Below are 72,089 nucleotides of genomic sequence, written 5' to 3'. Positions count from 1 at the left end.
GGCACGGGAGGAAACTTTCAAAGGCTGTCCAGGCCGTGGAAGGCTAACAGTAGTTCCATAAGCCTTCCACTTCCGGATGATGCTCCCAACAGTGGAGACAGGTAGGCCCAACTCCTTGGAAAGGGTTTTGTACCCCTTGCCAGCCTTGTGACCCTCCACGATCTTGTCTCTGATGGCCTTGGAATTCTCCTTTGTCTTTCCCATGTTGACCATGTTTGAGTGCTGTTCACAAGTTTGGGGAGAGTCTTAAATAGTCAGAAAAGGCTGGAAAAAGAGATAATTAATCCAAACATGTGAAGCTCATTGTTCTTTGTGCCTGAACTACTTCTTAATACTTTAGGGGAACCAAACAGAATTATGGGGGGGTTGAGGGGTTGAATAATAAATGACCCTCTGATAAAACTTTTCACAATTTAAAAAAAAAATAAACAAAGAAATAATATTCTTTTTTGCTGCAGTGCATTTCACACTTCCAGGCTGATCTACAGTCCAAATGTCACAATGCCAAGTTGAAAATCTGCAGGGGGTTGAATACTACTTGTTGGCACTGTATTTATATAAATAAAAAAAACAATAAAAGTACACATATTTGGTATTGCCGCGTCCATAACGACCTGCTCTATAAAACTATCTCACTAGTTAACCCCTTCAGTGAACACCGCAAAAAAAAAAAAAAAAAAAATGAGGCAAAAAAACAACGCTTTATTATCATACCGGCGAACAAAAAGTGGAATAACACGCGATCAAAAAGACGGATGTAAATATACATGGTACCGCTGAAAATGTCATCTTGTCCCGCAAAAAAAAAGCTGCCATACAGCATTATCAGCAGAAAATAAAAAAGTTATAGCTCTCAGAATAAAGCGATGCAAAAACAATTATTTTTTATATAAAATAGTTTTTATTGGGTAAAAGCACTAAAACATAAAAAAAGATATAAATGAGGTATCACTGTAATCGTACTGACTTGTAGAATAAAGCTGCTTTATCAATTTTACCACACGTGGAATGGTATAAACGCCCCCACCCTAAAAGAAATTCAGGAATTGCTGGGTTTTGTTCATTCTGCCTCCCAAAAATCGGAATAAAAAGCGATCAAAAAATGTCATGTGCCCGAAAATGGTACCAATAAAAACGACAAGTTGTCCTGCAAAATACAAGATCTCACATGACTCTGTGGGCCAAAATATGGATAAATTATAGCTCTCAAAATGTGGTGATGCAAAAACTATTTTTTGCAATAAAAAGCGTTTTTAGTGTGTGATGGCTGCCAATCATAAAAATCAGCCAAAAAATGCTACAAAAGTAATTCAAACCCCCCTTCATCACCCCCTTAGTTAGGGAAAAATAATAAAATTATAAAAAATGTATTTCTTTCCATTTTTCCATTAGGGCTAGGATTAGGGCTAGGGTTAGGGCTAGGGCTAGAGTTAGGGCTAGAGTTAGGGCTAGGGTTAGGGCTAGTTTTAGGGTTGGGGTTAGGGTTAGGGTTGGGGCTAAAATTAGGGTTGGGGCTAAAGTTGGGGTTAGGGTTGGGGCTAAAGTTAGGGTTTGGATTACATTTACGGTTGGGATTAGGGTTAGGGGTGTGGTTAGGGTTATAGATGGGATTAAGGTTAGGGGTATGTTTGGGTTAGGGTTTCAGTTAGAATTGGGGGGTTTCCACTGTTTAGGCACATTAGGGGCTCTCCAAACATGACATGGCGTCCAAACTCAATTCCAGCCAATTCTGCGTTGAAAAACTAAAACAGTGCTCCTTCCCTTCCGAGCTCTCCCGTGCGCCCAAATAGGGGTTTACCCCCACATATGGAGTATCCGCGTACTCAGGACAAATTGGACAACAAAGTTTGGGGTCCAATTTCTTCTGTTACCCTTGAAAAAATACAAAACCGGGGGCTAAAAAATAATTGTTGTGGAAAAAAAAGAAAGATTTTTTATTTTCACGGCTCTGCATTATAGACTGTAGTGAAACACTTGGGAGTTCAAAGTTCTCACAACACATCTAGATAAGTTCCTTGGGGGTTCTAGTTTCCAATATGGTGTCACTTGTGGGGGGGTTTCTACTGTTTAGGTTCATCAGGGGCTCTGCAAATGCAACATGACGCCTGCAGACCAATCCATCTAAGTCTGCATTCCAAACGGCGCTCCATCCCTTCCGAGCTCTGCCGTGCACCCAAACAGTGTTTTCCCCCCACATATGGAGTATCAGCGTACTCAGGGCAAATTGGACTACGACTTTTGGGGTCCAATTTGTCATGTTACCTTTGGGAAAATAAAAATTTGGGGGCTAAGATATCATTTTTGTGGGAAAAAAATATTTTTTTATTTTCACGGCTCTGCGTTATAAAATTTAGCGAAACACTTGCGGTTCAAAGTTCTCACAACACATCTAGATAAGTTCCTTGGGGGGTCTAGTTTCCAATATGGGGTCACTTGTGGGGGGTTTCTACTGTTTAGGTACATCAGGGGCTCTGCAAATGCAACGTGATGGTACATCAGGGGCTCTGCAAATGCAACGTGATGCCTGCAGACCAATCCATCTAAGTCTGCATTCCAAACAGCGCTCCTTCCCTTCTGAGCTCTGCCGTGTGCCCAAACAGTGGTTCCGCCCACATATGGGGTATCAGCATACTCAGGAAAAATTGGACAACAACTTTAGCAGTCCAATTTCTCCTGTTACCCTTGGGGGAAAAAATTGCAGGCTAAAAGAAAATTTTGTGGAATGAAAAAATTATGTTTTTAATTTTCACGGCTCTACATTCTAAACTTTAGTGAAACACTTGGGGGTTAAAAGTGCCCACCACACATCTAGACAAGTTCCTCAGGGCGTCTTCTTTCCAAAATGGGGTCACTTGTTGGGGGTTTCCACTGTTTAGGCACATCAGGGACTCTCCAAACCGACATGGATTCCGATCTCAATTCCATCCAATTTTGCATTGAAAAGTCAAATTGCGCTCCTTCCCTTCTGAGCTCTTCCATGCGCTCAAACAGTGGTTTACCCCCATATATGGGGTACCAGCATACTCAGGACAAATTGTCCAACAACTTTTGGGGCACAATTTGTCCTCTTACCCTTGGGAAAATAAAAAATTTTTGGGGAAAAGATCATTTTTGTGAAAAAAAAAGGATTTTTTATTTACGGCTCTACATTATAAACTTCTGTGAAGTATTTGGGGGTTCAAAGTGCTCACCATACATCTATATTAGTTCCTTAGGGGGTCTACTTTCCAAAGCGGTGTCACTTGTGGGGGTTTCCACTGTTTAGGCACATCAGGGGCTCTCCAAACACAACATGGTGTCCGATCTCAATTCCAGCAAATTTTGCATTGAAAAGTCAGATGGCGCTCCTTCCCTTCCGAGCTCTGCCATGTGCCCAAACAATGGTTTACCCCAACATATTGGGTATTGCCGTACTCAGGACAAATTGTACAACTACTTTTGTGGTCCAATTTCTCCTGTTACCCTTTGTAAAATAAAACAAATTGGATCTGAAGTAAAAATTTTGTGAAAAAAAGTTAAATGTTCAATTTTTTTTAAACATTCCAAAAATTCCTGTGAAGCACCTGAAGGGTTAATAAACTTTTTGAATGTGGTTTTGAGTACCTTGAGGGGTGCAGTTTTTAGAGTGGTGTCACTTTGGGGCATTTTCTGTCATATAGACCCCTCAAAGTCACTTCAAGTGTGAGGTGGTCCCTAAAAAGAATGTTTTTGCAAACTTTGTTGTAAAAATGAGAAATCGATGGTCAATTTTTAACCCTTATAACTTCCTAACAAAAAAAAATTATGTTTCCAAAATTGTGCTAATGTAAAGCAGACATGTGTGTAATGTTATTTATTAACTATTTTGTATGATATGACTCTCTGATTTAAGGGAATAAAAACTAAAAGTTTAAAAATAGCAAAATTTTCAAAATTTTCACCAAATTTCCATTTTTTTCACAAATAAATGCAAGTCAAATCGAAGAAATTTTACCACTGTCATAAAGCACAATATGTCATGAGAAAACATTCTCAGAATCACCAGGATCCGTTGAAGCGTTTCTGAGTTATGACCTTATAAAATGACAGTGGTCAGAATTGAAAAAAATGGCCTGGTCAGGAAGTTGAAAACAGGCTTCGGGGTGAAGGGGTTAATGACTCAGTCCTCCAGTGTTGGTAATGGTGCTGATGCTGGACCATCATTCTAACAGTCCTTCTAAGGGCTAATCATGTGCTTTGCTAAACAAGATCCTTAGAACAGACTGCATACTAATATTAGGTCAGACCTTATACCAAGTGGTGAGGAGGGCCACAGTAACACAGGACACTCTCATAATGTTTGCCCCCCCGCACAGACAACTGAATAAAGCGGGGGTCTCATGTCCCCATAGACCACATATGTTTATCTGTGGTGGTTTATATTGCCAAAGAAGGGGTTAAATTTGAGGAGCTATTTTTATTAAAGCGGCTTAAACCAGTTTTTTCTGGTTTTGCGCGCTCAGAATTTTATGAAAAATAATTGGCCAGCTGCCTGTTTGGCGGTCTTTATTTGTTTATATAAACCTGGGTTCCTGTCAGCGACTGTCACTGCGCTGTCGCTTGAAGAAAGAAGAGGACTGACCTGGTGATGGAGAAGCTCCTTCAGGAACTTGTAGTCAGAGCCGGCGGGGAAGACGGAATGGACTGGCTGAGGAGCTGCCTAGCTATAAAACCTCCGGCAGCAGCCTCCGATGTCATTCCTCTTCCCCCCGACTCAGAAGTCCCGGCTCCGTCTGCAGATCAAGTCCCTGTGCTGCAGAACGCCGAAGTCTCCGGGCCCAGATCCAGGAGACAGAAGAGGGTCTTCTCGCCGCCAGCCTCACCTCCTGCGTCCCGGCGCGGCTCTTCCGAAGTGAGCGCGAAGTCCTGCCGCCGCCCGGCATCAAAGTCTCGCAGCCCATCGCGAGACTTCGGCGGCCATCTTTCAAAGAGGACTCCAGCGTCATCAGGAGCCGCCGGCAGGACCAGCAGGGGCGCTGGCCGTAAAAGCGCCGCGGTGCCCTCTACATCTGGCTGCCGGGTGGCTTCACTGTCGGCTGCCCTAGGAGCGAGCCCTGCCTTGATCCCCGAGGAGCAGTCGTCGGATGAAGAGGCAATTCTGCAATCAAGCGTCCCTGAGCAGCTGCGCTCGCCCTGTCATGAGGGCTGGAGTGCAAGCGCTGCTGAAGAAAGAAGACAGGACAACAGATCATCGAGGGGTGAGACTCCATTTGTTCCCATGTCTGTCCCTCACATTGAATTAAAAAATTTAATTAAATCTGTATTATCTGAGGCTTTAGGTGAGGTTGCAGCGCGACCTCAAGCATCAGCTTCCAATCCATTATTTCCCATTGAAGCTCTTGCTCAAAACGCTCCCCCGTTAAATCCGTTTAAAGAGGCCTTAACTTGTGAGCTTTCTCCCCTTGCCTTCCATTTAAGCTCCTCAGTTAAGGAGCTTATCTGGAACAACCAATATATTGATATATTCTCACTACTCCCCCGCAGAGACCACCCACCTAGAGCTGATAAGAGAGATGATAAGCCTGATTCAGAGGAAGCAAAACGTAATGCTAGATCATTTCATAATTGGATCCAGGCATTTGCCATTTACGCTGCTGTTTTAGGAGAGAAATCTCCTAACCTGTGCAGCAGCTTGTTTCAACATTTAGACATTATTTTGGAGGCTTATAAAAATTTTGGCGGCTCTGCCTCGTTAAATTATGATGAGGCGTTTAGGCACAAATTGTCTGTCCATCCTGATGTCAAATGGGGCTTCAAAGATATTGGCATTTGGATTAACCTTATGCTTCCGGTTAGGAATGCTGTGATTAAGCAGCCCGGTAATTTGGTTTCCAAAAAAGGTGTTTGTTTCGCTTACAATGAGTCCTTTTGTAAGTGGAACAATACCTGTCGCTTCAGACATGAATGTTCATTCTGTGGTAACCCCCATCCGATGGCAAAATGCTTTAAGAAGCAAGCTGTTCAACAATCATCCTCTAAGGATGCAGTTTCAAAAGGCTCAATCACCGGTGAAGTTGGAAAAAATGGCCAGCTGGTTAAGCAGGTACCCAGACAGGCAGAGCAGTGAACTTCTATATAATGGTTTTTCCTTAGGTTTTCACGTTCCAGTATTTAAAGGGAATGGCTGCGTTATGGTTAATAATTTACCTTCCCTTTTAGATTTTCCAGAAGTGGCAAGGGATAAAATTTTTCACGAGCTTGAATTAGGCAGGATTGCAGGGCCCATTTTTGTCGCCTCCATTTACAAATTTCCGTATATCCCCCCTGGGCATAGTCCCTAAGAAAGAACCTGGCTCATTTAGAATGATTCATCATTTATCCTATCCTCAAGGCCGATCATTGAATGATGAGGCTGACAAGAGCCTATGTTCCGTCACTTATTCCTCTTTTGACGGTGCTCTGGACATGTTGAGAAAATTCGGCCCTAATGCATTATTGGCTAAATCGGATATAAAATCCGCCTTCAGACTTCTGCCAGTGCATCCTGGAGGGTTTAACTCTCTTGGTTTTCAATTCGAGGGGTTTTTCTTTTTTGATAAATGCCTGCCAATGGGTTTTTCACTATCTTGCTTTTATTTTGAGAATTTTTCCCGTTTTCTACAGTGGGTTTTGGAGGATAGTCAAGTTGAAGCAGGCGTTTTGCATTACATTGATGATTTTTTATTTATAGGTCCCCCTCAATCACCTTCGTGCCTGAAAACGCTTGATACATTTTTTCAAATGTGTTCTCACTTTGGTATTCCCATTGCCCATGAAAAAACAGTAGGCCCATCATGTCATATTGAATTTCTGGGCATTACAATCGATTCTGGCAGAATGGAAACTATTCTTCCCCAGGATAAAATCGATCGGTTGCGGACTTCTCTCAGTAACCTTGTGTCCAAGAACAAGGTTACACTTAAGGAACTCCAGTCACTACTTGGACTTTTAAACTTTGCCTTGAAAGTGGTACCTATTGGCAGGGTTTTTTCTAGGAGTCTGTACGAGGCAACTAGAGGCTTGTCATCTCCTAATTCTCACGTCCGGCTTAGCTCTGGTTTGAAGGAGGATGCCAGAATTTGGCTGTCATTTTTATCGGATTTTAACGGACGTTCAGTGATCCAGTCCCCTTTCGTTTCAGCGGATTCTTTCCCTTTCGCTTTTTCTACGGATAGCACGTTAGGCATAGCTATTCTGTTTCAATCGCATTGGGTGTCTTTACCGTGGCCTGATGCATGGGTATCAGTGAGAATCAATGAGAACCTTTTATTTAGGGAACTTTTTTCCCTTTACCTAGGTATCCTTTTGTGGGGATTCCACTTGAAGGATTCTAGGATACTGCTATCATCATTGACCCAGGCGGTGGTTTTCTCCTTTAATACCCTGTCCTCTAAGCAGCGGCACTCAGCAATCATTTTGAGGCAATTAGTTTTAGAGTGCCTGAAATCCAATATCTGGTTGAAAGCGAATTTGAGTCTTAGTAAACATAGTTATTTGACTGATTTCATCTTGCGTGGTCAGTGGCTCCATTTTTATCAACAGGTGCCACTCGCAGACAGAGAACCGTCCTCCTGCCCTCGTTCGGTCTGGGAGCTGATTGCAATATGATTCCTCACTTTATCCAGAATTCACTGTCTAAAAGATCATGGGCTGATTACGCAGCCGCTTGGAGGAAGTGGATCGAATTTTCCGGGCGTTACGGTTTAGAGGCAACCTGTCCTACTCCTTTTTTGGCATTAAAGTTTGCGAAATCGCTGGTTGTGACAGGTCTTTCTTACTCCGCGGTTGCCAAGTGCTTTGCGGGAGTCTCTTTCTTTTTAAAATTGAACGGCTGCACGGCTTTAACGGAATTTTTCTTGGTTAAGCAGTTTTTGAAAGGCCTGAAGAGGAAAACTTTTTGTCCAGATTCCAGGCGACCTATTTCTATTAATTTGCTAAAACAAATACGTTCAGCCTTATTACACGTGTGTTTAAATTCGGACGAGGCCTTATTGTTTTCTTCCGTATTTTCCGTTACCTTTTTCGGGGCATTGAGGGTTGGCGAGGTGGTTTCTGCCAGAAAATCGGAGCCCTCTGGGCTTATGTTGTCAGACATTCCAATTTTTGAGTCATTTGTTTTGATTTTCATACGAAAATCGAAAACGGACCAACTGGGTAGAGGTTCTGAGATTAGATTGAATTTGTTTTCTGATCCTTCAATATGCCCTGTTCATAACCTTTCAAAATGGTTTAGCGTTAGGCCTGCTGTGCAGGGCCCTCTATTCTTGCATAAAGACGAATCCCCTGTCACTATCTTTCAGTTTAATTTCATACTAAAGAAATGTTTGAATTTTATTGGAAAAGGTCAGCTTAAGATCACATCACATTCATTCAGAATTGGCGCAGCCACTGAAGCCGCCAGGGCTGGTTTATCGGATGATAACATTAAGAAAAGAGGTAGATGGGATTCTAAACGTTTCAAGCTTTACGTCCGCCACGAACTGTATGATGACTAATTCTCATTCTCTCGTAGGTCCAACAGTGGTATGGATCGTTGGTCACTCATTTGTTTTCTGGGCACAGAAGAGGGCCAAGTTACGTACCTTTTCGGAGAATTTGTCTTTTCATCCATCTGACACCCAGGTTTTTTGGCATAGCGTACGTGGTATGCGTTGGATGTCTCTGATGTGTGAATTACAAAATTGTATGTTGAAGTTTCCTTTTCCCGACTTAATAATTTTACACGTCGGGGGTAATGATCTGGGGAAATCCAACACTTTGAACTTGTTGGCTGCTATGCGGTCTGATCTCAATTTTATTCAGCAGAACTTTCCATCTTCATGTGTTGTCTTTTCCGAGATCATTCCTAGGCTATTATGGCATCAAGATAGGCTTTTTTTTTTGGACAAAATTTGGAAAAGAGTAAATCTTTCTATGGAGAAATGTTTGCCCCTTATTAAAGGCTTTTCTTTCAGGCACATTGACCTGGAAGGATTTTTACCTGGTATGTTTAGGCAAGACTTGGTGCATCTTTCCGAAATCGGTTTGGACATTTTTAATCTAAACTTGGGTAATATAATTGAAACTTGGCTGTGTGGTTTGGGCAGGGGCCTCGTCTCTCTGAGCCTTGGCCTTGTGGGTAAAAATCACCCTACTATTGGGTAGATTTGGCTACTGGTTGATTTAACATGGACTTTTAACTTATTGAGATTATTTATTGGAATTTATTCAAGCTGTTTATAACCAAAATAAAACCACACGGCCAATTTATTCCACCAAATTAAAGTGTATTGTCGTTTATTTATGGGTGGGTCTTATGGGGACATGTTTGCCCCCCCGCACAGACAACTGAATAAAGCGGGGGTCTCATGTCCCCATAGACCACATATGTTTATCTGTGGTGGTTTATATTGCCAAAGAAGGGGTTAAATTTGAGGAGCTATTTTTATTAAAGCGGCTTAAACCAGTTTTTTCTGGTTTTGCGCGCTCAGAATTTTATGAAAAATGATTGGCCAGCTGCCTGTTTGGCGGTCTTTATTTGTTTATATAAACCCGGGTTCCTGTCAGCGACTGTCACTGCGCTGTCGCTTGAAGAAAGAAGAGCCCACCTACCCTCCCTTTTTAATTGCATTGTTTCCTTGTCGTTTGGTTTTATTTGTGGGGTAAAAATCACCCTACTATTGGGTGGATTTGGCTACTGGTTGATTTTAACATGGACTTTTAACTTATTGAGATTATTTATTGGTATTTATTCAAGCTGTTTATAACCAAAATAAAACCACACGGCCAATTTATTCCACCAAATTAAAGTGTCTTGTCATTTATTTATGGGTGGGTCTTATGGGGACATGACTAGAAACACAAAAACATAGAGCAAAAAAAAGTCCCGGATAGAAAGTAACACTTTTTCTTATGAAAAGTATTTAAACACTGAAAACTTACAAAATAATAAACATAATGACAAAGCACACAGTTTGGAACTTAGGTGTAAAGCAAAAAGACTCAAAGTATTTAAGTGGATGGGAAGACCAGTAAAATAGCAACAGTTTATATAAAGTTCCAGTGCTCATATGGTTAACAAATTAACCAAGACTAACGAATATACAGCTTTAGCAAAAATTAAGAGACCACTGCAAAATGTTTAGTTTGTCTGATTTTTCTCTTTATAGGTATATTTTTGAGTAAAATGTAAAATGCTCTTTTATTCTATAAACTACTGACAACATGTCTTTGAATTTCCAAGCATTAAATTTTGCATATCTCATTAAGAGAGCATGATCAGTGAGGGAAATGCTATACAGGTCCTTCTCAAAAAATTAGCATATAGTGTTAAATTTCATTATTTACCATAATGTAATGATTACAATTAAACTTTCATATACTATAGATTCATTATCCACCAACTGAAATTTGTCAGGTCTTTTATTGTTTTAATACTGATGATTTTGGCATACAACTCCTGATAACCCAAAAAACCTGTCTCAATAAATTAGCATATCAAGAAAAGGTTCTCTAAATGACCTATTACCCTAATCTTCTGAATCAACTAATTAACTCTAAACACATGCAAAAGATACCTGAGGCTTTTAAAAACTCCCTGCCTGGTTCATTACTCAAAACCCCCATCATGGGTAAGACTAGCGACCTGACAGATGTCAAGAAGGCCATCATTGACACCCTCAAGCAAGAGGGTAAGACCCAGAAAGAAATTTCTCAACAAATAGGCTGTTCCCAGAGTGCTGTATCAAGGCACCTCAATGGTAACTCTGTTGGAAGGAAACAATGTGGCAGAAAACGCTGTACAACGAGAAGAGGTGACCGGACCCTGAGGAAGATTGTGGAGAAGGACCGATTCCAGACCTTGGGGAACCTGAGGAAGCAGTGGACTGAGTCTGGTGTGGAAACATCCAGAGCCACCGTGCACAGGCGTGTGCAGGAAATGGGCTACAGGTGCCGCATTCCCCAGGTAAAGCCACTTTTGAACCATAAACAGCGGCAGAAGCGCCTGACCTGGGCTACAGAGAAGCAGCACTGGACTGTTGCTAAGTGGTCCCAAGTACTTTTTTCTGATGAAAGCAAATTTTGCATGTCATTCGGAAATCAAGGTGCCAGAGTCTGGAGGAAGACTGGGGAGAAGGAAATGCCAAAATGCCTGAAGTCCAGTGTCAAGTACCCACAGTCAGTGATGGTGTGGGGTGCCATGTCAGCTGCTGGTGTTGGTCCACTGAGTTTCATCAAGGGCAGGGTCAATGCAGCTAGCTATCAGGAGATTTTGGAGCACTTCATGCTTCCATCGGCTGAAATGCTTTATGGAGATGAAGATTTCATTTTTCAGCACGACCTGGCACCTGCTCACAGTGCCAAAACCACTGGTAAATGGTTTACTGACCATGGTATTACTGTGCTCAATTGGCCTGCCAACTCTCCTGACCTGAACCCCATAGAGAATCTGTGGGATATTGTGAAGAGAAAGTTGAGAGACGCAAGACCCAACACTCTGGATGAGCTTAAAGCCGCTATTGAAGCATCCTGGGCCTCCATAACATCTCAGCAGTGTCACAGGCTGATTGCCTCCATGCCACGCCACATTGAAGCAGTCATTTCTGCCAAAGGATTCCCGACCAAGTATTGAGTGCATAACTGAACATTAATATTTGATGGTTTTTTTGTTTGGTATTAAAAAACACTTTTATTTGATTGGTCGGGTGAAATATGCTAATTTATTGAGACAGGTTTTTTGGGTTATCAGGAGTTGTATGCCAAAATCATCAGTATTAAAACAATAAAAGACCTGACAAATTTCAGTTGGTGGATAATGAATCTATAGTATATGAAAGTTTAATTGTAATCATTACATTATGGTAAATAATGAAATTTAACACTATATGCTAATTTTTTGAGAAGGACCTGTATAACACAGGTCTTACCCATGGTCTCCACTTAGAGTCAAATACTGTCAGCACTAATGCGTGTTTCACGTGGGCTTCAGCTGACCATGTGCCATTCCTATTATTTTATAGGACTCCCAAACCGCTGTTTGCTATATTGGCACATGCGTCATAACACTCACTCTGGTGGTTACATCACTTCCGGGCTCTTCCTGGATGCGGTCGGGAGTGAGAAATCCCCATGACATCAATGCCATCAGCTATGCTTCACAAGGCAGAGTACTTGTCCATACCTGTGTGTGCACAGCTTAATGACTCAAAGTCCTCTAGTGTAGATACTGGTGCTGATGCTGTACAATCATACCAGCAGTCCTTCTAAGGGCTAATCCTGTGCTTTCCTGTTTGTATCAGATGCATTTTTTTATTTAGCCTAGGGAGGGACAATTGCAGGAGCAGGGAGAGTGGCTATATACAGTCTCTAGGTAGGGCTTTGCAGTCCATTCCAAAATATATAGCTTTGGCAGTTATTATTATTATCATTATTATTTATTTATATAGCACCATTAATTCCATTGTGCTATACATGAGAAGGGGTTACATCAAAATACAAATATCACTTACAGTAAACAAAACTAACAATGGCAGACTGATACAGAGGGAAGAGAACCCTGCCCTTGTGGGACATCAATACTGGAAACTACTACAACCAGCTAACTGATCCAATGTGGTCTTTTCAAATTGAAATGGATTTCTAATTGTCTATGATTAATGATAAGGCAATTTACTGCTTGCATATAGCACTTTATTAGTATCTGAAGGTGGCTTATACTGTATGCCCTTGCACTAAATGCATTCCATCTTTAGCACATATGCTCTTTAATTTTTGAAGCTGTGATTTAACCCTTGAGGTACTTAATTGATAAGCAGAGACTCCATATATATCTATATAAACTTTGGGCTCTCTGGCATTGGGTTAAATTATCAGAGATATCTTTCATAGACACAGCTTAGTAGTGTCATAGACAATTTTTGTATTGTGTGCATGTTGGTTTATTTGTTACAGCTCTAGAATAGGGGCATGCAGGGACTTTAAGGGACTGCTGACGTTGAGCGGGGGTGCCATATCGAATTCTAGGGTGCAATCATCGCTGGTAGGTAGGCCATCAGTTCAATAGGGACCAATTAGGGCCAATGTAGGATTGCTACTCCACATTTTGCTAAACTCCCTGTTTTCTAATAATAATATTTACACAATATTCCCCTATATCAAGGGTCTGGGAGGTGCTACTTTATGTTTATTTTCTAAATAAATTGTGAATTGATTTTTAACAATATTATTAATTAAAAGTTACATTTTAGAGGGTTTTTGTTTCTTTTTGGCTACAGGAATTGCCCACTTAACAACTGACATGTAGACAAGCGATTGTGGCTAGGGATGCTACATCACCCTGATGGTACACTAGGTGAACATTGTGGAGCCTGGGGCCAAGACCCTCTCTGGAATAGCACATATGCTACTGCAGCGCCCCAGAGTCCTGGTCGTTGCAGTAATGTCGCTCTGCCACTAAGGGGAGTGATGTTACGTCTGATTGCACTAAAGAAGTTCACCTGACCAGGTATCACAGTCACACATTACACTTCACACTCCGGCCACCAGGGGGAGCAAAGGGTTCTATGTATTAGGCCACTCCTCACACTCTGGTAAAACTGGGGGTTGGATAGGAAGTTAGGCAGAAGCTGACTGGGTTTTGCCCAGGCAACATCCTGTGAGAGAGGGAGTTCCTGGGAAGATTCAGGGGGGTCTCTGTCAGGGGTGGGATCCTGACAATGGCCTAGCGAAAAGGACAGAGCGTTACGGAGCCGCGCCTGCAACCATTGCGGCGGCATCTTAAGAAAGGACACGAAGCGAGGTTTATTGTGGAGAAGTGAGAAACGAGATCACAGCACAAAGGAGAATAGAGCCAGTAGGAGTCGTGCCCTAAGATCGTGGCAACATCCTACTGAGGCGCGTAGCTGGTGGCCGGAACGCCGAGGAAGTATTGGGCTCCAAGCATTACTTCAAACCAACGGCAGGACAGTTAACTTTAGGTTGGCTGTCTCACCTAATTCACCTAAGCAGACAACGGAGGCAATTGTGGGAGAGGGGCGTCTCTAGGGTCCCTATAAAATAACTCCAGGCCTACCCCATCATACAGGTGTGTCCTAGCCATATCATCTGGGGGACGGAGAGAGAAAGAACATCAGAAACAGACACAACAGTTGTGAGGATTATCCCATGGTGCTCAGCAGGGAAGTACTACAACACACAGGCGCTAGTAGGTAGGCACTGATTTCCACCTGCAAAGGGAACTCTGGATGTGCCTTCGGACCGGCCGGTCTCAGCCAGCCCTGTTAGCAGTGCTCTGGATTGTGGATTCCGAAGCCTTCAGTAAAGAGGTAAAGAGACTGCAACCCTGTGTCCTCTTTATTCATCACGCCTTGCACCATGCACCATCATCACCTTTCATTGGATGCCCCTTAGCAGGGTCACGGACCGGGTCTAGCCACCATGACAACCCCAGGACCGAGACAGAGAGGCCCGGTACCAAGTACCCCACGGCCCTGTGTCTGGGGGGCGCTCCAGCTTGGCATCACGAACAGGATCTACTTAAGTCTGAAGAATCAGGTCATGTGTGCCTTGGAACTGTGTCTGAATTGTGCTTGAACTGTGACTTATTGCAAAGACTGTGTATTGCTATTGCCGTCAAAAATTCCCGCCTAAACCGCCGCCATTACAACGCTAAGAGGAGCGCAGGAGAAGAAGAAGGGCGTGGAGTGGGCGTACACAAGCTGGAGAGCGCGAAAGACAATGGCCGACCAGTCTAAATATTACTGTATCCTGAGGACGTGTCCGTCAGCAGCTGAGACCCGCCTCCTGATCTTCTATGGCGGGCGGAGACTGAAGAAACGAAACTATGATTCAGATGAAGTGGGACTGGAGACCAGAGAATGCCTATGAAAGAGAATGGCCCCGCACCGGCCCCCGTCACCGGAAGATTACTCCGGCATGCCTCCTTTGGAGAATCTGGATCCAGGGGAGCTGCCGGTGGAACATCCACTGCCTGATCTGTCACCAGTCCGTACTCCTTCCTCAGGAGGGTGGAGTGGCGCCGGAGGAGTTACCTCGAGCGCAGGTACTCGGTGCCGTGACTCCCAGGGAGGTCGCCTCACCTCCGCACCTGACCCAGTGGCCGCTGGCACCCCGGTGTCCCCGCCATCGGACCCCAAATTACCGGGAGGGGCATGTTCTCGGGCCCTTCCCCTGGGAAGAATACCGGAACCACCTGATCGCGGAGTTCCAGAAGGAAGTGGAGCGGGAGGCACGAGCGAGCTGCTGGATGGCTCCCTGCCAAAATGGGGTGTTGTGATTATCTACCAGCCCCAGGAGGGGAAAGGCTTCGTCCAGGAAATCGGAGCGACCCTGAGAGTCCGTATCACCCGGGACGAGGTGGAGCCCTGCCTGTGCGGAGACGGTGCAAAGTCCCTCCTGAAGCCTGGAGACGTGGTGACTTATCGCCGAAACCTAAAGGGAAGGAGTTGGTGGGCCCGAGATATGCAGCGCTGTACAGCCGTCCTGGCGGTATCCAGAACCGAGGGGGAGGAGCTTGCCGCTGAAGCGGCTGCAGCAGCCTCAGCCGCTGCTAGCGTTATCCACCGGCCCACGCAGACACTCATCGCAGCGCACGACTAGTGTTGAGCATTCCGATACCGCAAGTATCGGGTATCGGCCGATATTTGCTGTATCGGAATTCCGATACCGAGATCCGATACTTTTGTGGTATCGGGTATCGGTATCGAAACAACATTAATGTGTAAAAGAAAGAATTAAAATAAAAAATATTGCTATACTCACCTCTCCGACGCAGCCTGGACCTCACCGAGGGAACCGGCAGCGTTCTTTGCTTAAAATGCGCGCTTTTCCTTCCTTCCGTGACGTCACGGCTTCTGATTGGTAGCGTGCCGCCCATGTGGCCGCGACGCGACCAATCACAGCAAGCCGTGACGTAATTTTCAGGTCCTTCTAGGCATTCAGTATTTTAAAATTACGTTCCGGCTTTGTGATTGGTCGCGTCGCGGTCACATGGGTGACGCGACCAATCACAAGCCTTGACGTCACGGGAGGCAGGAGACGCGCGCATTTTAAAAACTTGAGTCCCATTGACTTGTATTGGTATCGGGTATCGGTATCGGATTAGATCCGATACTTTGCCGGTATCGGCCGATACTTTCCGATACCGATACTTTCAAGTATCGGACGGTATCGCTCAACACTACGCACGACCTGGTCATGCAGAAGACTCAAACTCTTGGGGTGCACTTGGCACCGGGAGCAGACTTGGAGTCAAGCTTTCCTGGGCTACATAAGGCCACCTGTCAGGTGAAGCCCCAGTGGAGGCCGCCAGAACCAGAGTAAGCCTCAAAGTCATGGAACTGTAAATAGTTATTTGTTTGTCTTCTACTGTTTTGCTGCTAGTACCCGACCAGGGTTGTCCTTAAAGGGATCCCTTTGTTTACCCGGGATCCCTATTGTTTTTGCTTTTTGTTTTTTGCTTTTGTTCATCATTGTTTACAAAGACTGCCGAATCATGGACGGTGAATGGTTCACAAACTGTGTTGTAAATAGTTCGCACCTTCTTAAGGGTGCCCCCTACTGGTTTTACAAAAAGGAGAACTTTTTGAAGAGACTGTCCTTGAATACAGCGCAGAAGTTCTTGCCTTAAACGGACTTGCAGATAGAGAGTCTGCACTACTTCCAAAGAGACTTGGTTCCCTCTTAAAGGGAATGTTCATGTGTTGCACTTAAGTATAATGTTACTTTAAGAACGTTGAATAGTAGTGAATAGTGTGTAGTTATTTAAGAAATAATAGGAAATGTTTGATGATGTTACTAGAGATTGAGGACAGGAAAGAGTTGAAAGTCGAGTTTCAGTGAAGTGGACCCGTAGGGGTTAGTGAGTCCTCCTGGAAACCATAGAGAGATGGTTGATTGATCTTATACTGTGAATAAAAATTGAGCTTATAGAAGAAAAGAGGCAGTAGGCCCGGACGAGTAGTCAGGCGGTCCTGCATGTTTGAAGTCAGAGAGTAAAGAAAAATGTTGCATTTAGAAAAGAGAAATAAAGACAAAGTTAATTTATATTTTAGAGTTTTATAGTAAGCCTTTAGTGGGTTCAGCTTATACGCGCTTAAAGGAAAAGTTACATTATTGTTCAAAAATTTGCACTTAGTAGATAGAATACCCGGCTGGGTAATGATGGTTATTTATAGTCGAGTTAGTCATAAGTGTTATTTATAACCTTGAGTAAAAATGTAAATATGTTTCCGTTTGTAACTTTCAAGTGTCCTCACCTCCCATAAAGGGAAGCACTGTTAAGTTTACTTGTTCATTGCATTTCAAAATTTTGCATGTCTTTTTCTAACATGTATTGTTGTTCTTCTTCCCAGTCCGGGAGTACTGGATTTAACCGGGGGGGGGGGGGGAGTGCAGCGCCCCAAAGTCCTGGTCGTTGCAGTAATGTCGCTCTGCCACTAAGGGGAGTGATGTTACGTCTGATTGCACTAAAGGAGTTCACCTGACCAGGTATCACAGTCACACATTACACTTCACACTCTGGCCACCAGGGGGAGCAAAGGGTTCTATGTATTAGGCCACTCCTCACAATCTGGTAAAACTGGGGGTTGGATAGGAAGTTAGGGAGAAGCTGACTGGGTTTTGCCCAGGCAACATCCTGTTGCAGAGGGTGTTGCGGGGAAGATTCAGGGGGGTCTCTCTCAGGGGTGGGATCCTGACAGCGGCCTAGCGAAAAGGACAGAACGTTACGGAGCCGCGCCTGCACCCGTTGCGGTGGCATCCTAAGAAAGGACACGAAGCAAGGTTTATTGTAGAGAAGTGAGAAACGAGATCACTGCACAAAGGAGAATAGAAACAGTAGGAGTCGTGCCTTAAGATCGTGGCAACATCCTACTGAGGTGCGTAGCCGGTGTCCGGAACGCCGAGGAAGTATTGGGCTCTAAGCATTACTTCAAACAGCGGCAGGACAGTTAATTATAGGTTGTCTGTCTCACCTAAATCACCTAAGCAGACATAGGAGGCAATTGTGGGAGAGGGGCGTCTCTAGGGTCCCAGAATAACTCCAGGCCTACCCGTCATACGGGTGCGTCCTAGCCATATCATCTGGGGGACAGAGAAGAACATCAGAACAGATACGATAGTTGTGAGAAAGAACATCAGAAACAGACACAACAGTTGTGAGGACTATCCCGTGGTGCTCAGCAGGGAGGTACTACAACACACAGGTGCTAGAAGGTAGGCACTGATTTCCACCTGCAAAGGAAACTCTGGATGTGCCTTCGGACCGGCCGGTCTCAGCCAGCCCTGTTAGCAGTGCTCTGGATTGCGGATCCTGAAGCCTTCAGTAAAGAGGTAAAGAGACTGCAACCCTGTGTCCTCGTTATTCATCGCACCTTGCACCACGCACCATCATCACATCCTTCATTGGACGCCCCTTAGCAGGGTCACGGACCGGGTCTAGCCACCGTGACAACCCCAGGACCGAGACTGAGAGGCCCGGTACTGAGTGCCCCGCGGCCCTGCGTCTGGGGGCGCTCCAAATGCACCTCGTCCTAGCCCTTTTCTGTAATTATGTCCTCCATTTTAGACACCCTTCCGATGATAATGTCTCTCATCATGAAGCACTTCCTATAAAAATGTTCCCTGTCTTTGCTCCTTTCTGTAATAATGTCTCTCATCATGGTCAGTTCCTGTAAAAATGTTCCTTCATCCTGTAATAATGTCGCTCTTCCTGTAATCATGTTTCCCATCCATTCTGTAATAATGTATCCCTTCCTGAACCCCTTCCTGTAGTAATGAACCCAATTCTGGACAACTTTCTTTTATAATGTCTCAAATGCTGGGCATCTTTCAGTAAAAATGTTCCCTATCATGAACACCCCTTTCTGTAATAATGTATCCTGTACTGGATCCTTTCTGTAATAATTTCCCGACCCTGGTCGCCTTTCTGTACTAATGTCGCCAATTCTGGGCCCCTTCCTGTTGTTAAGTCCAACATATGTGCTCCATCTTGTAATAATGTCTCCAATCCTGGGCTCCTTACTGCAATAATGTCCTCTATTCTGGGCTCCTTCCTATCATAATGTCCCCCATCCTGCGCCCCTTTCTGCAATATTATCCCCATCCTAGGCCACCTTCCTCTTTTTATGTCCCCCATCCTTCGCCCCTTCCAGTAATAATGCCTCCCATCCCATGTCCCATCCTAGTATAATGTGCTCCATCCAGAGCCTCATCCAGTAATAATGTCCCCTGTACTGCTACTCTTTTACAGCATATTTAAAATAATTAAATGATTCTTCTTACTTTCCCCACTCTCATGACATGCAACAACCTTTTCCATAGCCAGCACAGAGACATGCAGCTGATTTCAACATTTCTGTCACAGGCGGCACATAGCGTCACGGGTATGTGCCGCCCATGACGGTCACGCCGGCATCAGCTGCTGGATTCTGGCTGACCGGCAGTGTGCATTGCAGTGCAGGAAGTTGGTGTATCTTTGCATCGCAATACATTTTGGCTATGTGCCTTGGAGCTGAAAAAAAGAGCTGACGTTGGCAGGTCCCTTTCCTGCAAGGGCCTTCTGCAACCACAATCATTATGCTCTTGCTGGTCCAGGGTTCCATGTTCCCCCCTCGCCCCATGGACCAGCCCGCCCCAAATGTTTGCTCATGACTATGTGTTTAAAGCACATAATACACTGGGGATTACATGTTTACAGCATGGTATGCGTATTAAAGGTATACTGTCATCTGATTCATGCAGTCTGAACCATGGGCAGCATGAATCGGGCTGTTAGTGCAGTGCTTCTGCATTTCAGAAAAAACAAGTCCGAGGCATATCCCCGGCAGCTTCTACCTATGCTGTTCTGGTTGACCGCCAGGTCTCTTTTTATATGTGTAAATGGGGAAAGACATGTCAGTAATTGGAAGCTGGGCAGGGAAAAGCTGCATGGGACAACATTGGACTGACCACCTAAATTGTATAGTCCCTGGCAGAATTCTTAAAGCATGTCCACTCTGAAATGTCACAGCTAGTGATGGGCGATGCCGTAGATGTTGGGGTCCGGAAATATCAACCAAACATCTAAAAAAAAGTTTCGTTTGGGTACCAGAATGATACCTGAACCCGGACCCCATTTACGTGAATGGGGGCCCGAACATCTATCGTTTGCTACGCTGTCATCTGTGTGACAACTCGAGAGACACCGGCGGCTTTGATCAGCGGTAAGATCATTATGGACAGTCTGAGAGCTGTCAGCTGTCATCCCCTGCTGTCAGATCTAAAAAAAGGTTACTGACGGTTACATGCATCAGCTGATGAGAGATTACTACTCTCCTAGGCGTATGCCTGCTGTAGCTGATAACAGCAAGAGCAGGTGCAGCTGATGGGAGTTTTCATCTGCTGGCATCTGTGCAATAAATAAAAAAAATGAAAAAAAACAACTTTCTCACACAGCGAGCGGTACTGTAAATGAGGTCACAGGGGTTCATCAGCTCTGAACTCCAGCGATCTTTTTCAAGTCACCACTACACACTGCAAGATCATAATCATGCTCCCATCTCAGTGTGAGTCGGCTGGTGTGGATAGCGATCGAATCACTGATGTGACCACTATCCAAAACATCTGGATCTTTGTGGGACATATATGGATTATCTTCATGCGTCCCCCGCTAGGGCCGTGGGGTACTCAGAACTGGGTCGTACGGCTCCTAAAGGGGTGGTCACAGCAGCAGTGACCCGGTCCATGGCCCTGGGCGTGCAATTAGAAGGAATGGATGATAGAAAGGGATAAAGTTTATATAGGAAAATGGGATGATTTGTGGCGCCATCTATTGTACTCGGCCAGGGATGGCCGACGCTGCTTAAAGGGACTGCTGGGGATGATGGTGATGCAGCTGGGATGGTTCTGCTCCCCACAAGTGGAGCAGGGCCACAGGGCTACCGGTGCAATTTTGTAAGGGACTTGTGGATGTTGGGGTGCAGGACTGAGGGTCCAGGACTGAGGGTGTGGGAATAACTAGAGGACACAAGGGCTGCAGTTTTATTTACCTTTAATTCCTGGTTGAAGGTGCTGTCCGGGGCACAGGTAACAGGTGGTAATGGAGATTCAGGCAGCCTGGAAGCATTTCAGGATCCACCTAGCCAGGTGGATTTCGAGGCCTTCCCTCTGTGCTGTTCTCTTTGTGCTTGGTGCTTTTACTTCTCCTCAAGTCCCTCTCTGTCTGTCCACTAAGTGAAACACCGCATGGCAGGCAGCTTGAGCCTGTTCCAGGTGTCACTCCCTTGTGGTGACCCCGGGCTCTCCTATATTGCTGCGCTTCCGGGTGTCAGCTGAGGCCAGGAGACCTGCAATCTCCTGCCCTCTGGTTTTAGTTGCTGGGCATGCAGCTCCCATACAATCACGGACTCTTCCTTCACTGTCTGCTCTCTCACTCCCACATACTAAGACTAACTAACTCCGCCTCCAGACCAGAACTTATAGGGAATTTCCCCTGAAAACCGGGTTATAGCTCCCCATTCTGGTCTGGAGTCAGGAAAGGTGTTGGATGCAGACTGTATTACCTGCTAAGGGGATCCCTCTTTGCTTCCATGCATGGTATTACGCCCCTGAGGAAGGTAATGTCACTGTGGCAACTGGACTCCTGGGGTGCCACATTCACATAGGACAGGTGAGGGATATGGTTGTTTATTATTTTTCCTCTTTTACAGATGACATGGACTTCAGTGGATTAGGTGTAAAAGAGTGTGTAACTGTGTTTTTATTTTATTTCAAATAAAGGAGTCTGTGTCATTATTTCAATTAAAGGATTTTATTCTGGCTGTGTTTTTCTTTTAAATTGAACAATGAGATGAGTAATGAGGGTGCCTTATAGTCACCTTTCCATTACTAATCTCTGCACTTGATGTCAGCAGCCATAAAACAGCTGACATTAACAGCACAAATATTACCCGACTTGCCACTGCCACAGGGCAAGAGGGAAGAGCCAGGCAAAGTGCCAGAATCAGGCAGCAATCTACAGCCACACATGAGGTATGTATACATTCAGAAGAAATTATAGGACACATTTTGGTGCCATTTTTGTACATTTTTCCTGGTGAAAATGTAAACACTGGGGCTAAAACTAAATTTTGGTGGTAAAAATGTAATTATTTCTTCTTCACTCAATGGTTTAAAATTCTGTGACACACCTGTAGTGTCAATATGATCACTGCATTCCTAGATCAATTCATTTAGAAGTGTAGTTTGTTAAATGAGATCACTTACAGGTGGGTTGTGTTGTTCTGGCACCTTAAAGGGTCTGCCAGTGTGACCAACCAGTCCAGAAGAAAGGATTTTGTAGTATTTTTTTTTATTTTTGTGGCGGTAAGTTATATACTCCTGTGATGCACCTGGTGGTTCAAGTTGCTCACCACACATCTAGATACATTCCTTGAGGGGTCTAGTTTCCAAATTGGGGTTTCTTGTAGGAGGTTTCCACTGTTTAGGCACATCAGAGGTTCTCCAAACATGACATGACACCTGCAGACCATTCTATCAAAGTCTGCACTCCAAAATGGCATTCCTTCCTTTCTTAGGCCTGCCGTGCACCCAAACAATAGCTTTCCGTCGCGTATGTGGTATCAGTGTACTCGGAAGAAATTGTACAACAAATTTTTGTGTCCATTTTCTCTTGTTACCCTTGTAAAAATGCAAAATTTGGGTCTAAAAAAACATTTTTGTGGGAAAAATTAGATTTTTTTTTATTTCCAAAGCTCAGAAGTTATAAACTGTGAAGCAGCTGGGTGTTTAAGGTTCTCACCACACATCTAGATAAGTTCCCTGAGAGGCCAAGTTTCCAAAATTGTGTCACTTGTGGTGTGCTTCCGCTGTTTAGACACATCAGGGGCACTCAAAACATGACATTGCATTCGCTAATTACTACAGCAAATTTTGCATTAAAAAAATCAAATGGTGCTCCTTCCCTTTCAAGCCCTGCTGTGCATCCAAACAGTAGTTTTCCTCCACAAATGGGGTATCGACATGCTTAGAAGAATTTGAACAACAAATTTTGTGGTCACTGTTACACTTGTGAAAATAAAAAAAATTGGTTAAAATTTTTGAGAAAAAAAAGTTAAATGTTCCTGTGAAGCACCTGAAGGGTTAATAATATTCTTGAATGTGGTTTTAAGCACTTTGAGGGGTGCAGTTTTTAGAATGATTTCACTTTTGGGCATTTTCTGTCATATAGGCATCCCAAACTCACTTCTAAAAAAAATGGTTTTGTAATTTTTTGTTGGAGAAATTAGAAATTGCTGGTCACTTCAAAAATTGTGCTGATGTAAATGGAATATGTGGGAAATGGTAATTATTAACTATTTTGTGTGACATATTTCTCTGATTTAAGGGCATAAAAATTAAAAATTTTAAAATTGCTAAATTTTTGCCAAATTTCAGTTTTTTTTCACAAATAAAGGTAAGTCATATCGAGGAAATTTTTACCACTATCATAAAGTACAAAAAGCAGTCTCAGAATTAGCAGGGTCCGTTGAAGCATTCCAGAGTTATTACCACATAAAATAACGTTGGTCAGAATTGTAAAATCTGACTTGGTCATCAAGGTGCAAACAGACTTGGGGGGGTCAAGGAGTTAATATAGGTTAATAATGTTCTATTTAAATAAAAAAGTATCTTGAACAATTTTAAAGCAATAGACTTTTATCTCAAGTAGATACATTTATAGCATTTACGCATCTATAAAACCTCCCAAAGTTTCATGGAGCCATTCAACGTCAAAATAGTCAGCTGGCATGCATTCATGTTTCCACTTGCCAACCATTAAATTTATGAAGCTATTGTTAGTCATGCTGCAAATTCAGATCTGCTACTTCTGTATGTTTCCTGTATTAGGAATGCTATTTCCTATAAGAGCAAACCCTCCTTTCTTCCACCCAAACTAGCCCCCCTCCAGGATATTTAGCCTAAAAAAGCAGGATATTCGCTAAAGGTCTTTGATGTTCAGAGAAACATTCATTGCCAAGTCTATTCTGGGAAATTCACAGTCGTACTAACTGATAACTTTCAGTCAGTACAAAATTACATCATTTATCTGCAAGTCAAAAAGATCAGGTTTATTGGAAGAAAAAAGTCTAGAGAAAGATCTGAGTTCTGCATTTAGGTAAGTCTTTAAAACAAATGTTTGCATGCACTACAATCTGCACATTGTTATCCACCCAAATAAGATGTCATGCCATCCCTAATGATCTGGTGATTCGGACCACTTACATCTACAAAGGAGAATATTCACAAAACTATATTTGTTTATTTTGCAGTTTATTCCCTTTTCTCATCTTGTTACGAGAATATAAATTATGAGGAGAATGTTAATCACGGACACTATACAAAATCTCCAAATTTGACATACTGGGATTTATAGACAGATAATTGTATCATATATAATGTAATACTAGTATTTAGGCATAAAAAAGTGTAAAAAAGTGTAAAGAAAGCAGGAGTTTATTCTCCATATTTAGTAAGGTAATGTTTAAAAAATAAGAAACAAGCAAAGAACTTTTGTTGTAAATAAAGAATTTGTTTGTGCTTAAAAGGAACCTGTCACCATAAAAATGCAATCCAATCTGTGATTACCATGCTATAGAGCAGGAAGAGCTGAGTAGATTGATATAGATTAGTGATGTACGCGTGTACTCGTTGCTCAGGTTTTCCCGAGCACGCTTAGGTGGTATCCGAGTATTTGTGACTGCTCGAAGATTTAGTTTTCCTTGCCGCAGCTGCATGATTTGCGGCTACTAGACAGCTTGATTACATGTGGGGATTCCCTAGCAACCAGGCAACCCCCACATGTACTCAGGCTGGCTAGCAGCTGTAAATCATGCAGCTGCATCAACAAAAACTAAATCTCCGAGCACTCACAAATACTCGGAGACCACCCTAGCGAGTATACTCGCTTATCACTAATAAATATTTTGTTAGAAAAGATTCAGTATAACCTGCATGTTAATCCTCTGCTCTTTCTGGGATTTTCGGTCCAGTGAGTGGTCTGATCAGTGACTGATAATTTCCTTGTATAAGAGTTCATACAGAGACAGCTGTCAGTCACTGATAGGACCGCCCACTTGACCCAAAATCCCAGAAAGAGCAGAGGGTTAAATGCTGAATCATTTCTCACAAGAAAAGAAAATTATATATATATATACTCAGCTCACCCGATCTATAACAAGTTACTGGAAGCTAATACCCTATTTTAATGACAACAGGTTCCCTTTAAAGATTTGGTAATATGTTTTAAAGAGGACCCAACAACTTTTCTGACTTGATTGTTTTAGAATATAATTATGTTTTACATGAAATTAAAATTCTAAAGAAATCTTTTCTTTAGAATGAATACATTGACAATTAATTGGGGGTGGATCCTAATATTTATGACACTACCCAATCAGCGCACCCAGTATTGGGCCACGTTCACACATTCAGTATTTGGTCAGTATTTTACATCAGTATTTGTAAGCCAAAAGCAGGAGAGGAAGAATCAGAGGAAAAGTATAATAGAAACATCTGCACCACTTCTGCATTTATCACCCACTCCTGGTTACAAATACTGATGTAAAATACTGACCAAACACTGATCGTGTGCACATGGCCTTAGACTGTGCAGGGACACCTTTTCATGATATTGATAGTAAAACCGATTTGTCAATTTATTCCAAATTTTTTGTAGGTGGAATAACAGAGAAACAACGCATCACATCTCCACAACTGTAGTTTTAAGGTATAATAAATAATAAATATTAGTTATTATTACAGACATGTAAATAGATCTTTAAACAGAAGTCTCAAGGTAATCTTTAAAATTGATATTCTTATAGAACAGGACGTGAGAATGTTGTTACAATTCTTTTCGTCATTCATACGTCCATTAGTAAAATCAAGGTGCCATATAACCGATGTAGAAAGCTGTGCTTGTATAAAAGCTACAAACACCGGTATATCTGGCACCCAGCGTGCAGCTTGCTTACTGTTAAACACAGTAAAATCCCATAATGAACATGTATACCATTACATTACTATTCATTATCCTTGCAGGATATAAAAGACGCACATACGTATAAAAGATATCTCATACTATCCATATTTACCCATTTACTGTAGGCAATACATTGCATTAATTTACTGACTGCTTCATTTACCATATAAAATGCAGTCTTTTATTGTACATCCTACAGTACATCCGAGAATATGGTAATTACAGAAACAAAAAGCAAAGAGCTTGATGAGAAAACTGATGCAACGTCAACAATCACTTTTATACCTGATTTTTATTTCCAAAAATGAATCTGCCTTAAACATGAAAGGTTGTTTATAGATGGATGTTGTAAACCATATTTCTTCCTGCTGGTTGCTAACCACGAAGTGAGTTTGGCTACACAGTCTCATAACTTATGTTTAAATTATTAACCAGCGTTACTCAAGATATGCAAATGAGCCTATTACAGCTGCCCTCCGTATACACAGAGAAGTCATAAAACTCACACACTGTCACTGGCTGGTAGAGGATTGCAAGCATCAGGATCATCTGATACAATGGTAAGTGAAGCTCTACATCGCTCACTCGTACTATTACTTGACTTCAGTAAGTATTGACTGTTACTAGCGTATATACTGTAGTTATTCATAGTTTCATAGTTATAAGGTTGAAGGTAGACTTAGGTCCATTGAGTTCAACTTATAGCCCAACAATTCATTGCATTCCTTCCATTACAATTCTTATAATAGCTGAAGCTAAATTTACTTTTATTGTTAATCCTTAAAAATGACACAGAATATTGATAGTCTGAGTTGTTAAAAGCTTTTAATCTGTTTTAAGTTTCTAATAAAGGATTTATATAGTTCTCAAAAATTCATATATGACCTTTGTGAACTTTAGTTTGGTTAGTCTTCGACACTTGACATTTAAATTGGATGAATAAGTTGCTGACTTAACATTGAAGCAACATCACTAGGAGGTATATTACCTAATAATAGCCCATAATATCTACTTATATCTGTCTGTCTATCTATCTATCTATCTATCTATCTATCTATCTATCTATCTATCTGTCAAATGCATCTATCTATCTGTCATTACCAATGTAACCATATACTAATTATACATAGAAATGTAGTTATATCAAAGTTTATATTGTGTCAACTCTGTAGCTCATGGGATCTTCTTGGATACATAGGCATAGCCTCTTCCTCGGTCTGGGAGCAATGATCTCAGTAAATTTCACCTTCTTTAAAAGCTCACAAACTTCTAAGATGAAAGTAAAAGAGTGGCTGTGTATTTGACTTCTGTTGGAAAATGTAAATATAGCGTAAAATGCACCATTGTTCATCTTTATTCAAGTATACACATTTTAAATGTGCACCACTGTCTTGATCATATGACATAAAAAGTGCAAACCACTCTTGAAGACACCACACTAATGGTACTTCTCCAATATTCATCAAAGCTATTTTTCTCCTAAATCCATTGCTACTACCAAACAGGATCGTCAAACAGAAAATTCTAAACTAGTGTTGAGACTATTGGAATACAAACCTAACAGGTGACCCTTTCTCCTAAGGAATTAAGCAAGGATAATAGGGGTACTGCTACTGATGTCTGAACGTACTACTGTATTTTTTTTATTACAAAATTAGATATCCCAAACTCTGCCTTCTCTGTTTTGCCATTTGCAAACTATCTTTCTACAAGAGAGCGTTGAAGGCTGGAGAGAGTGATAAGAAGCATGTGTAAATGCTGTTCAGAACGTTACCTACTATGCTTTTAAGGGTTCCATAGAAGTGAGGTGCAATCACTAATGTGCAGATGCTACGCTGACAAGTTGAGCTGTTGCCACCTTATAGTGATGGCCTGAGATACTGGTGCTTCTCCCAAAATTAAAATGTCATAAAAAAGTTAATTTATTTCAGTTCTTCAATACAAAAAGTGAAACTCATATATTATATAGAGTCATTACAAACAGAGTGATCTATTTCAAGTGTTTATTTCTGTTAATGTTGATGATTATGGCTTACAGCCAACGAAAACCCAAAAGTCATTATCTCAGTAAATTAGAATAATTAACAAAATTCACCTGCAAAAGGCTTCCTAAGGATTTAAAATGGTCCCTTAGTCTGTTTCAGTAGGCTCCACAATCATGGGAAAGACTGTTGAATTGACAGATGTCCGGAAGGCAGTCATTGACACACTCCACAAGGAGGGTAAGCCACAAAAGGTCATTGCTAAAGAAGCTGGCTGTTCACAGAGTGCTGTATCCAAGCATATTAATGGAAAGTTGAGAGGAAGGAAAAAGTGTGGTAGAAAAAGGTGCACAACCAACCAGGATAACCGCAGCCTTGAAAGGATTGTTACGAAAAGGACATTGAAAAATTTGGGGGAGATTCACAAGTAATAGACTGCTGCTGAAGTCATTGCTTCAAGAGCCACCACACACAGATGTATGCAGGACATGGAGAACAAGTATAGCATTCCTTGTATCAAGCCACTCATGACAAATAGACAATGCCAGAAGCGTCATACCTGGGCCAAGGTGAAAAAGTACTGGACTGTTGCTCAGTTGTCCAAGGTGTTGTTTTCAGACAAAAGTAAATTTTGCATTTCATTTAGATGTCAAGGTCCCAGAGTCTGGAGTAAGAGTGGAGAGGCACAAAATCCAAACTGCTTGATGCCTAGTGTGAAGTTTCCACAATCAGTGATGGTTTGGGGAGCCATGTCATCTGCTGGTGTAGATCCACTGTGTTTTATCAAGACCAAAGACATTGCAGTCATTTTCCAGGAAATTTTAGAGTACTTCATGCTTGCCACTGCCAACAAGCTTTTTGGAGATGGAAATTTCATTCTCCAGCAGGACTTGGCACCTGTCCACACTGCCAAAAGTACCAATACCTGGTTTAAAAACAACAGTATCACTGTGCTTCTTTGGCCAGCAAACTCGCCTGACCTTAACCCGATAGAGAATCTATGGTGTATTGTCAAGAGAAAGATGAGACACCAGACCCAACAATACAGACGAGCTGAAGGTTGCTATCAAAGCAACCTGGGCTTCCTTAACACCTCAGCAGTATCACAGGCTGATCGCCTCCATGCCACACAGCATTCATGCAGTAATTGATGCAAAAAAATCCCAGACCAAGTATTGAGTGCATTTACTGAACATACATTTCAGTAGGCCAACATTTTGGATGTTAAAATCATTTTTTTCAAGCTGGTGTTATAAAGTATTCTAATTTAAAGTATTCTGTAAGCCATAATCATCAACATTAACAGAAATAAACACTTGAAATAGATCTCACTGTTTGTAATGACTCTATATAATAAATGAGATTCACTTTTTGTATTGAATAACTGAAATAAATTAACTTTTTGAAGATATTCTAATTTTATGAGAAGCACCGGTAATCATAGCAGCAGCATGTAGAGTTCTGTATAGGCTGCCACTGATGTAGTGTGAGATGACTGCGTTTTCAGCTTTGGAAAACATACTCTGCGAAAGTCTGAGATGTCAGCCACAAAAGGAGACAGCCTAAATGGGTATTAACAATACTAGAAAAGAATGCCGTTGGATGTTTAAGGGTCTGTGTGGGATGTCAGATTGGAGAGGATTGGTAATCAGTGTTGTAGTGGATTAGCTGCCCTGAACCTGTGATATGTGTCTAAAGGTTTTGTCTAGTAACTAGTGTTGAGCATTCCGATACCGCAAGTATCGGGTATCGGCCTATATTTGCTGTATCGGAATTCCGATACCGAGTTCCGATATTTTTGTGATATCGGAAATCGGAATCGGAAGTTCCCAGTGTATGGTTCCCAGGGTTTGGAGGAGAGGAGACTCTCCTTCAGGCCCTGGGATCCATATTCATGTAAAAAATAAAGAATTAAAATAAAAAATATGGATATACTCACCCGTCCGGCGGCCCCTGGACCTTACCGATGTAACCGGCAGCCTCCGTTCCTAAGAATGAGGAGTTTAGGACCTGCGATGACGTCGCGGCTTGTGATTTGTCGCATGAGCTGCCGGTTACATCGGTAAGGTCCAGGGGCCGCCGGACGGGTGAGTATATCCATATTTTTTATTTTAATACTTTATTTTTTACATGAATATGGATCCCAGGGCCTGAAGGAGAGTTTCCTCTCCTTCAGACCCTGGGAACCATCCAGGATACCTTCTGATACTTATGTCCCATTGACTTGTATTGGTATCGGGTATCGGTATCGGCGATATCCGATATTTTTCGGATATCGGCCGATACTATCCGATACCGATACTTTCAAGTATCGGAAGGTATCGCTCAACACTACTAGTAACATAATGGACTGCAAAAGATAGAAGGTTGGTAAAAGAAGATCTTTCAAGAATAGAGACATGTATGGCCATGTTCACACAATGCGTTTTTTACCGCGGAACCGCAGCGATTTTGCCGCTGCGGGTCCGCAGCTGTTTTCCATGCAGGGTACAGTGCAATGTAACCCTATGGAAAACAGGAAACGCTGTGCACATGATCCTGAAATTCACTAAAAAAGCCGCGCTGAATAGCTGCGGTAAAAAAGAAGGACCATGTCACTTCTTTGTGCGGAACTGCAGCGGTTCTGCACCCATAGACCTCCATTGTGAGGTCAAACCCGCAGTAAAACCTGCAGATCAAAAATATATCTGCGGGTTTTATTGCGGTTATGGGTGGAGAAACCTCTGCAGCAGGAAGTGCGGGGAAGCGGGCGGAAGTACGTGGCGGAAGTGCGTGGGCGGAGTGTGTTCCGAAGAGACATGGAGGCATGTATGTGTGTGTGTGTGTGTGTGTGTATGTCCCCATGCGACGCTAGTGCCACCACTGTGCTAAGTCGCCGTATGGGACTACTACTCCCATCCGGTATTAGGATGGGAGAGTTGTCCCTGTGTCCGGCGACTTAGCACAGTTGTAAAGTTACACAAAACACACACAATACACATACATGACACACAGTACATACAACATATAACACAGAGTATATACTCACCAACAGCACACTGGTAGGCGAAGCCCTCGATCCCCTAGAAAAAATCCCAAAATAAAAATCAAATTCATACTCCCTGTCCGCAGAATCCATAAAACGAGTGTCCCACGCCGATCGGCTGCTCTCCGGCGATACACTGCCAGGAGCGAAGCTCCTAGCAGTGTATCGCGTACTGTTCCGGAGTTCAATGGCTCCGGCGTCTCGGTTAACGGCAGTACAGCTGCGTTGAACTTTCCCACGCAGCACTGCCGTTAAGCGAGAGTGCCGGGGTCAATGACCGCCGGTAAACTCGCTTGCGCATGCGCAGTGACACACCGACAGGAACTATGGCTCCTGTCAGTGTGTTGCTGCAGCCGTGGAGAGCAGACATATCTCTGGATGTGTCTGTTCTCCATGGAAGATCTTCGTGGGAACCTCGATGGATTTCTGCGGACAGGGCCAGGGAGTATGAATTTGTTTTTTTATTTAGCGTCTTTTTCAGGTCGAGGGTCTTCAGGATGGATTGAGCGTACAATAAAATATGGTCAAAAAGTGGGTGTCTTTATTTCATTAAAATATTTTTTTTCTAGTGTTTGTGGGTTCTTTTAACCCTTTCATTGGATTAATAATGGATAGGTGTCTTATTGACGCCTCTCCATTATTAAACGGGCTTAATGCCACCTTACAATAGCAAGGTGGCATTAACCCCTCATTACCCCATATCCCACCGCTACACGGGAGTGGGAAGAGAGGGGCTAAGTGCCGGAATTGGCACATCATTTTGATGCGCCTTTTCTGGGGCGGCTGCGGGCTTATATTTGTAGCCAGGGGGGGGGCAAATATCCATGGCCCCTTTCCTAGGCTATGAATATAAGCCCACGGCTGTCTGCGTAGCCTTTCTGGCCTAAAAATATAGGGGGACCCCAACACTTTTTTGGGGGGGCTCTCCCTTTATTTCTGAGCCAGAAAGGCTACGCAGACAGCTGTGGGCTTCATATTCATGGCCTGGGAACAGCCATGGGTATTTTAACCCCTTCCCAGACCACAAATATTGGCCCGCAGCAGTCTGCCTAGCCTTTGTGGCCTAAAAATATAGGGGGACCCTATGTCATTTTTTTTTTTTTGGGGGGGGGGTCCCCCTATATTTTTTTTAAATCATTTTAATAGCATTAATAATGGATAGGCGTCTTATTGACGCCTCTCCATTATTAACCGGGATTAATGCCACCTTACAATAGCAAAAATACATGCATCTGAAATACGTGGCACTTAAATACGCGATACGCGGCACTTAAATACATGATACGTGGCACTTAAATACGTGGCACTGAAATACATGGCACTGAAATACGTGATACATGGCACTTAAATACGTGGCACTGAAATACGTGGCACTGAAATATGTGGCACTTAAATATGTGGCACTTAAATACGTGGCACTTAAATACGTGATATGTGGCACTTAAATACGTGATACGTGGCACTGAAATACGTGGCTCTGGAATACGTGATACGTGGCACTTAAATATGTTGCACTTAAATACATGGCACTGAAATACGTGATACGTGGCACTAAGTCTACGTTCACATTTGCGGTCTGCGCCGCAGCGTCGGGCGCCGCAGCGTCGCCGCATGCGTCATGCGCCCCTATATTTAACATGGGGGCGCATGGACATGCGTTGCACTTGCGTTTTGCGACGCATGCGTCACTGCGGCGCACGCGTCCGGGTGCAGAGGACGCAGCAAGTTGCATTTTTGCTGCGTCCAAAATCAACCAAAAAAAGGACGTATGCGTCGCAAAACGCAGCATTGTGCATGCGTTTTGCTGCGTTTTTGTTTGCGTTGTGCGTTGCGTCGCCGACGCTGCGGCGCACAACGCAAATGTGAACGTAGCCTTAAATACGTGGCACTTAAATAGCTGGATAGAGCTGGATCCGCGGGCTGTGATCTGGCCTACGCTCAGCACTCTGCGGAGCGCTGTCGTTCAAAACACGTCCACTCATTTTGGTGTTTAGTCCCAAAATGGAGGATGGAAGAAGAAAAGGGTTGGACAACGATATTACATCATTTCTTTTTTTTTTTTCCCCACTGCAGTTAAAGCTTTATTTGTGTCAAACAGACAATCTGCAGAGAAAACTGCATAAAAAAACGCACTAAAAACCGCATCAAAAAACGCACCAAAAAACGCACCAAAAATGCACCAAAAACCGCACCTGCGTTTTCTGCCAAGAGCTGTGGTTTTTAGTGCAGAAAAACAGCAGGGAAATCAGGAACGTGTGAACATGGCCTAAGACTGATAAAACAAATTCTGCAAATGTCTCTTTAAGGGAGACGCAAGTCTAAGCTCTATGATAACATTGAAATACCCAAAATTACAACTTATTTGTTTGTAGTACTTTTAATGTGATGTTTTAGAACAATATAGCAGTAGCAGCAATTAGAACTGAGTGTATCTTTTGAAATTCAAATTCACCGACTTTGCAGAACTTCCCGTAAATTTGTATTTGCATCAATTACATTTGCATGAATTGCATAAATTAACCACTTATCATCCAGAGGTATTTTCTTTTTTGCGTTTTCGTTTTTTGCTCCCCTTCTACTCAGAGCCATAACTTTTTTATTTTTCTGTCAATATGGTACTTTGAGGGCTTCTTTTTTGTGGGACAAGTTCTACTTTTGAACAGCACCATTGGTTTTAACATATCATGTACTGGAAAACGGGAAAAAAATTCCTTCCAAGTGCGATGAAATTGTAAAAAAAGTGCAATTTCATAGTTGTTTTATTTTTGTTTGTTTTTTTTGTTTACCATGTTCACTAAATGCTGAAACTGACCTGCCATTATGATCCTCCAGGTCATTACGAGGTCATGGACACCAAACATGTCTAGGTTATTTTCTATTTAAGTGGTGCAAAAAAAATTCAAAATTTGGTAATAAAAAAAATTGGCTCCATATTTCAAGACCTGTAGCATCTTAATTTTTTGTGATCTGGGGCTGGGTGAGGGCTTATTTTTTGCACGCCGAGCAGATATTTTTATTGATACCATTTTGGTGCAGATACAATCTTTTGATCACTCGTTATTGCATTATATTGCAGTGTAACAGCGACCAAAAAAACTTTAATTCTGACGTTTTTAATGTTTTTTCTCGTTACGCCATTTAGCGATCGAGTTAATTCTACTTTTATATTGATAGGTCGGACAATTCTGAAAGCATCAAAACCAAAATATGTGTATATTTGACTTTTTTATTGTTTTATTTTGAATAGGGCAAAAGGGGGGTTATTTGAACTTTTATATTTTGTTATTTTTTTAATATTTTTAAACTTTTTTTTTACTTTTTGCACGATTCAATAGTCTCCATGGGAGACTAGAAGCTGCACTACACCTATGTGTATCAGAAATTTTCACTTGCTATGAGCGCTGTCCACTGCACGGCGTTCATAGCAAACCGGCAATGACAATCATAGAGGTCTGCTGGAGACCTCTGGTTGTTATACCAACTCATCGGTGTCCTGCGAACATGTGACGGGGTCACTGATAGTCGGGATTAGTGACGCGCTTCTGGTAAGTGCGAGTTAAATGCTGCAGTCAGAAATTGACAGTGGCATTAAACTAGTTAACAGTTGCCGGTAGATCGCAATTCCACCCATGGCTGTTGCGGGCACATGTCAGCTGTATAAATCAGCTGTCTTGTGCCGCACCAAGCAGAGGGAGTCTGACATCGGCATACTATTACAGCCGTTGTCGGAAAGGGGTTAAAGCCTCTAATTGCCTGGATAATATGTGTAGAACACTGTGAGTTCCCCTTGGAGTCAATTGAACATGTTTTGAGCTTTGCAATGCAAACAATGTCCAAATAATTTCCACCTATCTGGCTAAAGGAAAATGTATGTTCACAGGTAACCAACAGCGTATCTCACAACACACTGATGTGTCAGACTTTTTAAGCTACATGTATTGTATAAACAGTCTAAAAAATATTTGTTGGTGCCAGATGCATGCATTGCTGTTCTTTATAGACAGGTGGTGCAAACAAAAGAAACCATGGCGTTTTCACAACTTTGCATACAACAATTATCCCTGTTTAGGGATATATAGATTTGCACTTTGCTAAATGAAGAAGCAATAGCTTTTTTATAAGCAGTTCAAAGTCTCTTCACTTGGTGAGACAAAACAAGTGTACCATACAGTTTTAAATGTGAAAAAGTAATGGCCTATAAAGCAGTAGTGGAAAAAACTCTCTTTTTGTGTAGAGATGACCAAGCACTAAAATGCTCAGTTGCTCGTTACTCGAATTGAGCAATTCCTAATGCTCAGGTGATAGTTTCGAGTAACGAGAATAATAGAAGTCAGTGGGAAATCTGAGAATTTTTCAGTCAGACCCTACAAGGAGGTCTGGGGGGCTGTGAAAATGTTGAAATGAATGGAAAAAGTGCCAAATGGAAGAGCAGCATGGGGAAGACCCCTGGTTGCATCTCTGCCTCCCAGATTACCAGATCGCTGCTGAGAACAATGGTGTCACATTTTTAGCCCACTTTAAGGACTGACAATAAAACATTTTCATTCGAAAAGACACATTTTTTTCCTTTGTTATGACTTTTATATGAGGCAAAATTTTAAAAGGATTTTAAAAAATAATTTAAGTAAGCCAAAATTGATTTTTTGATTTAAAAAAAAAATGGAAATTTCAGTTTAATTTAAGAAGGAAGCAAAACGTGCCAAAAATTTAGGACTCGGAGGGCTCAGATACATCCTGTGTTAGAAATAGAGGGTCTCATACACATTCTGCTCAAATTGTCACTTAGTGGTACTCTTAGACTTATTACAAGCAGAGGCATTAATACACCCTTCAAGGCACCAACTGTACTGCCTCATTCAAATACTATGAGCAAAGTGTAGTTCTACACTCATAGAAGCTCTGCAGACAGTGCAATGTCTGCCAAAACATACAATCATAGTCATCCATGCACCTTTCAAGGCACCACCTGTAGTACAATTTCACACAATCTAACAGTATATGTGACAATAGTCAATTTTTGAACAACTGAATTTGGATACCTGTAGAAGGGCATAATTTGTTTGCTTTCTAACCAACACAATTTCACACAAACCAAGCTCTACAGCATATATTACAATTATTTCCAGCTAATTACAATTTACACAATGCAGGTTCTACAGTATATATGACTATAGTCCATTTTTGAACAACCAAACTTGTACACCTGTGTCATGCCATTTTTATTATTTATTTCTAACCAACAAAATTTCACACAAACCAAGTGCTACAGTACATATGACAATAGTCAATTTTTGAATAACCAAACTTGTATACCTGTAACAGGGCATATTTTGGAGTTATTTATAACCAGATAAATTTCACACAAAACAGGTTCTACTGTATATACAATAGTCCAGTTTTGAAATGGTCTATTTCAGTGTTGTATACCACTGTAATGTAACAAGAACCACATTACAGTGTATGGCTGAATCACTGAATCCATAAACATTTTTGGAATGTTTTTTTTTCAAGTTTTATATACCACTGTAATGTAACAAGATGTTTTGGAACAGTTTAATTAAGTTTTATATACCACCATAAAGTGAAGTTGCTATATTCCTACACTCATAAAGGATTTTCACAAAGCACTAAGCCAGGAAAACATCATAAGGAGGGTCATCCATACAACCTTGAAGGCACCAAGTTTAGTGACTAGTAAAAAAAATTAACAAAGTGTAGTTGATGTACTGCCAACACTGAAAAAGGCTTTGCACAAAGAGCAAAGCCAGTAAAAAATTATAAGGAGGGTCATACATACACCCTTGAAAGCAACAACTGAAGGACCTTATTCAAATATTGAACATTTAAAACACTTTATGCAATGCTATAATCTGGTGGTGTGGAAAAGTGGTGGCTAATCCAGGCTTTGTTCATTTTTATCAGAGTGAGCCTGTCAACATTTTCTGTTGACAGTCAAAAGCCCCTGTCTGTTATGAACCCCCGGCAGCACTAAAAACCCACTCAAACAAGATCGGTAACACAACAACTCCAAGACATAGAGGGACAGCTCATGCCAGGTGTCTAGCTTTGAGACCCAATAGTTGAAGGTCGAAGAGGAATTGGGGAGTATGCTGGTTTTGTCGGCCTGTTATTGTTTGACCAGCTAAAAAAAAATGTTTCCTCCTCGTCAAAAATACCCATTCATCAGGCCCTAGATGCTAAGATGGTGTTATGAATTTGGCCCATGCCTTTGACAGTGTACCCCTGCCTCTGCTGTGTGTCTCACTCACCTTTCCTCCTTGGTTGGACAAGTAGAAAGTTTGCTCCGTTCCTCTAGCGTTGTCCGATAGGATTATTTTAACATATTTTCAACAATGGTCTTTTGGTATAGCATCATTTTAGAAGACCTCTTTGCCTCAGGAAGAAGAGATGCAAAATTCTCCTTGTAGAGTGGGTCTAACAGGGTGATCAACCAGTACTCTTTTTTGGCCAAGATGAATGTAACACTAGGATCAAGGGAAAGGCAATGGTCATAAAGTCTGCCACACGTGGGAAGGTTCCTGTAGCCAACATTTCCCTGTCTCGGCCATGATGATAACTCTCCATCTCCTCCTCTTCCATCCTTATTCCCATCCTCAGCTCATCCTCAGAAGAGATGGGATAAAGATTGTGTGGGTACTAGCCTCTGTTGCACTAGCCAACAGCTCCTGTTCCTATTCCTCCTCCTCAGCCTTAATCTCCTCATTGTTACCCAATACACGATGAGTGGATGAGATGAGGCTAGGCTTGGTAGTATCTCCCCATCTCATGTTTTCCTCCATCGCCACCTGGCCAACATACATAACTTCATGTTTAATTGGGATCAGCGACTGTTTAGTAGGCATAGAAGTGGGATAGTTGCCCTGACTTTGGTGCCATCACTGCTCACCATCTTTAAGAAGTCCTCTAAGTTTTGGAGAACCACACAAATGTCAGAAATCCTTGCCCACTTTTCAGTTGTTTTGTGTGGAGGCTGACTAGAATACCGATTTGTTGGACCTGGTACTCCCCAACTGGCCTCTGCTGCTCACAAAGCTTTGCCAGAATGTGTTGTGTAGAGTTTCATTGTGTGGGCATGTCACATACCAGTCAGTGAACTGGCACTTGCATGCGCTGCTGCAGTACTGCCAGAATGGCGCCATCTGGAGCCAACATGCGTTATAGGACGCTGACGTGGCATAACTTGACTAGAAGCTCTGGCAAATCTGGGTATGTTTTCAGAAACTGATGAACTACCAAGATGAGCACGTGGGCCAAACATAGTAATTGGTGGCTTTTCCAAGCTTCACAGCAGCCACCAGGTTATGTTTATTATCACACATAACCATGCCTGGTTGGAGGTTCAGCAGCAAAGTCACAGATCTGTCTGGTCTGTTATTCCTTTAAATAATTCTGCCGTTGTGTGCGGTTGTCATACTCTCCAATAACACTTAGGAGATGGAGGATGAGGAGGAGCAGGAGGGGGTGCAGGAACTGATCTATGAGGTGGAGGAAACCCTGATAGATGTGGAGCCAGCAATTCTCGGGAGCACATATGCTGTGCCAGGGTCGGACTCGGCCCCAGTCTCCACATTGTTCGGACAGTGTGCCATCAGAGAAATGTAGCGTCTCTGGCCACAATCACTTGTCCACATTTTGGTCATTAAGTAGATAATCCCAGTAACAGTGCCCTGACCCGTGAGCCTGTTTGTTTGGCTCTCCATGCATGTATTGTGACTGTGACACAGCCACGACACATGCAGCTGCAGAGCCGAACAGCTGATCAGGCAGCACGCTCCGTGTATCTGGGTTCTCTCTGCAGCTTATTCGGTAAGCGCTATAGCTTGCTGAATAATCAGGGACCTGATGAAATTCGCTCAACTCTAGTAATAACATAATTTTCATGAGCAGCATCATCGCTGCTCATGCGGGATGCTCATTTCTGTGGCATCACGGCGTCTGTGAAGCCAGGTGCCTGCTTTCCAGCTTTATAGGAGCACACTGCACATGACCGGAAGCTATGTTCCCAGAGTTTTCTTGGTGCAGCAGCTGTAACACAATCAGAGATGTAGCATGCAGCAGAGCTTAGAAAGCTGCCCCCACCCACACAAAAGCTTTCTATGTACACTGTCTATCGGAAGGGAGCTGCTTATCAGAGAACGGGGCCTGGTTGAAGACTGCTCACAGCATCACTACTCCTGACAATTACATAGTTACATAGTTATGAAGGTTGAAGGAAGACTTTAAGTCCATCTAGTTCAACCCATAGCCTAACATGCCCTAACATGTTGATCCAGGGGAAGGCAAAAAAAACCCATGTGGTAAGAGTAAGCTCCACCATGGGGAAAAAAATTCCTTCCCGACCCCACATACGGCAATCAGACTAGTTCCCTGGATCAACGCCTTATCAAGGAATCTAATATATATACCCTGTAACATTATACTTTTCCAGAAAGGTATCCAGTCTCCTCTTAAATTTAAGTAATGAATCACTCATTACAACATCATACGGCAGAGAGTTCCATCAGAAAGGTCTTTGTACTGTCCCCTCATATATTTATACATTAACATAAGATCACCCATTACCCTTCGTTTTTCCAAACTAAATAGCCCCAAGTGTAATAACCTATCTTGGTATTGCAGACCCCCCAGTCCTCTAATAACCTTGGTCGCTCTTCTCTGCTCCTGCTCTAGTTCAGCTATGTCTTTCTTATACACCGGAGACCAGAACTGTGCACAGTATTCTAAGTGTGGTCGAACTAGTGACTTGTATAGAGGTAAAATTATGTTCTCCTCATGAGCATCTATGCCTCTTTTAATGCATCCCATTATTTTATTTGCCTTTGTAGCAGCTGCCTGACACTGGCCACTGAATATGAGTTTGTCATCCACCCATACACCCAGGTCTTTTTCATTGACGGTTTTGCCCAGAGTTTTAGAATTAAGCACATAGTTATACATCTTATTACTTCTACCCAAGTGCATGACCTTACATTTATCCCATTAAAGCTCATTTGCCATTTATCAGCCCAAGCTTCTAGTTTACATAAATCATCCTGTAATATAAAATTGTCCTCCTCTGTATTGATTACCCTGCAGAGTTTAGTGTCATCTGCAAATATTGAAATTCTACTCTGAATGCCCCCTACAAGGTTATTAATAAATATGTTAAAAGAAGAGGGCCCAATACTGACCCCTGTGGTACCCCACTACTAACCGCGACCCAGTCTGAGTGTGCTCCATTAATAACCACCCTTTGTTTCCTATCCCTGAGCCAGCTCTCAACCCACTTGCACATATTTTCCCCTATCCCCATTATTCTCATTTTATGTATCAACCTTTTGTGTGGCACCGTATCAAAAGCTTTTGAAAAGTCCATATACACTACATCTACTGGGTTCCCTTGGTCCAGTCTGGAACTTACCTCTTCATAGAAGCTGATCAAATTAGTCTGACATGATTGGTCCCTAGTAAACCCGTGCTGATACTGGGTCATGAGGTTATTCCTCTTCAGATACTCCAGTATAGCATCCCTTAGAATGCCCTTCAGGATTTTACCCACAGTAGAGGTTAAGCTTACTGGCCTATAATTACAGAGTTCAGTTTTTGTCCCCTTTTTGAATATTGGCACCACATTTGCTATACGCCAGTCCTGTGGTACAGACCCTGTTATTATGGACTCTTTAAAGATTAAAAATAATGGACTATCAATGACTGTACTTAATTCCTGCAGTACTTGGTGGTGTATCCCATCCGGGCCCGGAGATTTGTCAATTTTTGTGATTTTTAGACGCTGCCGTACTTCCTGCTGGGTTAAGCAGGTAACATTTAATTGGGAATTTTTATCACTAGTCATATTGGCTGCCATGGGATTTTCTTTTGTAAATACTGATGAAAAAAAGTCATTTAGCATATTGGCTTTTTCCTCATCCTCATCCACCATTTCACCCAGACTATTTTTAAGGGGGCCAACACTATCATTTTTTAGTTTCTTACTATTTATGTAGTTAAAGAATATGTTGGGGTAATTTTTGCTCTCTCTAGCAATGAGTCTCTCTGTCTCAATCTTTGCTGCCTTGATTTGCTTTTTACAGAATTTATTTAATTTTTTGTATTTATTTAATGCCTCCTCACTACCTACTTTCTTTAATTCTCTTAATGCTTTCTTTTTGTCACTTATTGCACCCCTTACAGCTTTATTTAGCCATATTGGTTTCCTCCTATTTCTAGTATGTTTATTCCCATACGGTATATACTGTGCACAGGTCCTATCCAGGATGCTAATAAACGTCTCCCATTTTCTTTGTGTACTTTTATGTCTCAGGATCAGGATATCGTCCCAGTTAATTGCACCAAGATCCTCTCTCATCCGCTGGAAATTTGCCCTCCTGAAGTTTAGTGTCCTTGTCACCCCTCTACTACACATCTTATTAAAGGATACACGAAAACTTATTATTTTGTGATCACTATTCCCCAAGTGACCCCCAACCCTTATATTTGATATGCGGTCTGGCCTGTTGGTTAATATTAGGTCTAGCAGTGCCCCCCTTCTTGTTGGGTCCTGAACCAGTTGTGAAAGGTAATTGTCTCTCATAGTTGTCAAAAACCGATTACCTTTACTGGAACTGCAGGTTTCTGTTCCCCAATCTATTTCAGGGTAGTTGAAGTCCCCCATAATAATGACTTCTCCTTGAGTTGCAGCTTCATCTATTTGCTTTACGAGGATATTCTCCATTGCTTCCATTATTTTTGGAGATTTATAACAAACCCCTATCAGTAATTTATTATTTTTTCCCCCTCCCCTTATCTCCACCCACAGGGACTCTACATTTTCATTAGATTCACCTATATTATCACGCAGGATGGGTTTTAAGGAAGATTTTACATACAGACACACCCCTCCCCCTCGCTTATCTGTACGGTCATTTCTGAACAGACTATAGCCCTGCAAGTTAACAGCCCAGTCATGGCTCTCATCCAGCCATGTTTCAGATATCCCCACCATATCATAATTATGTTCCAACAACATTAGTTCTAATTCATCCATTTTGTTGGCGAGGCTTCTGGCATTAGTATACATGCACTTGATGTTACTCTCTGTACCTCTATTCTTTCTTAAATTACTAACTGTTCTAACCCCACCCCCCATGCCACTGCCACCCCCAACTTCCTTATTTGTGCCCAGGTCTCTATCTGCACTATCTTCCCCTCCTATAAAATGAGTACCCTCACCCCCATCCCTAGTTTAAACACTCCTCCAACTTTCTAGCTATTTTCTCCCCCAGCACAGCTGCACCTTCCCCATTGAGGTGCAGCCCGTCCCTAGCGTAGAGCCTGCAGCCAACTGAGAAGTCGGCCCAGTTCTGCAGGAACCCAAACCCCTCCTTCCTACACCAATTCTTGAGCCACTTATTAACCTCCCTAATCTCCCGTTGCCTCTCTGGCGTGATAATGTCCTGATGACAAAACCTTTACTGTAAGTAAAAAATAATGCCTAATAAGTGATACATTGTTAAAATCTGTGTTTCAGCCACTAGCTCCTGCTGTTTTCAGATTACATAGCAAAAACCTGGTGGCAGATTCCCTTTAAGACAGAGCAGGCAAGAAGCTGCTTAAGAATTTATTTCCAGTATTGCAGTGGCAGTCCCAGAATCAGCAGTACAGTCAAACACTATGAAGCAGAAGATGTGTGCTGGCATGGCTGTGAAGTGGCTGTGGCAGAAGCAGTACGGTAGGGAGATAAAATGGGGTAAACCTTAAAATGCTTGGAAGTTTACGGCCAGCAATGGCAGCCCCAGCAGAAGCAGGATATGTCTGGTAAAGTGTGATCCATTGGCTCTGGTTGAAGGAGAATGGTGTTGATTACAGTCAATGGACAGATAGGCAAATAGATGGCACAACCGATTTAACCATTAACATCAGCCGACAATGGCAGAAAGTCAGTTCTGGTCCATGGCACAAGATGATGATTAATTTTGACAAATATTTTCACACTTATAGCGGATAACCTGGTCCACTTTGGTGTAAAAAAATGCATGTGCCGTTCTAAACATCGTCTTTTACATTATACTGGAACTAGGCATGATAGTATGCCCAAAGCAAACTGTGCAATTTCTTGCCATTAGTCCAATTTTTTGACCCACAAATCCATGGGATCAGGGCTCAGGCAATCTGCTTGAGCAAGGTTACAGTCTAAGTGTGACTAATACTAGTTTTTTAGTTGGAGCAACTCTGTTTTCTGATGTGCAGCAATTTTTGCATCAGCAAACCATCTGCTGCATCTTGTCATTTACTTTTTATTGAAATTGGGGCTGCTGCATCAAACATTTTTAAAATTGGTAATTTTGTAAAAGAATGGGATTAAAATAATTTGCTTTTGAAAATTTTAAACAATTTGAAACTTTCTGATAATGTTTCTCTTTATGACCTGACCTACGCATGGGACACATAGAGAAGTGTTTACTCTCCAGAGAGTGCGTAATGGTCACTAGTCAGACATGCAGAAGGCAACCATTTACTGTGCAAAGGCTTCACCTATTGGGGAACTGATATTTCCCAGTTAACATGCCCATTCCTCAGCTACCAACATTTCTTAATATTTCAAGAAAAAAATCATCTTTTTTTGTCATTAAATTTTATTTACAGAATTCAAAGAAATTTGGTTTAATTAAAAAAAAATGTCACTTTCTATCTTGCTTTGCATTAGGTGGCCAGCCACATGGAGAAGAGCTGACTTTGCAAGGAGTAGTAAGAGTTCTTCTAATCAAACATACGGACGACAACCGTTTGATGTGCAAACGTTAAACTGATTCGGAAATACTTATTTTCTTTCTAATGTTGAAATTCCAATGCCTCAATAATTTCTGAACAATTTTGAAAAAAAATGATAACTGAAAAAAAAGCAAACATCACTTATGAAGTTTAAAGAAGTTTGGTTAGATAACTTTGAACAATTTTGCCCTTTCTCACAATCCTGATCAGGGTGCTACTGGAAAAATTCTCGACAAAGTCACAATCTTATTTAATTTCTCCCAAAGTTAGCAATAGGGTGAGTTGGTTGTATCAAAAACTGACAAAATATGATACATTTTGGTTTAAAAAATGTTGCATTTTCTTTACAATAAATAATAATGGCTAGGTATCTGAGGGCACGCAATTCTTTAGCAAAAAAGCAATCCATGTGGTCTGGCATCGATTGAGATTTACTTGGACATATGGGAGGACAATTTTCATATAATTGGACAATTTAACAAATATTTCTTGGGCACACAAAATGAAAACTGACTATAAACTCCGGTGAACTCACTGACATCACCACTGAAGCTGAGTTCTCATGCTCAGCTCAGTGTCTCCTGGATTCATGGCGGAGCGGTCGCATCATGCCACGGCTCAGCAATACAATCCAGATCCACAATATGGACATATACTTAGATCTTTCCCATGATAAGACATCTTGGGCATAGCATTCTTTTTACTCTATTAACAGTGAGATTCTCTCATTTTGCCTATTTGATGGTCATGGTTCCACACTCACAGTCCCCTCCTTAGTTAATAATGTTCACTTTCACTAGACACTGCATCTTGGCTACTTCATCTGGTGTCCTGAACTCTTCACACACTCTGGCATTTTTCCTCGCCTTCAACGGGTTGGTCTTCCATGCACAGAATAACATGCAGAGTCAACAATCTCATAGACTACTGGTACCTGTCCCTCACTGAGCTGCTGTACCTCACTGAGGTGTGGGACATCTGCACCTTGTAGCACCATTAAACCATAGCTCCAAAACAAATTTTGGCAATGCATATGTCACTTTTAAAATCAGCATTTCAGGTAATTGCAAAGTAATCTCAGCTCTCTAACAGGATGGAGCTACATAAGACTCATACTGGAATCACCAACAAGATGTAACATAAACCAAGTTTCTTAGAATCAGCCAGGGCAGAACAAATCAACAGTGGGAATGTTAAACCCTCTCACACAGTGGTACATGTTTTTAAAGCAGCAATCATTGACCACAGTGGTTATGCCATACAAGCTTCACTGTTGAGGTTATGCCATACAAGCTTCACGGTTGAGGTTAGTGACTGATTGCAGACATAATAATTTTGATATACTGAAAGTGGACCAAAGGATGTTTTGAAAATAGAGGAGCTGTAAAATGAGAAGGAGAGTAAGGGTACCGTTAACTAAACGATTTACCAACGATCACGACCTGGCCGTGATCGTTGATAAGTCGTTGTGTGGTCGCTGGGGAGCTGTCACACAGACAGCTCTCCAGCGACCAACTATGCCGAAGTCCCCAGGTAACCACGGTAAACATCGGGTTAGTAAGCGCAGGGCCGCGCTTAGTAACCCGATGTTTACCCTGGTTACCATTGTAAATGTAAAAAAAAAAAAACACTACATACTCACATTCCGATGTCTGTCACGTCCCTCGCCGTCAGCTTCCCGCACTGACTGTGTCAGTGCCGGCCGTAAAGCACAGCACAGTGGTGACGTCACCGCTGTGCTCTGCTTTTACTTTACGGCCGGCTCTCACAGTCAGTGCGGGAAGCTGACGGCGAGGGATGTGACAGACATCGGAATGTAAGTATGTAGTGGTTTTTTTTTTTACATTTACAATGGTAACCAGGGTAAACATCGGGTTACTAAGCGCGACCCTGCGCTTAGTAACCCGATGTTTACCCTGGTTACAAGCGAGCACATCGCTGGATCGGTGTCACACACACCGATCCAGCGATGACAGCGGGTGATCCAGCGACGAAAGAAAGTTTCAAACGATCTGCAACGACGTACGATTCTCAGCGGGGTCCCTGATCGCAGTAGCGTGTCAGACACAGCGAGATCGTAAGTATATCGCTGGAACGTCACGGATCGTGCCGTCGTAGCGACCAAAGTACCACTGTGAGACGGTACCCTAAGAGTTAGCAATTCTAATAAGCCTATACATAATTAGTGCAGATAGCAGACCTGGTGTCCTGATTTTAATCTCTACTTTTGCCTTTACGAACATCATCAGTGCTGGTCCAGCTCATAGCAGTGGAGGTTCATACATTTCATTATATCGAGTCACTTAGGACAAAGAGAAAGCGACCTCAACAATTGGGAAAGGCAAAAGTCGGGATCAAAAGCAGTGCACCAGGTATGGTGTCTAGATGTTAGTTATGTATAAGCAAAATTTTGACTTGGGTTTGAGGTTTACTTTTAGGTGTTAAAGGAACATGCAATAATAGAGGTTACATGAATAATCCATAATCTGCAAAAAAAATGGGCTTTTTATATTTCACTCCCATTAGCAAGTTAAGAGCCAACATAGATTTCTCTTAGGCTACTTTCACACTAGGGTCGTGCACTGCACGTCGCTATGCGTCGTTTTGTAGAAAAAACGCATCCTGCAAAAGTGCTTGCAGGATGCGTTTTTTCTCCATAGACTTGCATTAGCGACGCAGTGCGACGCATTGACACACGTCGCAACCATCGTGCGACGGTTGCGTCGTGTTGCGTTGGACCATCGCCACCAAAAAACGTTGCATGTAACATTTTTTGGTGCGTCGTGTCCACCATTTCCGACCGCGCATGCACGGCTGGAACCGTATGTGAGGCGCTTTCACTGCTTGCATTGGTACGTCGCAACGACGCAATTCGTCGTGCGTCATACGACGCTAGTGTGAAAGTAGCCTTAGGCTGGTTTCACATTTGCGTTTTTTGCTGCTGCGTTGTAGCGCAAAAAAAGCATGCGTTTTTTTTCCTATATTTAACATTAAAAAGGCATGCGTTTTATTTGTATGCGTTTTGCTGCGTTTGACGACGCATGCGTCGTTTCTATGCTTGCATTTGGTTGCAGAAATGCAACATGTAGTAATTTCTAGAGGCATTTTTTGCTGCAAAAAAACGCATGCGTTTTTTTGCCGCAAAAAAACGTATTGCTGTCTATGTAAACGCATGCATTTTTAAGCACATGCATTTGCTTGCATTTTAATAGAAAAAACAAGAATACACACTGATAAGCAACCCCCCACCATCCAGGTGAGAAAGGGATCCAAACCCTAACCCTAACCCATAAGCCACCCCCCACCATCAAGGTGATAAAGGGATCCAAACCCTAACCCATGGGAGTGGACATTGTGGACGCCGGCGGGGGACGTGACAGACATCAGAATGTGAGTATGTAGTGTTTTTTTTTTTTACTTTTACAATGGTAACCAGGGTAAATATCGGGTTACTAAGCCCGGCCCTGCACTTAGTAACCCGATGTTTACCCTGGTTACCCGGGTGCTGCAGGGGGACTTCGGCATCGTTGAAGACAGTTTCAATGATGCCGAAGTCGTTCCCCTGATCGTTGGTCGCTGGAGAGAGCTGTCTGTGTGACAGCTCCCCAGCGACCACACAACGACTTACCAACGATCACGGCCAGGTCGTATCGCTGGTCGTGATCGTTGGTAAGTCGTTTATTGTAACGGTACCTTTAGAATTAAGGACCAAACAATGCTCAAGGTATTGTAACTGAGTGTCAATAGGCTTTCATTATTTAATGGCTCATTGTAGACAGTTTGAGAGAGTAATTCACTGTGTGCAAATTTCACATTTAAAGTCATACAGACACTCCCACGTTTGAGATATTTGTGGTTATAGGAAATGGTCATATTTCTGTACCTCTATTGTGCAATTTTCTGGCTAAAATTAACCAACAATGTCATACTAACCAAGAATTGAAAAAAAAATTGTCAGCTTCTCTTCTGGATAAAGGCATGCTAGCTATATTAGATCCATTTTTAACAATTTCTCATCCTATTTCCTCCATTTCAAGCCCCCCTCAATCCCCCCACTTTTTTGGCAATTCCTGAATTAGAACAAATGATGCCTCAAAAAAGGAGAGAAGTCTGTCAATACCCCGAGAGGCAGCCTTAGAATAAATTAAGGGGTTTTCTAGAGAATATAATTATTTTAGTATAGCTTAACCCCTTAGTGATGAAGCCAGTTTACACCTTAATGACTAAGGCCCATTTTTCAAATCTGACATGTCAGTCTATATGATAATAACTCTCTAATGCTTAAACATGTGCCAATGATTCTGCTATTGTTTTTTGCAAAACACATTTTACTTTATTGTATTGGTAAAATTAGCTTGACATGTTTTGCATTTAAAAAAAAACAAAAACAATTTTGATGAATATTTAGAAAAACTAGCAACTTTCAAACTTTGAATGTTTATACCTTTAAACGAGATATTAATACCACACAGTTACAGGCTCATTCAGACGAGTGTATTAAACATCCATTTGCTGGATGTAAACCTGATAGAATATGACCATGCGAGTCAATGTGTTAGTTCTCACAAAAGTTTTTATACATGGACCGATGGTCTACATATAATAAATCTTAGAATGAGCTACTTTGATCCATATTTCGGATCAGTCTTGGTCATAATAATCCAATGAGTTAGCATCCAATTATCATGCAATTTTCATGGATCTATTACAATTGTAAACATAGGAAACAATATTTGGCCTTTTATTATTTATTCTATTGTTCATGTAAGAACCAGATACCATGTGGATGTACAAAACGGACATACACATTGCATACAGTTGACATGTATGAAAAAATGGTCTTTTCTGGATGAAAACCTGCCGATTTTGCACATTATTCTGAACTTGGTCTAAGGGTTAGCTCACATCTGCGTATACAATGTTATTCAGTGAGGCAGTGTTCATTTGCTAGTTTTTCCTCAGCTGGAATCAAGTAGAGGAAAATAATGCAGTTAGCTGCGCTTGGTTACATATTTCGAACGAGACTCTCCAAAGCAAGTCAATGGGTGCAAGAAAAAAACGGACGGCACACGGACCATCCATTTATCGTCCCATTTTTACACACTTATCTCAAAGGAAACACAAAATTTAATCAGCCAAGTATAGTAAATTCACAGTCGGAACCCTCAGAATAGATATATATATACAGGGTTGGCCATTTATATGGATACACCTGGCTGGGCCATGTATACCATGTATATGTACACCTAAATAAAATGGGAATGGTTGGTGATATCAACTTCCTGTTTGTGACACATTAGTATATGGGAGGGGGAAAACTTTTCAAGATGGGTGGTGACCATGGTTGCCATTTTGAAACTGGCCATTTTGGATCCAACTTTGTAAATGGCCCACCCAGGTGTATCCATATAAATGGCCCACCCTGTAGAATAGAAAGATATCCTGTAGATATGTAATTTCACAGTACCCCTACATATTATAAACATTTCTACCCTTTAGTGCCTTTTATGTGAAGTTTATTCTACTGCGCTTTAGGCTTGTTTAAGGTAAAACAAACAGATATGAGCTGATATTATCAGGCTGGAAAGGTCCCTTGTCCCTTCCCAGCCTAAAAACATCACCCCGGAAGTGGTGCAACACATTAGAAAGGCCAATTCTGGTGCTTCGCCTTGGCTCTTCCCGATTGCCCTGGTGAAGTTGCAATCGGAGTAATGGGACTTGAGGTTGATGTCAGCTGTGATCTGCCAAAATATTGCCAACAAAGGGTATATAAGAAAATATTGAGATGAACTTTTGTTAATGACCAAATACTTATTTTCCACCATAGTTTGCAAAATAAATCTTGCCAAATCAGACAAGGTGATTTTCTGGATTGATTTTCTCATTTTGACTCTCATAGCTGTGGTCTACCTATAATGTCAATTACAGGCCTCTCTCATCTTTTTAAATGGGAGAACTTGCACAATTGGTGGCTGACTAAATACATATTTTCCCTACTGTATACATAGAAAATAAAGTTCTATATCATTTACATGTGTTTCTCTAGAAAATGACTCTCAATGTATAGTTGTGTATGTAAAAATATGGCCAAATATATGTGTATATATTTATAGGTTTATATATTGTACATACTTTATTTGAAGTTACATAATGTCACCACTTCTCTTTTTCACTATGTCATATTACCTGTATTTGGATATCCTTGAGAAAGACCATTTAAGGTCAAAATGTTGGACCATTTATCTGTATACACCTGTCGGATTTAGTTAAATACAGCATCACTTATTTCAACATATTTCACTTAACAATGCTTTGTGCTGAAGTTGGCTTTAATTTTTTCATGACTCGGGTAATTTTTGTGAGCACAACCTACTTATTGGCAGTAGTTCAAGCTTATCCACTTGTAATCAACAACTGATTCCGGGACGCCAAAAGTAAAGGGATACGTCGATCTCTAGTCTAGTGAACAGGTATCACTGACCTGGATGCTGGATCAGAGTTCTATCAGCTCTATTCCTACATAATGCTCATTTACTCATTAAAGTCTTACGGTGCCTCAATTAAAATATTTCATTATGGTTTGAATATGTTTTCTTTTGCACTTAAAAGGCTTTTCTGGGGCTGAAATATTGATGACGTAAATATTCTATATGAGATCGTTGCTGTCCAGCACCCAATACTTCCATGCAACAGCTGAAAACTAGGGTTGAGCGAAACGGATCGTTCATTTTCATAAGTCGCCGACTTTTGGCAAAGTCGGCGTCTCATGAAACCCGACCCGATCCCTGTGTGGGGTCGGCCATGCGGTACGCGATCTTGGCGCCAAAGTCGCGTTTCGTATGACGCGTTTAGCACCATTTTTTCAGCCAATGAAGGAGTGTGGGCAGAGTGATGACATAGGGGTTAGGGGCGTGCACAGCTATCATCATTTTATCGCTTGTGCGCAGTAGGGATTTGCAATGTGTAACACGAGATTTTCTGTGCTGGGACGGAGGGGAATATGGGACGGAGGGGAGAGAGAGAGAGAGAGAGAGAGAAAATTTAAAAAAAAATCCCCATTGACGTGCATAGGGTTTCATGTTCCGGCCGATCCTCGACTTTTCGCATTAATCGGCCGATTTCGCCCGACTCGACTTTTCAAAAAATCGGGTTTCGCAAAACATGACTCGACCCTAAAAAGGTCAAGGTCGCTCAACCCTACTGAAAACCTCTCCGCCAGAGGCTGAAACTAAATGATGCATGGTACAGAACACAGCAGCCCCATTCACTGTTTATTTGCCTTTGTACAGCGCTGTACTGTACAATAATGGATGATAAACATCATTACCCAGCATACATTAAGCATTGTATTGGGCTGCTGTGTTCATGCATTGTATACATGTGGTTGCCCATGAGGCAGGTTTTACATGACCAACAAGGGTTTCATGCTTTCAATTCCAATCTCCTATTGATGATCTGTTTCTCGTATAGGATATCAATTGCTAATAAAAAAAAAGTAGTTGTTCCAGCGTCTGGTAAAATAGTTCTTTCTTTATTTTAAGTCCATTAAAAATTACAAAAATTACAAAGGTAGCATAGACAGGGCAAGGGAGCAAGACGCATTTAGAACACTCACTTGCATCCTTTATCATGCAAGTGAGTGTTCGAAACGTGTCTTGCTCCCTTGCCCTGTCTATGCAACCTTTGTAATTTTTGTAATTTTTAATGGACTTAAAATAAAGAAAGAACTATTTTACAGATGCTGGAACAACAACTTTTTTTTCTTTGAGCATATTATCTGTTGTGGATCCACCTGGTTCTGTGCAAGCTGGACTTCAAGTACTATGTGAGCTGACTTTCTCTTTACTACATGTGAATAAATTGCTAGGCCCTGGAAACACTCTTAGCACCTGCTCAGAATTTAGAGTAGAGAGGATTTGTCTTCAAAATTTATTTTTTGTATTTTTTTTATCTTATAAAAATCTTTCGTATGACATAAACTAAACACATATTCTGGATATGCTTGTTCCTTCCTTCTAGGGTCAAGAAAATCCGAACTGTTCGTCAGTTGATTGCCTACTTGAGAAATACTACCTATCCACTGTATATTCACTGGAATTTATATTCGGAATTCTTGGCAATGGTATAGTGATGTTTGGATATATTTTCTGCATAAAAAAGTGGAACAGCGGAAATGTGTACCTATTCAACCTTTGCTTATCAGACTTTGTCTTCCTATGCACCCTTCCTCTATTGATTCAAAGCTACACCAAGGGGTGCTGGATGTTTGATGAGTTCTTGTGTTACAGCAATAGATACCTGCTGCATGCCAATCTTTACACTAGCATCCTTTTCCTCACCTTCATCAGTATTGATCGATACTTGATTATTAAGCATCCTTTTAAAGATCATATTATGCAAAGGAATAAGACGGCCATTTTGATTTCTGTTGGTGTTTGGATTGTAGTCTTGTTAGAAATAGCACCAATTCTGTTTTTTATTGAATTGCGCAATGACAGCCAATGCCTCAGCTATGGAAGTTCTGGAATGGCATCGACCAGCCTAATTTATAGTGTGTTCCTAACTATCACTGGCTTCATCATACCACTCTGCACCATGTGTGTATTTTACGTGAAAATGGCACGCTTTTTAAAAAGCAGAAATGGAATCCTTCCAACATCCTTTTCCCTGGAGAGGCCTCTCACCTTGGTATCTGTTGCAGTAATTGTGTTCTTTGTTTTATTCACCCCATATCACATCATGAGAAATATGAGGATTGCATCACGGATGGAAGAATGGCAGCTGAGCAAACAAGCAAAGATCACCATCAATTCCATATATGTCATTTCAAGACCTATTGCTTTCTTGAACAGTGTGATTAACCCTGTCTTCTATTTCCTGATGGGGGACAATTTCAGGGAAATGTTGCTAGCCAAAATGAGGCACTTTTTAAAAACTATGAAATGTCATTGAATATGCAATTTCAAAACTGACCGCACTTAACTAAAGGCATGGTCTACTACGTTTTCTGTAACAAAAACAGACATGTATTGTCTAAAAAATATTATACACCCCCTTGCTGGTTTCCTCTTCTGAAATTGACAAAACATGTAACAGCTGGAGTCTGTTATTGGCTGCAACAGTCAAATGCCATCCCTACCAAAGGAAGAAGCAAGGAGAACTGGTCGGGAGATCCTAGCTCGAGTGGTACGAGAGGGAGTCACGGGGGCTGTTAGATGAGTATATATTATTATTTTACTTTTAGATAATAATGGTTAAATGGGTGGTACAGACAAAGTAGTGGACAAAGCCTCTAGGGCGATAATGCTGTATAAACAATGTATATGGGGCATATATAGTTCTATATTTTGTATTCAGCATTTCTGTATTAAACAGAATAGCATTGTATTAAATATATATTTTGCTGAACATTTTCTGCCAGATAAAATAAATATAAGACAGATTTGAAACCATGATCCAGATTATTATCATCCATAAAGCAAACCTGACAGATGATACATGCTGCCCAATTTAAGGAAAGCATGTATCAGACCATGGCTCGAAAAAAAAAAGTTGCTGAAATTCAGTAATTAATTGCCATATGTGGATAGAAACATTAATATTTATTGAAAAATCCAAATATATCAGATATTTTTCACTAGTGGTGGTTTGTACTTCTCCTTGTATTAGTTGCTATCTGATAACATCCATTTGGACTTGAACAAAAGTTCAGCATAAAAAATTTGGTGAAAGGTCTTAGTGGCTCAGATGAAACTGAAATGAAGTACTGACAAATTCATGTTAGAAGACCTGCCTCATCATCTTTAAAAGTTTTCAAGTCTGATATTGAAGTTAGCATTTTATAAATCCATCTGTAATTGAATTGGACGTATAATATTTCCAAATTAATATCAAAATCATATACATCACCAACTGACATGGATTTTCAATTAAGTCTAATTAAATCTATGTATGCAGTTTGTATTATGTAATCTGGTGACAGATCTGATTTAGAGAATAAATGATGGATTGTTAAAGAAGCACTCCAACATTTTTTTTATTTATTGCATCTCTGGAGTTGTGCTACTAATCTGAGTTCCTGTACCCTAGTATTATACAGCCACTTTCATTTGCTGTTCCCGGCACCGCTCCGAACCCCATGCGCCATCTTGTGATTACTACTTCTGACTGAACGGAAGTCAGAGGTAATGGTCACAATCTCTCCATGTAAGTCTATGAGAGCCTCTTTCTGGATTTAATGTGGCTCTCATAGACTTACACTGAGTTGTGATTTCTGGCTCTCCCAGCAAACACTGGAGTGATCTGGCAGGTCACAGCTTGCAGAAGATGACCGGAGTGGCTCAGATAACAGAATAAGACAGCGTCGGGTTAGTATGATACACTGAAGGAAATAATTATTTGATCCCTTGCTTATTTTAATATTTATTAATATTAAAATTAACCTACTCTTAAAATTACAGACTGTTCAAGTCTTTGTCAGTGGGCAAACTTACAAAATCAGCAAGGGGTCAAATCAGCAAGGGATCAAATAATTATTTCCTTCATTGTAGTTTGTGCAGGAAACCTACATTAGTTGCACCATTTCAGCAGTAACATGGAAAAACCGCTGGAGTGGTACTTTACGCTTTGTTCGTTCTGCTTATTTTTGCGTTAGTAAAACTGTCCATTTATGAAGCAAAAGATACTTTAGGAATGGCTCCTTCTCCCTAGAGTTATGTACACTCCCTGACAAGTTATGTCGCTTATCCATGTTATGTAAATAAAAGCTTATAACCTGACGTTAAGTTCATCCATTGGTTGTAGAAATTATTCTTTTGAAAGCTGAACCCCTCCGAAATGTGGTTTAGGTTAAGAAAATAAATTGGCATCAATGCAGAAATATTGATCAGTTAATGGACACAGAATGGTCAGATTTTGGCAAGACAAAAGTTTTGTCGCCTGGTCATATAATGCGCCCAATCCTAGTTTACATCCTCACCTGTGCTCAGTAATTGATTGGTTAATTAGTGTGTGTGTATAAAAAGAAACCCAGCACCCCAGACCTTCACTTGAACGGCAACTTGAGCTCTGACAACATGCCAAAAATCCACCCTGCGACCAAAGCCTGGATTATCAAAAGGCTAAAAACTAGATCCACTGCAGAGGTGGCTGGCACCTTTAATGTGTCTCAGTGTCAAGTACAAAGAATTAAAAAAAGATTTGAAGAGACTGGAGATGTGTTTGACAAGGCCACGACCGGCAGACCCCGCAAGACAATTGCTCAGGAGGAACGTTTGTTGCTTAGAAAATCCAAAGCAAGCCCCTCTTCTACTGCAGCAGAGCTCCAACAGGCCTGGTCACCTCAAGTCCCTGTGTCAACCAGAACAGTTTATAGGATTCTGTCTCAAAATGACCTCCGTGGTCGAATCAGTGCCCAGAAGACAGCACTAAACGAAAGGCAAATTAAAAACTGTGTGGCATTTGCAAAGTCCCACAGTCTGCTAAACAGATGGACGCTGGAAAAGTGGCAGAAGGTGGATTTCTCTGATAAATCTTCAGTAGAATTACACCACAGACCTGCACCATAGAATTACACCACAGACCTGCACCTCTAATACTGCAGGAGACCTACTGGAGCCCGTATGGATCCAAAATACACCCAGAAAACAGTTACATTTGGTGATGGAAAGATCATGGTCTGGGGTTACATTCGGTATGGGGGTGTGCAAAACACTTGCACGGTGGAAGGCAATATCAATAGCCTAAAATATAAAGAAGTATTAGCTACGTCATATATTTCAAATCATAAAAGGGGTCAAATTCTGCAGCAGGATGGTGCTCCATCTCATACATTCATCTCTACAACAAAGTTCCTTCAGGCAAAAAGATCAAGGTGCTCAAGGACTGGCCAGCCCAGTCACCAGACATGAACATCATTGAGCATGTTAGGGGTAGGATGAAAGAGGAAGCTTGGAAGACAAAACCAAAGAATCTAGATGAACTCTGGGAGGCATGTAAGACTGCATTCTTTGATATTCCTGATGACTTCATTAATAAATTGTATGGATCATTGTTGAACCGCATGAATGCAGTCCTTCAAGCTCATGGAAGTCACACAAAATATTAAATATGACTCTAATAGCACCACAACTTCATTCACCAATGTTATGCAACATATATTTGTATTTTAAGTTAATTATTTGTTTGAATATCACATTACTTTCTGTGGGCGACAAAACCTTTGCCTTGCCAAAATCTGACCATTCTGTGTCCAATAACTGATCAATATTTCTGCATTGATGCCAATCTATTTTCTTAACCTAAATCACATTTTGGAGGGTTTCAGCTTTCAAAAGAATAATTTCTTTCAGGTTATAAGTTTTTATTTACATAACATGGATAAGCGACATAACTTCTGTCAGGGAGTGTAAGCCTGAATCGTCCTTTCATTGCATTTTTTCAATATTGCTTTTTCAATATTCAGAATTTTTGTTAGTTTGAAAGCATTTGTATAGTGTTTTGAGGTGTTTTGTTTTACTAACATTATTAAGTCCATTAAATAATAAAAAATAAATGAAAACTAGCATTTTTTTAAGTAAAAATACTGGCAAAAAACTTAAACGATGCCTGGGTTTCTTTCAGGAATTATGTCAGCCTTCCTATTGACTTCTATTGTAATGCACTTAGTGTCTAACTTGTGGAAAATGGCAGTACAAATGTATTTGTTACTTATTTTAAAATCTTGGTGTCTTTAAGAGCCTGAACTGTTTTAAAAGATGTTAAAAAGCTTGAACATGTGAAAAGCAAGTCATTCTTCCATACAGATTGATAACACCATTATTGTAACTTAATTGTTTTTTTAACTCTTTTTCTACCTTTTTTTTTCATGCAGACTTTCACATAAGATAGCTTTATTAAAGCAACTCTGAGGTGTGAACATAGCTTACATAAAAATGTTACTTTGCTATGGTCTCTCCTTAAATGCCTGGATTTTTTTTTTTGCTTTTTGCAGATATTGAAAGGAGCAATTTATTTTTTTAAACTAAGAATAAAAATAATAACAAAAAATCAAAAAAATAACAAAAAAGGGCATTAGAACAATATAATTGTATATTTACCAATTTACCGTAGACCTTTCCAGCAATCTTTATGTGATTTAGCAGCATGCCCATATCTTTCTAAATGAGTTACTTATGTCATTGTATTAATATGTATGTATACTTTCTTGTTTTAATAGTTTGTTTCTCTTTGGCTTAATATCAATTTAAATGCAGCTGTGATAGTCAATGATTAATTTAGTTAATAGCTTGAATACGAGGTATTATAGGCGAAAAATAGGTTTAAAATGATGAACTCCCAAAGCTTGTGTAACATTTACGGCAAAAACTTTTGTGGAAATACAGTAAAAAAAGGGAGCATGCTGTAAGGAATGTAATTATATGAATAAGAAAAGATGAACACATCAAGTTTTTTATTTCAAAGTCACTGGATGTTAAGATTATTCTTGTATTTTGATGTGTGATTTTATAACATTTCATGATGTTTTTATTTTTGGATAATCCCGATTCATATATGAGGTCCTTGGGTGTTCAGTAGACCATGGGAGGTCCTGTTGTTGGGATTTGAAGTTGTTACTTGCAAGAGGAAGTTTTTTTCTAACCTTCTTTTATCCTTTTGTAATGGCATAAGAAAATGGGTTGCCTAAAGCAAATATAACCTCATGTCCAATTTGTAACAATTTTGATTCTCTCAATTCACATAAAATGATAAATAAAGTAAGCCTGAAATTGGTCAAGGAATAAAAATCTATTTTGTCAACAGTTGCTATGCTGATCTACATATCTCCGTGGTAGATGTTTCCAGGATCTATGTACTCTGATCTTGCAGGCATATTATCTTCCATTAGGCCTTTTTGTTTTGCAAATAAACATCTGGAAATTAACAAGATAGTTGAAAAGAGAGTACGACTGCAGAATCTGACTACTTAGAATTTGTAGTCTGTTACTATTACGATGCATATTACTGTGTAAGAAGAAGTGAAGAAACAATACTGTATGAAATATTCAATCAAGACCATTGTCTCTTCTTTTTTCATTTTACATGCTTTTGACCAATGAATAATGTGTTGTGAAGGTGGATTTACCATATCCATTTGGTTCAAGTATATATCAATGCATTGCTCAATCTCTATAAATATCATCATAATGCAATATGTTCTAAGTTAAGGTTTTAATAACATATATGATGCAATATATTTTATTGTAATATTTATATATTTTGATAAGTAAATCATCATTTTAATTCATTATACCAAATCAAGCAATTGTTCAACAAACCAAAGGACTATATTTTTCCAGTTCCATAAAGTTTTGGAAGCCAACAGAACTTATCACATCTCAACAGTTTGTAGGCTTTAAACAGTATTAGATCATGGAGACAATTGGCATTGTGTATGTTAATAAACTGTTTCAGTAAAAACAAAACTAAAATGTGTATGTTTTATTATGCTCACTGTAAAAGTTTGATGCATATTCTTCTACTTGTATATAATTGTGCTTAATTTACTATTTTCTGGAGGTGCAATGCTTTCTTTTTAAGAGGGCCATGGTCATAAGTATTCAGACCCTTTGCTCAGTATTGAGTGGAAGCACCATTTTGAGCTACTACAGCCATGAGTCTTCTTAGGAATGATGCAACATGTTTTTCACACCTGGATATGGGGATCCTCTGCCATTCTTCCTAGCGGATCCTCTCCAGTTCTCTCAGGTTGGATGGCGAACGTTGGTGGACAGCCATTTTCAGGTCTCTAGAGATGCTCAATAAGGTTTAGGTCCGGTCTCTGGCTGGAGCAGTCAAGAATGGTTACAGAGTTGTTCCATTGTTATTTTAGCTGTGTGCTTAGGGTCATTGTCTTGTTGGAAGGTGAACCTTTGGCCAAGTCTGAGGTTCAGAGCACTCTGGGAGAGGTTTTCATCCTGGATATCTCTGTACTTGGCCGCATTCATGTTTCCTTCAATGGCAACCAGTCGTCCTGTCCCTGCAGCTGAAAAATGCCCGGATAGCATAATGCTGCCACCACCTTGTTTCACTGTTGGGATTATATTAGGCAGATGATGAGTGGTGCCTGGTTTTCTCCACACATACTGCTTAGAATTATCACCAAAAATGTTTAGCTTCGTCTCATCAGATTATTGAATCTTATTTCTCATAGTCTGGGGGTTCTTCATGTGTTTTTTTTAGCAAACTTTAAGCGGGTTTTCATATGTCTTGCACTGAGGAGAGGCTTCCATCAGGCCACTCTGCCATAAAGGCCCGACTGGTTTAGGGATGCAGTGATAGTTGACTTTGTGGAACTTTCTCCCATCTCCCTACTGCATCTCTGGAGCTCAGCCACAGTGATCTTGGGGTTCTTTTTTATCTCTCTCACCAAGGCTCTTCTCCCACGATTGCTCAGTTTGGCTGGAAGGCCAGGTCTAGGAAGATTCTGATGGTCCCAAACTTCTTCCATGTAAGGATTATGGAGGCCTCTGTGCTCTTAGGAACCTTGAGTACTGCAGAAATTCTTTTGTATCCTTGGCCAGATCTGTGCCTTGCCACAATTCTGTCTCTGAGCTCCTTGGCCAGTTCCTTTGACCTCATGATTCTCAATTGGTCTGACATGCACTGTGAGCTGTGAGGTCTTATATAGACAAGTGTGTGCCCTTCCAAATCAAGTCCTATCAGTTTAATTAAACACAGCTGGACTCCAATGAAGGAGTAGAACCATCTCAAGGAGAATCACAAGGAAATGGACAGCATGTGACTTAAATATGTGTGACTGACCAAAGGGTCTGAATACTTATGACTAGGGTTGAGCGAAACGGATCGTTCATTTTCATAAGTCGCCGACTTTTGGCAAAGTCGGCGTCTCATGAAACCCGACCTGATCCCTGTGTGGGGTCGGCCATGCGGTATGCGATCTTGGCGCCAAAGTCGCGTTTCGTATGACGCATTTAGCGCCATTTTTTCAGCCAATGAAGGAGCGTGGGCAGAGTGATGACATAGGGGTTAGGGGTGTGCACGCCTATGACCATTTTATCGCTTGTGCGCAGTAGCGATTTGGAATGTGGAAAACGAAATGTTCTGTTCTGGGACGGACGGACGGAGGGAGAGAGAGAGAGAGAGAGAGAGAGAGAGAGAGAGAGAAAAAAAAATCCCCATTGACGTGCATAGGGTTTCGTGTTCCGGCCGATCCTTGACTTTGCGCAGTAATCGGCCGATTTCGCCCGACTCGACTTTTCCAAAAGTCGGGTTTCGCGAAACATGACTCGACCCTAAAAAAGTCAAGGTCGCTCAACCCTACTTATGACCATGTGATATTTCAGTTTTCATTTTTTAATAAATTTGCAAAAATTGCTATATTTCTGTTTTTTTCAGTTAAGATGGGGTGCAGAGTGTACATTAATGAGAAAAAAATGAACTTCTTTGAATTCACCAAATGGCTGCAATGAAACAAAGAGTGAAAAATTTAAAGGATTCTGAATACTTTCCATACCCACTGTATGTCTATGGAGCAATAACTCTAGGTTAGTGGACCCACTGTCTGACCGGTATTGTGGGCTGAGCACTCTCCACATTTGAGAGATGTGTGAATTTGTCCTTATACTATAGATTGTGATAACAAACAGACTATAAGTGAATAACTGTATTCACTATATACATATATATATGTATATATATATATATATATATATATATATATATATATATGTTACTGTAGAAGTCTGAAGGACGGTAAAACCTAGGATTTATCGGTCAATCTGGACATTCACCGAGGCCGTCGGTAAAAGCTAAAAATGAAAAGTAAAATTGGACTTTTACCGGTGAAGTCTTGGTAAATGTTAACATTTCTCAACAGCGTTGGTAAAAGTCAGAAATATCTGGTGTGAAGATGGAACATCTGAGTTTAGCCAAGCGCAGTTGGTAAATGTGCACATTTACCACGGCTTCTTGGTAAATGTAGCTGAGAAGGGTGTAATAAAAAGTGTAAGCCACCGCGGGCGAGGGGTATTTTCCTACAATTACAGAATTACATAGTTTTGAAGTTGCTTATTCTTGTATTTGCGTTAATTTGTCATTTTTGAGAAGTATTTTCCTACAATTACAGAATTACATAGTTTTGAAGTTTTGTTATTCTTGTATTTGCGTTAATTTGTCATTTTTGGGAAGTATTTTGCAACATAAATGTTTTCTATTTGCATTTTCCTATTTGTCTTTGTTCATTTGCATTTGCATTTTGAAGAATAAAAATATTTCTAACGATTAAGGCCTTCATCAGAGTCGGAAATTGCGTTTAGTTAACTTTTACCACCATCATCTGCTGGTCAGAGTCAGAATTCTGTGACTCAAAGTTACTTTTACCAACACATGCTGGTAAATGTAAAGATTTACCAAAATGCCCAGGTAAAAGTCCAAAATCGTTCGTTTATATGGAATACATCTGACTTTTACCAACGCTGTTGAGAAATGTTAACATTTACCAAGACTTCACCGGTAAAAGTCCAATTTTACTTTTCATTTTGAGCTTTTACCGACGGCCTCAGTGAATGTCCAGATTGACCGGTAAATCCTAGGTTTTACCGTCCTTCTGACTTTTACAGTAACATATATAACATTTTGTTAAAATACAGAGGCTGCCAGTGCCAAGCTTCATGACAATATAAATAGTTACTTGTGCAAAATAATGCAAAATGCTATGATATATCCATCATACAATGTAACTGGAAAAAAAGAAACACACACTCAGTAAATCAAGCCTGGAAGCAACTGCAAAAAATCACCATAGATCCTGGCTTTAAGCCATAGATGCTAAATGCAGCCAAACTAACAGGTGTTGCCTATGGTAAAGAGCATCACTTGATCCATAGTAGCATGTAGGACAGTATTACATGTGCATGACTTTGGAGGATGAAATTAAGGAAGAGTATATGATACTTACAAGTCAGTCAGTATTCACTCTGTCACCCCAACGTACGTTTCATTGCTACTTCATCAGTAGATGCCTCCTGATCTTCCACAATATGAGGTGCAGCTTCTCCTTTTCAAAGCAGCACTGTTCCAGCAGACACCTCACTGACCTCACCTCTGCTCACTTCCTGAAGAGGTAAGTTTTCAGGTTCCGTCTGAAGGATCCGAATGTGGTTGATAGTCAGACGTGTTGGGGCAAAGAATTCTAGAGGATGGGGGATATTCGGGAGAAGTCTTGGAGGCGGTGAGGAGTGAATAAGTGTGGAGGAGAGAAGGAGATCTTGGGAGGACCGGAGATTAAAAAAGGGAAGATATCGGGAGATTAGTTCAGAGATATATGGAGGAGACAGGTTATGGATGGCTTTGTATGTTAGTATAAGTAATTTGAACTGTATATGCTGAGGGAATGGGAGCCAGTGAAGAGATTTGCAGAGGGGGCAAGCGGAGGAGTAGCGAGGAGAGAGATGAATTCGTTGGGCAGCAGAGTTAAGGATGGACTGGAGAGGTGCAAGGGTGTTAGCATGGAGGCCACAGAAAAGGATGCTACAGTAGTCAAGGCAGGAGATGATGAGGGCATGCACAAGCACTTTTTTAGATTGACAGTTGAGGAAAGGATGGATTCTGGAGACATTTTTTAGCTGGAGGCGACAGGAGATGGAAAGAGCTTGGATGCACAGTTTGAAGGACAGGGCAGAGTCAAGGGTTACTCCGAGGCAGCGAACTTCTGGTATGGGGGAAAGTGTGATGTCGTTAATAGTGATAGATAGGTCAGGTAAGGAATATCTATGAGATGGAGGAAAGATGATGAGTTCAGATTTGTCCACATTGAGTTTGAGGAAGCAAAAAGAGAAGAAGGAGGATATGGCTGATAGATACTCTGGGATCCTGGACAGCAGAGCGGTGACATCTGGGCCAGAAAGGTAGATCTGAGTGTCATCAGCATAAAGGTGGTACTGGAATCCATGGGACTTTATGAGTTGTCCCAGGCCAAGTGTATAGATTGAGAGTAGGGGTCCTAGAACAGAGCCTTGGGGGACTCCAACAGAGAGAGGGTGGGATGAGGAGGTAATGTGGCAGTGGAGTCGCTGAATGTGTGGTTGGAAAGGTATGAGGAGATCAAGGATAGGGCGAGGTCTTTGATGCCAAAGGAGGAGAGGATCTGTAGTAGGAGGCAGTGGCCAACTGTGTCGAAAGCAGAGGACAGGTCTAGGAGGAAAATTGCAAAGTATTGTCTGTTAGCTTTGGCTGTAAGTAGGTCGTTAGTGATTTTGGTCAGGGCTGTCTCAGTTGAGCGAAGGGGCGGAAACCAGATTTTAGATTGTCAAAGAGCAAGTTAGATGAGAGGTGGGAGGAAAGTTCACCGTCGATGTGCTGCTCCAGGAGTTTGGAAGCGAATAGGAGCAGCGATATTGGGCGATAGATGGACATAGCAGTTGGATCGAGGGTTGGCTTTTTAAGGATAGGCGTGATTGTAGTATGTTTGAAAGTAGAAGGAAAGGTGCCAGAAGTTAATGATAGGTTGAAGAGGTGGGTTAGGGATGGGATAAGAGTGGTGGTGAGGTTGGGGAGGAGGTGGAATGGGATGGGGTCGAGCGCACAGGTGGTGAGGTGGTGAGAGAGTTAAGCCCCCCTCCAGTGATGTTGGATAGGGAGGTTATGGGGTTTGGGCATTGGTATGGTGTATAAAGGAGTTGTGGTGGTTGAACAATGAAGACTTGCCTTGTTTGGTCGATCTTATTTTTAAAGTGTGTGGCAAAGTCCTCAGCACAGATCAGGGAGGTTGGAGGGGGCAATGTGGGGTGGAGGAGGGAGTTAATGGTTTTGAATAACTGGGGTTGTAGGATAGGGAAGATACGAGGGTTGTGAAGTAGCCTTGTTTAGCAGAGGTGAGAGCGGATTTAAAAGCGAGTGTTGCCTGTTTGAATCCAGTGAAGTCGTCTTGCGAATGTGTTTTCTTCCAACGCTGCTCTGCAACCCTGGACACTTGCCAGAGCTTTTTAGTGGTGTTATTGTGTGAAAGTGAGCAGATGGTGGTTGGATAGAGGGAGAGGGGTGGTGGTGAAGTTAGATAGAGAGCAGAGACGGGTAAAGACCAGGTCTAGTGTATGTCCGTCTGTGTGGGTGGCTGAGGAGGACCACTGAGTAAGTCCAAAAGATGAAGTAAGGGACAGAAGTTTGGAGGCTGTTGACTGAAGGGTATCAGTGGGGATGTTGAAGTTACCCATGATGATGGTGGGAATGTCAGTGTTATGGATCTGCAACACAGGACTAAGGTAGAAGGGGGAAAACTGACCCTGCACTATGACTAGGCTGAAACCCTACGATGGAGTGGGCGACCCATTCCTTGCAAATAGACCCACCAACGATCCTAGGTTAATCTCAAGCAAAGACCTATAGATAAAGGGAAGGGGTTCCCTAAATGAACTAAGGACTGGGTACAAAAATGGGTCACCTCCTAATAGAAAACACAGAGAAGGCTGCAGAAACCAATAGAAAACAGAATCTAAGGCCAGCAGAACCAGAGGTACCAGCACTGCACAAATAAAACACACAGAAGACAAAGCACCAAGCTAGAGCTCAAGCAGATTAACACTGTTGTCCAGCAAGGACTGGGAGGCAGGTGCTGGTTAATAAAGAGCGATACAAACACCTGACCCAAGACAAACCCAGCACCAGAGGAAAAAGACCAGCAGCCAGACCTCCACAAGAAAATGGCGGATAGTCAAAAACTAAACAGATTCTAACAGTCAGAGAGAAAGTGAAGAAGCCAGGTGGAGAATTGGTCAATAAAGGCAGTGGCCGAGCCTGGAGGTCGGTATATGACGGCCACTTGGAGGTTGGAGAGAGAGTAGATGTGGACAGAGTGGACTTCAAAAGAGGGGAGGATAAGGGAGGGTAGACGTGGGATTGGGTTAAAGGTGCAGTTTGAAGAAAGGAGAAGACCCACTCCTCCACCATGTTTGTTGTCAGGGTGAGGGGTGTGGGTGAAGAGGAGGCCGACATAACACAGCGCAGCAGGGGAGGCGGTGTCAGAGGGTGTTAGCCATGTTTCTGTGAGGCCGAGGAAGGCAAGATTGTGAGAGAAAAAAAGGTCATGAATCACGTGAAGCTTATTGCAGATTGAGTGAGCATTCCAGAGTGCTCCAGAGAGAGGGAGCAGGAAGGTGGGCATCAGGGGCATGGGTTTTATGTTGGAAAGATTGCGGTAATATATAATATTAGATAGGAGGCGATAGGAGGGTGCAGTAATGTGAGGTATGAGCTGTGTGGGTCCAGGGTTGGGAGATATGTCTCCAGCAGTGAGGAGAAGCAGAGAAAGGAAGAGCAGGTGGGAGAAGGAGAGTGGCCGGCTTGTTTTATGTTTTATTAGGACAGATTTGAGGTTGAGGAGCAGGTCAGCAGAGGAGAACAGGTGGGCAGGTAAGAGGGATGGGGAGATGATTATTTGGTTAGAGGGTGTTGAGGTTTTTGGATAGCGAAGGAGAGGATTAGTGGAGCAAACACTATAAGGGCATATGTAAACATGGTGAAGGAGTAAGATGGGTTAATACAAAAGCTAGATGCAAGTAATAGGAAGTGCTTATTCAGCAGACATACCCAAAAGAGACAGATACATAGAGTGGGGTCCTGACTCCTGCCGTGACTAACTGCCGTTGAAATAACTGCACTTCACAATACTTAGCTGTCAAGATACTTTGCTGCCAGTAGACATGTGCCTGACCCGCACGCGTGCCCCCCTAGAATGCTACTAAATTTATAGGACTAAGTAGAGAATCAGGTGAGAGGGATTGTGGGAGCTGATTTGGGATAAATTAACAATTGGCCCACACTCCGGGGGAGGATACATGATCAAAGGCACTGGGCTTGGCTACAACCATATGCTGTAACACCTTGCACCCAATAGAATCTCCTGTGACCCCAGCATGGATGTACAGCAGTAAGTACTGATAAGCAGCAGATGACAGCAAGCAGAGATTGTACCATTAAAGTAAAAGTTTCAGGATGATAAGCAGCAGATGACAATAAGCAGAGATTTTACCATTAAAGTAAATATTGCAGGATGATAAGTAGCAGATGACAGCAATCAGAGATTGTACCATTAAAGTAAATGTTGCAAGGATGATAAGCAGCCGATGACAGCAATCAGAGATTGTACCTGTGTGAAGAGAGGAAATGGATGTTAATTCCCGGCCGTTGAAATAATTGCACTTCACGATACTTAGCTGCCGTGATACTTTTCTGCCGGTAGACGCGTGCCTGACCCGCACACGTGCCCCCTGATAGGGAAAAATTCAGTGGCTAGTGTTCTTATCTTTCACTGCATGCTCTTTATTCAATGCCAGGCCCTCACCAAGGTCCTGAAGTACCCCAGAGTGCAAGCCCAGTTGTGACATCATGGTCACATGACAGGTCACTTGATTGTGATTTCACTACAGGTTATGAACCAGTCTCTACCTCGGAAGCTTCACTGATAATGCTGTTATAAGTGAAACTCCTCCTGTAGACACTTATAGCCCCCCCCCAGAGAATGGGGGCCTTAGGCAGATGTCCTGCTCTTTTGTGCTCCACATCATGCTTTGCAAGTAGCCCAGCATGCTCCTATGTGATCATCTACCTAGGCCTATATAAGACCTATCAAGACACACACCTCTGTCTGTCTTGATATTAAGACTCTTAGTTTGTATGTGCACCACAATCTGCTCAGAAGATGCCTGCGGTCTCCAGGACCTCTAGTACCTGTCTGTGTGCTCAAAAACCTCTGTTACTTGTGTGCAGTCTCCTGGACCTCTACTACCTGTCTGTGGTCTCCAGGACCTCTGCTACCTGCCTGTGGTCTTCAGTAACCTTGCTACCTGTTTCTGGACTCTTGTCTATATGCAGTCTCTTGTATCACTGCTACCTGTTTCCCACGTGACATAACTGCTTGCTGCATTAACACCCATGACCCATCCGTACCTTAAGCTTTAAGAATCCTCCTCACCTAGTGAGACTAACAAATGCTGTCAATTAGCTGGACTGCAATATCTGTGATGGCTTTTCATATCCCATGTGTATTTGATGGCTTAACATGTAACGAAAGGGCCTTTGGTCCTCCTCAGGCAAATAATAGGAGCCATAGTCTGACTCCTGTCATTGTAAACACCGTACCTACTCCACTGAGAATCACAGTGACAAAAACAATTAATTATATCAAATTGATCAACTTCATGATTCATGTGCATTTCTAGAAAATCATGTGGATCCAACTTCTTTATGAACCTCCAAGGTATAATACAATCTTAATTATAACTAAAATGTAGAGACAAAGAATTATTGGGAAGTAAGTTGACATTATGTGCATCAAATCTGACTCTTTGAGAGGTATACCGGTCTTAGCAAGTAATTATTATTCTTTGGATGATAATGATGGATATACATACGGGGGAAGGGGGCCAAGATGGATACACATACAGGGGGGAAGGGGGCCAGGATTGATACACATACTGGGGGAAGGGGGCCAGGATGGATACACATATGAGGTTAAGGGGGCTAGGATGGATATACATACAGGGGAAGGAGGCCAGGATGGATATACATATGGGGGAAAGGGGGCTAGGATGGATACACAAGGGGGCCAGGATGGATACACATATGGTGGGGCCAGGATGGATACACATACGGGGGGCCAGGATGGATACACATATGGGGGCCAGGATGGATACACATACGGGGGGCCAGGATGGATACACATACGCAGGACAACAGGCCCAGATGGATACATATGGAAGTGCAGAACATGGGACCGGATGGATACATATGGCGGGACAGGGTGGAGATATGGAGGCAGGACAAGGGGCCGGATAGATACATATGGGGGCTAGGATAGACATATGTGGGCAGGACAAGGGACCAGGAAGGATTCATATTGTGGGACAGGGTGGAATGGTCGAGGCAGCACTGAAAACTGAAAAACGAGAAGCAGGCATGGGATATGCTATCCTAACTCATCTTGTTCATAAATTTACCAGACGTCTGGAGGGCATCGACCATCTGATGAAATTTCTGCTCCCACATACAAACAAGAAACATGCAACTCTGATCAGTGCCTATGCTCCCACTATGACTAATCCAGATGACATTAAAGATAAGTTCTATGATAAACTTGACACACTTATTTCAACAATCCCACATGCAGACAAGCTCATTATACTTGGAGACTTTAATGCCAGAGTGGGAACAGGCCATCAAAACTGGGAATGGGTCATTGGGAGACACGGCACTGGCAAGTGTAACAGTAATGGCCTGCTGCTCCTCAATATGTGTGCCACACATGACCTTGTCATCACCAACACCCTTTTCCATTCACCCAAACGCAAGATGACATCATGGATGCACCCACGCTTGAGGCATTGGCATCTCATTGATTACATCATTGCCAGGGAAAGGGATGATATGAACTTTAGAGTGATGACGGCCATGTGCGGTGTAGACTGCTGGACTGACCATCGCCTCATTGTGTCTAAGTGCAGGCTCTGCATCCTGCCTGGGAGGAGGCCCCAAGGGCAGAAAACTACAAAGAGGCTGAATGTCTATAAGCTACAAAATAAAAGAATTGCAGGGGAATTTGCCAATGACCTTGATGGCAGACTGTCATATATACCTCAGGCAGAGGAGACCGGCATTGAGGAACAGTGGACGATTCTGAGAGATGCTGTTTATAATACTGCTCTGGAGCATCTCAGATCAGTAGCCAGAAATAAGATTGGTTCAATGAAAATGGCGAGGAAATAAAGACACTCCTAGAAGAGAAACATCAGTGGTACAAGGTGTATCAAAATGACCCCAAGTCGCTAGCTAAGAAAGATGCCTGTACCAACATAAAAAGACAGACAGATCAAGCTACGTGAGATGCAGGATAGCTGGTTTAGCAAGAAGACTGATGAAATTCAGGGCTATGCAGATACCCATGACCAGAAATGCTTCTATGATGCGCTCAAAGCTGTATATGGACCCCAGTCATCAAGCTCCTCATCTCTGCTTAATGCAGATGGAACTAAGCTGCTGACAGAAAAGAAACAAATTTTGGAACGGTGGGTTGAGCACTTTAATAATATTCTTAATCGCCCTGCCAATATCAATGATGAGGCTATTGCTCGCCTGCCCCAGGTAGAAATCAACAAGGACCTTGATGTTTTTGCAAGTGGAGATGAAGTCAGGAAAGCAGTAAAACAACTTTCTTGTGGAAAAGCACCCGGAAATGATGCTATACCTGCTTAGGTACAGTTATATGAAAAAGTTTGGGCACCCCTATTAATCTTAAGCTTAATGTTTTATAAAAATTGTTTTTTTTGCAACAGCTATTTCAGTTTCATATATCTAATAACTGTTGGACACAGTAATGTTTCTGCCTTGAAATGAGGTTTATTGTACTAACAGAAAATGTGCAATCTGCATTCAAACAAAATTTGACAGGTGCATAAGTATGGGCACCTCACCAGAAAAGTGACATTAATATTTAGTAGATCCTCCTTTTGCAAAAATAACAGCCTCTAGTCGCTTCCTGTAGCTTTTAATGAGTTCCTGGATCCTGGATGAAGGTATTTTTGACCATTCCTCTTTACAAAACAATTCCAGTTCAGTTAAGTGAGATGGTCGCCGAGCATGGACAGTCCTCTTCAAATGATCCCACAGATGCTCAATGATATTCAGGTCTGGGGACTGGGATGGCCATTCCAGAACAGTGTAATTATTCCTCTGCATGAATGCCTGAGTAGATTTGGAGCGGTGTTTTGGATCATTGTCTTGCTGAAACATCCATCCCCTGTGTAACTTCAACTTTGTCACTGATTCATGAACATTATTGTCAAGAATCTGCTGATACTGAGAGGAATCCATGCGTCCCTCAACTTTAACAAGATTCCCGGTGCCGGCATTGGCCACACAGCCCCAAAGCATGATGGAACCTCCACCAAATTTTACTGTGGGTAGCAAGTGTTTTTCTTGGAATGCTGTGTTTTTTGACCGCCATGCATAACGCCTTTTTGTATGACCAAACAACTCAATCTTGGTTTCATCAGTCCACAGGACCTTCTTCCAAAAAGAAATTGGCTTCTCCAAATGTGCTTTTGCATACCTCAGCTGACTCTGTTTGTGGCGTGCTTGCAGAAACAGCTTCTTTCGCATCACTCTCCCATACAGCTTCTCCTTCTGCAAAGTGTGTTGTATAGTTGACCGATGCACAGTGACACCATCTGCAGCAAGTTGATGCTGCAGCTCTCTGGAGGTGGTCTGAGGATTGTCCTTGACTGATCTCACCATTCTTCTTCTCTGCCTTTCTGATGTTTTTCTTGGCCTGCCACTTCTGGCCTTAACAAGAACTGTACCTGTGTTCTTCCATTTCCTTACTATGTTCCTCACAGTGGAAATTGACAGGTTAAATCTCTGAGACAGCTTTTTGTATCCTTCCCCTGAACAACTATGTTGAATAATCTTTGTTTTCAGATCATTTGACAGTTGTTTTGAGGAGCACATGATGCCACTCTTCAGAGGAGATTCAAACAGGAGAACAACTTGCAAGTGGCCACTTTAAGTAGCTTTTCTCATGATTGCATACACCTGGCTATGAAGTTCAAAGATCAATGAGGTTACAAAACCAAACAAAGTGCTTTAGTAAGTCAGTAAAAAGTAGGTAGGAGTATTTAAAACAAGAAAATGATAAGGGTGCCCATACTTATGCACCTGTCAAATTTTGTTTGAATGCAGATTGCACATTTTCTGTTAGTACAATAAACCTCATTTCAAGGCAGAAACATTACTGTGTCCAACAGTTATCAGATATATGAAACTGAAATAGCTGTTGCAAAAAAACAATTTTTATAAAACATTAAGCTTAAGATTAATGAGGGTGCCCAAACTTTTTCATATAACTGTATATAAAGCTGGCGGCCCTGCTCTGATGCAAAGAGTGACCAAACTATTCCATTATATGTGGAAAAAGGAACAAGTTCCGCAACAGATGAAAGATGCCAGCATAATTCACATATACAAGAGGAGAGGTAATCGCCAATCTTGTGACAACTATCGAGGCACCTTCCTTCTGTTCACTGCAGGAAAGATATTGGCTTGTCTCTTGCTCAACTGCCTTTTACATCACCTTGAGTAAGACCTATTACTTGAAAGCCAGTGTGGTTTCCGTGCTAAACGTGGAACAGTAGATATGGTCTTTGCAGCATGTCAACTTCAGGAAAAGTGCCAGGAGCAACACAGTGATCTTTATGTAACTTTTGTTGATTTGACCAAGGCTTTCAACACAGTCATTAAAGACAGCCTGTGGCAGTTCCATGATGGCATTATGTTGAAGGTTCTGAACGATGGAGATGAATCTGAGGCTTCCCCAGTAACAAACAACCCTGTTCAGTATGCTATTCTATGCAATGTTAAGTGATGCCTTTAACAACTGTGAAGATGGAATCCAGGCTAGGTACAGGACTAATGGCAAGCTATTCAACCCCAAAATGCCTGAAGGCAGTTAAGAAAGTGGATGAGACTGTTATGCTTGAATTATTAATTGCTGATGACTCTGCACTTAACGCTAGCACGGAACAGCAGATGCAGCATGACATGGACTGTTTTTCTCAAGCCTGCAACAGTTTTGGTCTCGAGATCAACATTAGAAAAACTGAAGTCATGTATCAACCTGTTCCAGGGAAACTACAAGGAGCCACGTATCATGGTGAAGGAGCAAAACCACAAAGCAGTCGATAACTTCACCTACTTAGGCAGCACACTTTCCCTTGAAGTAACCATAGACACTGAGGTTAATAATAGAATTGCCAAAGCCAGTGCCGCCTTCGGGAGACTGCGTAAGAACATCTGTGAACGTAGGGGACTCAGCCTTACCACCAAGCTGAAGGTCTACTGCGCGGTGGTCCTCACCACACTTCTCTATGATAGCGAGACCTGGACAGTCTACAGCCAGCATGCTAAATAGCTTAATCATTTTAACTTGAGTTGCCTCTGCAGACTCCTCCACATCAGGTGGCAAGACAATGTCCCGGACACAGCAATTCTGGAACAAACTGGGCTCTGCAGCTTTTACACTCTCCTGCTGAAAGTCCAAGCCTGGTGGGCTGGACATGTGGTCAGAATGACTGACAGCCGACTAGCAAAACAACTGCTGTACGGAGAACTGTGCCAAGGAAAGCAAGCAGTTGGGGGCAGAAGACTGCCTTAAGGCGTCTCTCAAAAACCTGGAAGTCAACACCAATGAATGGGAAGAGGTTGCCCTGGATTGTGCAGGTTGGTGGGGCAGGATCACCTCAGGAGCACATGCAGCTGAAGATAGGAAAATCTT

General features: G+C 41.9%; 1 protein-coding gene across 1 annotated transcript; it reads left to right on the top strand.

Annotated features, from left to right (window-relative positions):
* Positions 1-24,043: 24,043 nt before the first annotated feature.
* On the top strand, positions 24,044-54,531 carry SUCNR1 (succinate receptor 1). Its single transcript, XM_077290747.1, has 3 exons — positions 24,044-24,130; positions 26,432-26,556; positions 51,791-54,531. The coding sequence occupies exons 2-3, from the start codon at positions 26,554-26,556 to the stop codon at positions 52,721-52,723; spliced, it is 936 nt and encodes a 311-aa protein (XP_077146862.1). The 5' UTR covers positions 24,044-24,130; positions 26,432-26,553; the 3' UTR covers positions 52,724-54,531.
* The last annotated feature ends 17,558 nt before the right edge of the window (positions 54,532-72,089 follow it).

The sequence above is a fragment of the Ranitomeya variabilis genome, chromosome 2 (genome assembly GCF_051348905.1).
Source record: "Ranitomeya variabilis isolate aRanVar5 chromosome 2, aRanVar5.hap1, whole genome shotgun sequence".
Lineage (NCBI taxonomy): Eukaryota > Metazoa > Chordata > Amphibia > Anura > Dendrobatidae > Ranitomeya > Ranitomeya variabilis.
This window is presented reverse-complemented; position numbering and strand designations above follow the sequence as displayed.